This window comes from Bos mutus, chromosome 2 (assembly GCF_027580195.1).
Source record: "Bos mutus isolate GX-2022 chromosome 2, NWIPB_WYAK_1.1, whole genome shotgun sequence".
Taxonomy (NCBI): Eukaryota; Metazoa; Chordata; class Mammalia; order Artiodactyla; family Bovidae; genus Bos; species Bos mutus.
In genome coordinates, this window is record NC_091618.1 from 108,847,662 (window position 1) to 108,916,902 (window position 69,241).

The following is a 69,241-nucleotide window of genomic DNA, read 5'->3' on the forward strand; positions in this document are numbered from 1 at the left end:
AAGCAGGGAAGCAGTAGTAGATGGTATCAGTGTGGTGGAAGTAGGGCAGAGCTTCTCAAGCTGCGATGACTAGACCACCAGCAGCAGCATCTGTTAGAAATAGAAAATCTGGGCTCGACTCAGGCCTACTGAATCAGAAATTCTGGGGGTGGTCCCTGGCATACTGAAGCTTGAGAACCCCTATTGTAGAGCCTCAGAAGTCACAGTAGACCAATTTGGACATTTCAAAATCATGCCTCAAAATGCCTCAAGGAAGAATTTGGCCAGTGATTGTTTAAAAACTTGTATTGCAGATCATTATGGGCACTCACTATGGAAGAAACAAAAGAAGCTGCATTACTTTCCTTCCTTACACCATTCAAAACAAATTATTGGGATTCCCTGGTAATCCAGTGGTTAAAAATCTGCCTTGCAATGCAAGACACCAGTTTAATCCCTGGTCTGGGAGGACCGCACACACTGCAGGGCAACTAAGCCAGTACACCACAGCTCCTGAGCCTGGGCTCTGGAGCCCATGAGCCACAACTACTGAGCCCACAGGCAGCAAATATGGAAGCTCGAGTGCCTAGAGCCCATGCTCCACAACAAGAGGAGCCACTACGATGAGAAGCCCGTGCACCACAACTAAACGGTAGTCCCCAGTCTTTGCAACTAGAGAAAGTCTGTGCACAGCAATGAAGACTCAGCACAGCCAAAAATAAATAAATACATAATTTTAAAAAATTATTTACGTGACACCATGTTGGGTGTTATGCTGATTTCCAACTTATATGCAGAGTACATCATGACAAACGCTGGGCTGGATGAAGCACAAGCTGGAATCAAGATTGCCGGGAGAAATATCAATAACCTCAGATATGCAGATGACACCACCCTTATGGCAGAGAGTGAAGAAGAACTAAAGAGCCTCTTGATGGAAGTGAAAGAGGAGAGTGAAAAAGTCTGCTTAGAGCTCAACATTCAGAAAATGAAGATCATGGCATCCGGTCCCATCACTTCATGGCAAATAGATGGGGAAACAGTGGAAACAGTGGCTGACTATTTTTCTGGGCTCCAAAATCACTGCAGATGGTGATTGCAATGAAATTAAAAGACATTTACTCCTTGGAAGGAAAGTTATGACCAACCTAGATAGCATATTAAAAAGCAGAGACATTACTTTGTCAACAAAGGTCCATCTAGTCAAGGCTATGGTTTTTCCAGTAGTCATGTATGGATGTGAGAGTTGGATTATAAAGAAACCTGAGCACCGAAGAATTAATACTTTTGAACGGTGGTGTTGGAGAAGACTCTTGAGAGTCCCTTGGACTGCAAGGAGATCCAGCCAGTCCATCCTAAAGGAGATCAGTCCTGGGTGTTCATTGGAAGGACTGATGTTGAAGCTGAAACTCCAATATTTTAGCCACCTCATGCGAAGAGCTGACTCATTTGAAAAGACCCTGATGTTGGGAAAGATTAAAGGCAGGAGAAGAGAATGACAGAGGATGAGATGGCTGGATGGCATCACTGACTTAATGGACTTGAGTTTGGGTAAACTCCGGGAGCTGGTGATGGACAGGGAGGCCTGGTGTGCTATGGTTCATGGAGTCACAAAAAGTCGGACACAACTGAGTGACTGAACCGAACTGAACTGAATGACAGCTGCTAATGATATGTGGACTCACATGAAGTCCAATAGGTCTCGAGTGAAGGAAAATTGGTGGCAGGGGAAGGTGCTCTGCTCCACAAGTCGTTCAGGGCCCTAAGCTGACAAGGTACCACCATCCTCCATGTGTGGATTCCAAGGTCTCCTTGTACATTGGCATCCAGCCATCACACAACGGGAAGAGAAAATGTGGAACATTATGTGTGGGCAGTTGCCATGGACAAACCTGGAGGAGGCATCCATCAATTCCACCACACTTCATTGGCCAGGGCTCTCTGTCACATGGCCATACCTACCTGCCAGAGAGACTGGGAGACGAGGCCTAGCTGTGGGCACGGGAGATTTGGTTAAAAGTTAACCAATCTCAATACATAGGCTTTGGCAACACAATGATTTGAGTTCACACACTAGCTGAGTGACTTTGGGCACATTATTTAATCTCTATTAGCCTCAGTTTCTTCATCGGTAGAATGGGAGTGGTAATACCACCTTCATAAGGTGACAAAGCCTGTCTGAACTTCCCTGTGCCATAGATCCTGAACAAATATGCTGGGCTTTGAAAAGAAAGTGTTTTGGATCTAGGGGCAGAGCAGTTTCTCCTCCAGCATAGGTACCACCAAGTTTATCTGACTCCTAGAGATTACACTTTAAGATTAGGAAATTTTTAGTTTAGAGCCTGAGATGTTAATCTCTCTGGCTGGCATGTGGATGTAGACACCAACATCCCCCAAGCCACCAATTAGGCACCCTCCTTAATCACATCCTACACCTAGCTGTGCCATGAAAAATATATGTTTAAAAATTTTTAATGAAGTTTCTCAATCCTATTTTGTCTAGTCAAGGGTTCCCATGATTGGTACCCAGATATGGTATTGATAGTCATGGAGTAGAAGCCCTTCCCAAGAAGTCAAGATATCCATGGCTATGCGGGGATGATTAGAGATCAGCATGAAAGCATAACACTGTGAACCAGTAACCCATCCATTTTTCCTCTTCCACTTCTTTTATCCTATGACTCACCCCCAGGCAGGCAGTGAGGTAAACTTTGTATCTATCCAAATTAGTATATTCCTAATTTTGTTTTATAGACATATAAAACTGACCAGGAGAAAATACAAGAAAATATAAAAGTGATTATCTGTAAGCTATAAAAATGTGAACATGGGTGAGTTTTAGATTCTGCCTTGTGCTTTTCTGTATCTTCTGAACTGTATACAATAAGAGAAAACTATTCCTATTTGTAATATGCAAGTTATTATATATAGAGAATAAAGTATATGGCAAGAGGCAATGTCTAAAAGGATGTTTAATAAAATGTATACTAAGAATGATGTGTTAAAAATATATCTAGAAAGTCTGGGTGCTCTCCAAATACTAGTTGCAGTTCAGTCTTTACTTCTCTGCCCTAGAGACTCTAGCCTCTGCAGAAAAATGGGGGCCTTCATCTGGATATCACAGGCAAGGGTTCTGTGGATTCTAGGTCTTTGTCTGCATTGCAATCTTGGTTTATCCTTATGTAGACTAGCCCAGTGTGGTGGTGTCTGAAGCTGTTACTCGGTAGTATGACCTAATGGTCTTAAACCTGTAGGTAGCTCCAACCCCCTCCAGACCTCTGATCTGGACCCACTTCTCCCACAAGCTGGCTCTAATCTGAACAATGCTTGGCATGCCCTTTGGCCCCGTGGACAGCCTGTCCCAACCATCTGGCACATCTGGCCTTGGCTCCTGGAACTCCTTCAGGCCCTACCTGTTTGATCATTTAGAGTAATATACTTGACACATACAACATTTCAGGATGGCCTTCAAATCATGCTTCCTTTAAGATGATCATGGGAACCAAAAGCAGTGAGTTGAGTAGCCTCAACATATTTTTAGATGTTTTATGCTCCCCCTATAGAATCAACAGTACTAAATAAGACTGTTTAATCATAGTTTAAACAAGTTGTAACTTACAATTATCTGAAAGAAATTCATTGAATTTCACAGATATTTATCCTTTCAGCACTCAGTACTTGGTCAGAATTTCTGTTTCCCTTACTAATGAAGAAAGCTGGCAGAAAAAAATACAGACTTCATTCACGAGCACATCTTTTTTCATGCTTTTGAGTATGGTAGTTCTTGCCTTTCCCCAAAGGCTCATCATTGCACACATAGTTATAAAAATTACAAGGGAAAATCAGCAATTGGAAAAGAGAGAAGAATAGCTAAAATTAACAAAGAAGAAAAAGGGACTTCTCTGGCAGTCTAGTGGTCAAGATTCTGCCTTACAATGCAAGGAGGTACAAGTTTGATCCCCGGTTAGGGAACTAGTAACTCACATGCCAAGAGATGTGGCCGAAAATGTTTTAAAAACAAAACAACAACAAAAAACAAGCATTAAACAAGCAGGTCAATCTCAATAATCATTAAATAAATGAAAACAGAGGGTTTTTTAAAAATAAAGAAGAAAGATATCAGAAAGATTTCTTCTACAGAACAAAAATCTTAAACAAGTGGCTGTGCCTTTGGTGCTGAGTAGTCACTTCAACTGTTAAATGAATGAACTGTTAAATGAATGTGTTTCTCACTGGAGAGGGGCAAGACTGCCTGAAGATTGGGTGAATTGGCTTTTCCTGTCTTGACTTCACATGGGACAGCTCTCTTCTTAAAGTGATCTATCAGTCCTGAAAACCATTCCTTTGCTGGGATCTAAAGGGGGTGAGGTTGGTAAGGTATGGGTAGTGGGTAATCATCAGTCATAGTTCACAGTAATCTATGCCAAGCGGTTATAAATAAGGTGTGAGTGGTTATCTACTACTCCCTAGCTTAAAGCAAGGCAATTCATTCTTCAGGTAGCATACCTTGGCAACAAGGAACCAGTCTTACCAAATCAGTCAATCATGCCTTTGGACAGCAATCCAATAGACTCATATGACCAAGATACAGTTCTCTATATAAGCTTTTCAATCCTGGTGGATGTTGTAAACTAGTATTCTTATCAGTGAAAGAGTGAAGGCAGGAACATTATTTTTATTGCTATGTTGTAAATTACTGTTGAAGGCTCCCCAGTTCCATTCTTACTGACTCTAGGCAATGCCTTATACAACAGGAAACTTAGCTTTGAAACACTTCTCTAAAGCAATGAGCTATCTAGACCTGATTCACCAGTTCATGGCTTCTCGATGACACTTGTCCAGGTACATGTTCAGTTCAGTTCAGTTCAATTCAGTCACTCAGTCATGTCCGACTCTTTGCGACCCCATGAATTGCAGCATGCCAGGCCTCCCTGTCCATCACCAACTCCCGGAGTTCACTCAAACTCATGTCCATCGAGTCGGTGATGCCACCAAGCCATCTCATCCTCTGTCGTCCCCTTCTCCTCCTGCCTCCAATCCCTCCCAGCATCAGAGTCTTTTTCAATGAGTCAACTCTTTGCATCAGGTGGCCAAATTATTGGAGTTTCAGCTTCAGCATCAGTCCTTCCAATGAACACCCAGGACTGATTTCCTTTAGAATGGACTGGTTGGATCTCCTTGCAGTCCAAGGGACTCTCAAGAGTCTTCTCCAACACCACAGTTCAAAAGCATCAATTCTATGGCACTCAGCTTTCTTCACAGTCCAACTCTCACATCCATACATGACCACTGGAAAAACCATAGCCTTGACAAGACAGACCTTTGTTGGCAAAGCAATGTCTCTGTTTTTGAATATGCTATCTAGGTTGGTCATAACTTTCCTTCCAAGGAGTAAGCGTCTTTTAATTTCATGGCTGCAATCACCATCTGCAGTGATTTTGAAGCCCCCAAAAATAAAGTCTGACACTGTTTCCACTATTTCCCCATCTATTTCCCATGAAGTGATGGGACCAGATGCCATGATCTTAGTTTTCTGAATGTTGAGCTTTAAGCCAACTTTTTCACTCTCCTCTTTCACTTCCATCAAGAGTCTCTTTAGTTCTTCTTCACTTTCTGCCATAAGGGTGGTGTCATCTGTATATCTAAGGTTATTGGTATTTCTCCCGGCAATCTTGATTCCAGCTTGTGCTTCTTCCAGCCCAGCGTTTCTTATGATGTACTCTGCATAGAAGTTAAATAAGCAGGGTGACAATATACAGCCTTGACGTACTCCTTTTCCTATTTGGAAACAGTCTGTTGTTCCACGTCCAGTTCTAACTGTTGCTTCCTGACCTGCATATAGGTTTCTCAAGAGGCAGGTCAGGTGGTCTGGTAGTCCCATCTCTTTCAGAATTTTCCACAGTTTATTGGGATCCACACAGTCAAAGGCTTTGGCATAGTCAATAAAGCAGAAATAGATGTTTTTCTGGAACTCTCTTGCTTTCTCCATGATCCAGCAGATGTTGGCAATTTGATCTCTGGTTCCTCTGCCTTTTCTAAAACCAGCTTGAACATCTGGAATTTCACAGTTCACATATTGCTGAAGCTTGGCTTGGAGAATTTTGAGCATTACCTTACTCGCATGTGAGATGAGTGCAATTGTGTGGTAGTTTGAGCATTCCTTGGCATTGCCTTTCTTTGGGATTGGAATGAAAACTGACCTTTTCCAGTCCTGTGGCCACTGCTGAGTTTTCCAAATTTGCTGGCATATTGAGTGCAGCACTTTCACAGCATCATGTTTCAGGATTTGAAATAGCTCCACTGGAATTCCATCACCTCCACTAGCTTTGTTCATAGTGATGCTTTCTAAGGCCCACTTGACTTCACATTCCAGGATGTCTGGTTCTAGGTGAATGATCACACCATCGTGATTATGTTGGTCATGATGATCTTTTTTGTACAGTTCTTCTGTGTATTCTTGCCACCTCTTCTTAATATCTTCTGCTTCTGTTAGGTCCATACCATTTCTCTCCTTTATCGAGCTCATCTTTGCATGAAATGTTCCCTTGGTATCTCTAATTTTCTTGAAGAGATCTCTAGTCTTTCACATTCTGTTGTTTTCCTCTATTTCTTTGCATTGATCGCTGAGGAAGTCTTTCTTATCTCTCCTTGCTATTCTTTGGAACTCTGTCACAATTTTAAACAGCAGTGATTAAGAGTGATTAACTAGGGGCCCCTGGTCATGATCATCAAACCTCAAACTGAGATGCGGCCAAATAGAGGACTTGCAGCCAAGTTCAACTTGTAGCCAACTCTGACGGAGAAGTAGAGTCAGCTGCCATCACTCTAGAGACTGTCTTCTCATCCAACCCAAGGGTTTCAGCAGACCTCTATCCTGAGTTGTAGTCAGGTGTCCTTCTCTTTAAACCACAGCCCATCCCACACTTGCTGATTTGCCACATCCTCATTTCTTTATCCCCTGGACTGGGAAATGGCAACTCACTCCAGTATTCTTACTAGGAGAATCCCATGGACAGAAGAGCCTTGTGGGCTACAGTACATGGGGTCACAAAGAGTCGGACACAACTGAAATGATTGAGCATGAACTTCTTTATCGGGATCCCCATGTGGCTCAGTTGTAAAGATACCACCTGCCAGTGCAGGAGATGTGGGTTCGATCCCTGGGTTGGGAAGGTCCCCTGGAGAAAGAAGTGGCAACCCACTCCAGTATTCTTGCCTGGGAAATCTCATGGACAGAGGAGCCTGGCTGGCTATAGTCCATGGGCTTGCAAAGAGTCAGACGTGACTGAGCGCACACATACTTCTTTATTGGGCGTGGAGGGGTGATTGCTTGCCTTCTCAGGAATTCATTTCAAGATTTCACATGTTCCTTATGGGCATATTCTAAGGACAGTCACTAGTTGTTTCCACCACCACCCCCTCCAGGGACTGCTCTTTAAATCTTTATTTTTAGTATAAATGAATGTGTGTGTGTGTGCCTGCACACATGTATGCCAAGCAGAAACAAAACTCACAATGTATCATATTCTAAGTTGGAGCTTTTTGCCTCTAAGTCAGAACTTAGGAAATTATATCTGGTGATCATGAGATGCATGACATGCTTTAAAAAAAATGAAGAGTCACATGCTGGGACAACAGGGTGGAGAGATAAAAAGAGTCTGGGCTTTGATGACATAATTGAACCACTGAACCAACCCTGGAACCAAATACCTCCAGATTTCATGTACTGTGACATCATTGCTCTTATTATTTAAGCCACTACTACCAGGATATTCTTTCACATGCAGCTAGACACAAGCTAACAGATCCTCTTACATTCCTAGATAGCTCCAGAAATTAAACTGCATTATTATTTTTCAAGGAGATATAGGCAAATACACATAGACACAGGTATACCATTTTATATATTCTGAAGATTTGATCAGAGGGAATTCAGAAAATGGCACAAGAAAATAAGAAGAAGGAAAAAAAAAAAAACAGGAAGAGACAGCCCAACTAAGTGATTCTGCAATGACTCATCTCAAATCTTCATTCCAACAACCTCTCATGGCCTCTCTGAGTGATCCCCCACCTAAATGATTACTGACTTCCCTCTCCTCCCTCAGACCTATTCCTGACATGTCACTGCCAGCTCAGATACACTGGCAAAGCATTAAGCTCTGCTCTCCTCCACACTTCTGCTTCCTGGATCCCTTTATTCTTATCAGCCTTGTAAACTACCTATACCTAATTCAGTCAACTGTTAAAGGTGACAATTTGTCTATAATCTCACTGAGAAGGCTCTAGTGCTAATAAATGGTGCTATGACTTGCTCAAAGCCTGGATTAGCCATATCTTGGCCTCAGACCTTATGATGAAGCTGGGTTCTCCAACCTCTGCTGAGATTTCTATAACTACTTAGAACCTGAAAAAATCATCAGCAGTGCTCAAACTGGTCGCAGCAAATAGCTCACAGTTAAGGAGACTGTGCCAAATAGCTCAGTGGCTAGTGAGGTATGGCCATGGCTTTATATCAGTGAAATCACAGGCAAGCCTGGCATGATTGGCTACAATGTTTAAGGACTGATCTTTAACATCTGATTATATTTGGTTTATTATTTGAATATTCTTGGGTCATGTGTGATCAGACTGGTATTTCAATGAAAAGATAATGTATAGAAGTGGCAACCCACTCCAGTATTCTTGCCAGGAAATCCCATGGAGGAGCCTGGTGGGCTACAGCCCACGGGGTAGCAAAGAGTCAGATGTGACTTAGCAACTAACAACAACTAAACAATGATTAAAAACACCTACACCCTTTCCAAGCATGAAACTCCATTTGTCATTTCTGATATCTCCTACAATATCCTAAGTTTCAAAGCATTCATATTTAACTTTTACAATCAGGCTAAAATTCACAGCAATATTAAAGTATATATATATCTTTCTTCATAATTTCCAATGTTGCCTCTCAATTTTCACCTTGAAATCTCTAAGCCCCTGAACTACTTTTAACTCCCAACAGTGAGAACCCGCTTCCTCTTTTCTTCACAATCCACTGGATTCACATTTTTAAATTTCCCCTTGGAAGGGCCTGCAGCTGTGTTTTTTGACACAGTTGTTAGATTTTACCGTAACTCCAATGTCTTTTGCCCTCATTTTTGTTTTATTTATATCATCATAACATTTATGAGAAATATGTCTTCATGAACTAATGGCCTTTTGAACTTCTTGAATAATCTAACAAGTTTAAAAGGGGAAAGATGGGGGAAGGGGTAAATTAGGAGTTTGAGATTAGCACACACACTACTGAGTATAGTAGTGTGTAATGTGACCGACAAGGACCTACTATATAGCATAGGGAACTATACTATTTTGTAATTACATTATTTTGTAATAACCTATAAGGGGAAAGACTCTGTAAAAGAATATATATATACATACACACACACACACACACACATATATATGCCTACATATACACATATATGTGTGTGTGTATAAATAGAACTGAATCACTTTGCTATGATTAACCCAACATTGTAAACCAACTTCAATTGTAAATACTTTAATTAAAAAAATGTTTTTTTTTTTAATCTAATGGGTTTAGCTTCTCTCCTTCTTCATTGGTAATTCCTAGTTCATCTTGAGCATAAAAATTCCGCTCTTGCCCCTGGCTCATCTTGGCATTCAGTTCCTCCATCCCAGAGCAGTCCTCGAACAAACTGGATCATATTCCTGACACATATAAGGGGGCAAAGAACAAGGGAAAAAGAGAGTTTGCTCCCATTGCTAGTATGTAGACAGGTGGTACCCAGGAAACACTTAATGCTGTTACCCCCTGGGAAAAATCACAATAGACTGCTTCTGATCCCAAATCTACTCATTCTTTCATTTATTAATTCAACAAATATTCATTTATCATTGACTATTAGCCCAGTATCATGATAGGCACTATGGATAGAGATGATGAGCAAAATAGACATAGTCTCATGAAGGTTATAATCCAAAGGAGAACCAATAATAAATAAATAATTACACAAGTAACCATAGAAATGATGACAAATTTCATAAAGTCTATTATGGAAATGTTCAAGAGGTTTTTGAGAAGAGGGATTTAACTTAGACTGAAGCTTTGGAGAGGCTGGCCTAAGAAAGGGAGAGAGTGGTGTGGCCTGTGGCTGGATGGGTAGGGGAAGGTTGATCGTGCAGGACCTTGAAAACCATTCATGAGTTCTGATCCAGCAAAGGAATAATGGGATCTAATTTTCATTTTTAAACATTTACTCATTTACTCGGGGGTCAGAGGAGTGGAAACTAAGGGTCCTGTAAGGATCAACCTTATTGGAACTCTGGAAGATAAGCAAAGCTTTACAGCAACCCACTAAACATTTAACCAGAAGGCCACTAAAACATAATAAGAGAATCTGTAACATTTTAACTTAGCTTTACCACCCCCCCCACACACACACATGGTATTCTTCAAGATGGCAATTTGAATTCCAAGTATGAATGCATGATATTGGAGAGAGTAGAGAAAACCTTGTTCCCAAGGAATCATACTTGTTTTGACATGTCTGTGAGTTCCCTGGAGAAGCACCACAAGGAGCTTGCCTTTGTTTCACCTGTCTTGCAATGCCCTCAGGGTGAAGGATGTTCCTGAAAAATATTGGCAGCCAAAGGAACAAGCTGCTGCCACCTGGGATGAAAACCAACAGTTGAAGGAAGCAATAAACATGATAAAAGGAAGAAAAGGCTGTGTAGTGAGATTCTGGGGAATAAAGGCTTTGAAAAACTCCTAAGTGTGCCAGGGAATCTAGAAAGCCGAGCACATGCCCAGAGCAACATGAATGCTCGGAAAAGATTTAAAGACTATAAGCTTTCACTTTTTTTTTTTGGCCTGTCAAGGCATATGGGATCTTAGGTCCCCAACCAGGGATCAAAGCCATGCCCCCCTGAAGTGGAAGCCCAGAGTCCTAATCACATTAGTCCCAATCACTATAGGCTCTGCATAAGCAGGTAGGCTTCATTAACAATATTGCCATTCCCATCACATGATACTTTGAATTCCAATTAGTTTATCACAGTTGCTTTCAAGCTAATAATTCACGTTTTAAAATAAGCAACCATCAAAATGCCAGGTTTACTTCATTGTATTCAAGCGGAACATGAACATTATATTCAGAAAAGCAGAAAGGCTAGCAAATATTTCACAGATTTCAGTCAATGTAATGGTATCACTATATCTTGCAAACTAAATTAATCCAGATGCATCTAGATGATAAAGATATTTATGTTTAAAAACAATGATTGTTCCAGACATCGCAAACTTGTTGATGGTCAGGTTTGTGTTCCGTATTATTAATATTCATATTTCCCATAACAGCTGGAAAAGCATTTTGCATAAGAAATACATGAGGCCAGATTGATTTCCTTGATTAATATCAAAAACATTTGAATTGACATTGGGTGCTGTTGCCTAGCAAATACAGGCTCAAGTCCATTATAGGGAAAGCTTTTGATACATTTTGTAAAATAGTAATGAGGTATCTTACTTTTTAACATTATGACAAAGGAGCAGAGAAAATTTGAAATCACATTTAGAATGTAAAAAGCCTACAACAAAACTATACTTTCCAATAGGTGGGCAGTCTGTTCTTAACAAGATATTCATCTCAGGCACAGGTTATAAAACCAGAAGCTAATCTCAGTATGGTCCCATTTTCTGCAACGCTTTAATTCAGTTTTGAACTTTAATTCATGGAAACACTGATAAAAGAGATTGTTATATATCTCAAAGTCAATCTTACTTTTTAATTTGCTTAATTTCCCTTAAAAATTTGCCAAAAAACTTTATATAAATAACAAAATGTGGTTATATCATGTTTTCAACTTTTTATAATGGGGTATTTCAAACATACATAAAAGTAGACAAATTAGTATCCTGAAGGCCCACGTACCCATCACTCACTCCACCATCAACTTACAACTACTGGCCCGGCCACACCCTCATTCACTCCTTCCATGGTATTTTGAAACAACTCCCAGACATCATATTATTTCATCCATTAAAATTCAGTAATTAACATAAATGATATGAGCTCCTGTATTGATAACTCTAATACCATATCATATCTGTGAAATTAATAAAAACTATGTACCATAATCAACTATTGATTATTTAAATTTCCAACTGTTCCATAAAAATTGCCATAAATGGATTTATTGTTGTTTTAAAGTATGTTCCTTCAGGATACAAATAAGGCCTGCATACTACAGATGGTTGTATCTTTAAAATCTCCTTTCATCAGTAGATTCCTTCTCCATTGTTTTGTGTGTGATTTTATTTTTATTGAATAAATCAAGTTGTTTGCCCTTAGGAGTCCATCACTGGTTTATTGATTATAGCCCCCAGGATATAGTTTGACTGTTTCCTCTTTTCTCTATATTGCCTATAAATTGGTAATTGGATGTAAAGGCTCTATGAGAATCAGGGTTTTGTTTTTTTTTTTCCTTTGGTTTTGATGTTTGGGTTTGCGGAGGGGAGTAGATGTATTATTGTAGGAAGGGGGAGGCCTCCCTTCAGGGCCCCAGGAGTGGGCTCTTGTCTAACACTCAGAAAAGAATTGTCCAAGGAGACACATGCTGACAAAGCAAGAGATTTTACCGGGAAAGGGCACCCGGGTGGAGAGCAGTAGGGTAAGGGAACCCAGGAGAACTGCTCTGCCACGTGGCTCACAGTCTCGGGTTTTATGGTGATGGGATTAGTTTCCGGGTGGTCTTTGGCCAATCATTCTAATTCAGAGTCTTTCCTGGTGGCACACGCATCACTCAGCCAAGATGGTTGCCAGCGAGAGGGATTCTGGGAAGTGGACGGACATGCGGTGTCTCCTTTTGACCTTGCCCAAACTCTTCCGGTTGGTGGTGGCTTATTAGTTCCGTATTCCTTACCACGATCTCCTGTCATAAAACAACTCATGCAAATGGTCACTAAAGGGCCTGGCCAGGGTGGGCGGTTTCAGTCAGTGTGCGTCCCCTAACAGTATGACAGGACTTTATTTTAGTTAGCATTGTGTTGAGTCAAATCATTTTCAGTCCAGTCTTTTAAAAATATCTTTCCCTGGAGGTCCAGTCGTCAGGACTCTGAGCTTTCACTGCGAAGGGCCTGTGTTCAGTCCCTGGTTAGAGAATTCCCACAAGTCATGCAACACAACAACAACAAAAAAATCTTTTCCTTTCTCTCTTGCTTTATCCCATTGTTGATTCACCTACACCGTCCATCTACAAGTGACCAATATTAACAACCCAGGGCATATCCCTCCATATTTTCTCCCTGTTCACTTAAATATCTTTATGCACATGCATATAGAGATTCCTGTCTGCCTTACAAAAAGGAGGTCATGGAAAACCTTCCATGCCAAATGGCAGAGCCATAATTTGTTATATTTCATGGCTTCAAAATAACATTCCATGTACATATCTACCACAATTTACTTAGCCATCCCACTCTTAGTAGCCACCACTTTGTTCCTGGATCTTGTTGCCACATCGTGTTCATAAGTTCATACTGGCTTTGTTTTTGTAGAATGGATTCCCAGGAGTGGGACTGCTGGCTCAAAAAGGAATTTGTATTTTTTACTTTAATAAATGTTTCCAGACAGCTTTCAAAAAAGGCTGTAGTGGCGCACATGTCCACCAGCAAGGTATGAACTCATCCTTTCTCTGACAATCTAAAACAGTCTCAAGGAATGAAAAATAGTCACAGATGAGGGTCACATGTTGGGAGCCAGCAAGGGGCATTCAAGGAGAAGAAGACGCTCTATGAGCTTCCTTAAACCACAATTAACAAATGAATGATGAGTGATTCCTCAATAGGAAAGGCCCTACTCAGTCATCCTTGCACCTCATGAGCTTAACACAGGCTGGCACAGAACAAACATTCCAGAAGACCTTAAAACAGGGTTCGAGTCCAGTTATCTCTAACTGCTGAAGGTTGTCTTTAACTCTTCTCCATTTCCTGGTTCCTAGTGAGTTCTTTCCTACTGGATGGTACTTGCCTATTACACAATAGGATTTATGAAGCATCTGCTCTTGATTTCATTTGATTCTTTATCGTCTCAGTTAAGATTCTGGGAAAAGGAAGTTGTCTTGGATAGGAAGAAACCAGTAAACTTAGTAAGAGGATCATTCTTAAGCCAGGGAATAAAAACAGTGTAATGCTCTACATGTGTCGGTCACACCAGAAGGAGTAACCACTTCCTACCCTCTGTGAGAGTCACATTTTTCTTACTAAACCCCCACGCTATTTCTCACAAGTCTCTCTGTTGCTGGGAATCCCCAGTTCTTCTGTTCCTTTCCCTCCATTCTCACCCATCTTCTCTTGCTCTTGAAGGACAATACTCACCAATAAAATACACTTCACCCCACCTTTCAAACTAAGACCTCTTGTTTCAGCTGAAATGATGTGTTCTGCAAATAAGAATCTTTTTTCAAAGAATCTATCAACTGTACCCATGACTCATTATTATTATTATTATATTATTATTATTATACCTAAGGATCTTACAGTGTAGGGAAACAAATGATTACCCCAGCTTCATCTTACTGTTGGGACAGTCAGGAAATGCCAGATAAAAAACAGAGTTCCTGGTTTTGACCAAGCCTAGCTATGCTTTTATGAACAACATTTGGAATTACGCTCCTCCTTTGTCAGAACCATTGTTGGTATAGTAAGGGGAACCTATACAGTGGAACTAGGAAAGCTGTTGACAAAGGGAGGAGGTAGAAATTTCAAAGTGTACTTTTTTTTACTAGGAAGCCATAAATTCAAGTCATAGTTATTCAGAGAAACACACTGTGCTAGAGTGACCTTAGAGAGAGGACTATATTATTATGCAGGAAGAAGTTGGTCAACATGCAAACTCCATGAACAGCCTTGACCCTCTGACAACTCTTACAAGAGTGACACCAGCCATACTCCAGGAATTTGTTCTGCTACAGCCACTGGGATTTGTTTTGCTGAAATCAGTCCTTTTCTCCATTTGACTCCCATTTCAGGATTACCTGTGGCTTGGACCACCCTGGCACAGTGCAGGGACAGTGAGCCTGATGGATGTCACTTGAGACAGCCTCAGGTCTGGATATTCTCCTTGTGTTTTGGTGTCTGGAGAAGAGTAGAGAAGGCATCCTTGGGCAGAAAGCAGAGGGAAATATGGGGGACATACACATTTAGAAGAAAAAGGAGAGTCATATGTTTAGTGTTTTTTCTATGGCAGTATCTAGCTTTCAGTTCAGTTCAGTCGCTCAGTCGTGTCCGACTCTTTGTGACCCCGTGAATCACAGCACGCCAGGCCTCCCTGTCCATCACCAACTCCCGGAGTTCACTCAAACTCATGCCATCGGGTCAGTGATGCCATCCAGCCATCTTATCCTCTGCCGTCCCCTTCTCCTCCTGCCCCCAATCCCTCCCAGCATCAGGGTCTTTTCCAATGAGTCAACTCTTACCCCCATATGATTACATCCCAATTATCAACATTGACATTTACACTTGAATGAAGTTCACAGTGCAATCTTCTGTTTTAAAAGGGAATTGGAAAGAAAATAGAATGGCAATTTGATTCTGGATTTTTTTATATCACCTTTGATGACCAGAAATCTAACATAAGGAGATTTCTGAACAAAGAAACACCTTCATAGCCTTATTAAGGAATGAGAATGAAAGAAAGTTTAGCGCTTAAGTGAACTTGATGCAGACATGTTGCCAGTCCAGATAACGCACTGCTAATAAGTGATTCCTTTAACTGAAGACCTAAATAGGATCATTTGACAAAGGAAGCAAGTGTTCCAACCCTGGTGCCAGTGCTACAGAAGCCGAACTCCTAAATTGGGTCCACTGGAATTGGGGAAACCAGACACATGTCCAGAATTCTGCTTCATAACATGCAAATCAGTCAAAACATCTGATTGTTTTAAAAGTCTATTTGGGAAGTTTTTAAAATGGGGCAGCACTAAACAAGATGACTGAGTCAGTAAAACCTACTATTGTTATAGTGTTTTCTTGGTCCTTCTTGAGTCTCTACCTCATTACCACCCAAGTGCCTATGGCTGTCTCCACCTCTCAGTAACAGTAACTTGCTTGCATCAAGGGTCAGATGTTAACTGGTTGTATCTTTCTTCATGTGGATGTAAGTCAATGTACTATCTCTCAAAAAATTTTCAATTTAAGGCCTACTCTGACTTATGGAATGTCAAAGGGGAAGAACTATATTTGGACATTTTGGACACTCTAAACCTTTCAGTTCAGTTCAGCCACTCAGTTGTGTCCAACTCTTTGTGACCCCATGGACTGCAGCATGCCAGGCTTCCCTGTCCGTCACCAACTCCTGGCCTTATTCAAACTCATGTCCATTGTGTTGGTGATGCCATCCAACCATCTTATCCTCTGTCGTCCCCCTCTCCTTCTGCCCTCAATCTTTCCCAATATCAAGGTCTTTTCCAATGAGTCAGCTCTTCGCATCAGGTGGCCAAAGTGCTAGAGTTTCAGCTTCAGCATCAGTCTTCCAATGAATATTCAGGACTGATTTCCTTTAAGATTGACTGGTTGGATCTCCTTGTAGTCCAAAGGACTCTGAAGAGTCTTCTCCAACACCACAGTTCAAAAGCATCAATTTTTCAGCGCTCAGCTTTCTTTATGAGTCCAACTCTCACATCCATACATGACCACTGGAAAAACCATAGCTTTGACTAGACAGAACTTTGTTGGCAAAGTCATGTCTCTGCTTTTGAATATGCTGTCTAGGTTGGTCATAGCTTTTCTTCCAAGGAGCAAGCGTCTTTTAATTTCATGGCTGCAGTCACCATCTGCAGTGATTTTGGAGCCCCCCAAAATAGTCTCTCACTGTTTCCGTTGTTTCCCCATCTATTTGCCATGAAGTGATGGCAAACCCTTACCTAAGTAAATTTCAGTCTTAATGTTTTGTTCATTTGGATAAAAAAGGTCCCTGTGTAATCTGAAGAGTGATAGCAGTTGTCTAGACCCTACCTAGACAGGTAAGTTAATTCATCCACCCAGCCCAATCACAAGAAACTGCCCTTTTCAAAGAAGGAACACAGAAGCTTGGGAAATCAGAGACATGTAGCGATAAATTAGTATGTAAAGGGACTGAAACTAAACAATCAGAGGCGTTTGTACCAGCCTGTGTGCCTAAGATATAGGTGGTCAGCTTGGGGGGCAGGGGAGAGGAGATGGTGGTACCTGTTAGCACCTGCAGCCTCAGCACTTCCCACTGCATTTCAGGATATGCCAGGTCAGTTTTGATCATTTCTAAAATAAACCAATGCTGGGAAAGAAGGGGGCATCCTTTCCCATGCCCAGTGGTCTCAGTACTAAAGACTGTTCAGTATCTCCTTGAAAGTGAAAGTGAAGTCACTCAGTCCTCCATCCATGGGATTTTCCAGGCAAGAGTACTGGAGTGGGTTGCCATTTCCTTCTCCAGGGGATCTTCCCGACCCAGGGGTTGAACTCAGGTCTCCCACATTGTAGGCAGACATTTTACCATCTGAGCCACCAGGGTCAGTATCTCTTTGTTGTACCTTAAAATACAAATTAAGACTTATAAGTCCACTCTCTCATTACACTAGTTTTGATCTCCTTGCTTACCAGTTTTTTTTTTTTGTTTTTTAGGTGGTAAAAAGAACCATCAGGGACTGATTTCCCCTACATATTCTCTTAGAAAGGAAGGAGTACTATTAACAGGATGAAAAAAATAACTAGAGATCATGAACAATAATCATAATTCAAAAGTTAAATAATTAAAACAATGTATCAGGCAATTTACAAAATGTCTCCATGTTAATTATTTCAGTACTTACAATGAAAAAGGTGTCATTGATCATTTTTAAGTCCCTTCTAAAAGTTACTACATTTTATTTGCTAAAGATACTGCAGATTCCTTTGGAAACACATGACCCAGAGCTTCTTGGCTTCCTCCATCTGAAGAAGACAAATTTAGTCATCAGCTCGAGTCACAGTGACTCACAGAGCGAGGAGGGAACCTGCGGACTCCTCACACACTTAAGCACTTTGAGCTTGACGGAAGCCCAGGCATCTCTACCTTAAGAGGATCTGCGAGGTCAGGGTGACACAATCCTTCCTTCCCCCAGCACAGCGACCAGATCAGGCAGATTACAAGCAGCCCAGCAAGGTCACAACAGCTTCTGTGTCCCAGTTCATCTTAACTAAGGTAACCGTTGACGGAGTTCTGTCACTTATTCCTTCATTTCTTATGTCAGTCTTCAAATTGTCTTGCTTTTCCTCACTCTTACATAATAAATCAAGTTGTCTTTCATGCTGTGGTCAGCAGTTGCTATTTTTTTTTTTTAATGATATGTTAGAAGGCTGTGATGGCCACTGGGTCCACCTCATCACAGAAAAAAGCTCAATGCCACCAGAAACCTTGCCTTGAACTTCCTTCCCCAGGTTTCTCTTTGAATGTTCTTTGTCACCCTAGAGTTACAATTAGATTTACCTCTAGTTCATCTCTCTGTACCTATTTGACACCATCTATGAATCTTATAATTAACTGGAAACTGGAGTGGCGAAGAGCTCTAAAAAGAGTGGGAATCTCAGCTGAGTTCCTAGTTGGAAAGCTCTAAAAAGAGTGGGAATCTCAGCTGAGTTCCTAGTTGGAACAACAGATTTGCTACCAACTGCAGGTCAGGTCTGTTTGTCTACCTGCTTTACCAATACTTCAGAGGGCAATTTAGGCAAATATATACACACACACTAAGCTGAGTGAGAAAGATGCTGTTTAGTCCAGGAGAAAGCAGGGATATTCCTCAATGCACATTTGATTCCTGGACACTGGGATGACAATAAGTCTGCTTCAGATATTCATTCTGTTTTATGATTCAAGGGTTGGAATTTTGCCTGAAACGTCCAACATACAAATAACAGAGGGAGAAAGTCAGTTTAGTGGCTTCAAGGGCAATTCTTGTTAAAGGCTTTATGACCCAAGTGGTGGTGTGGTCTTTCTCAATGGATCGATTTTTAGCAGTTGGGGGAAAAGTTTTTTAAAAAAACACATTTTTAAATTAAAATTCAATTTAAGTTTGAACGAATAGTTCTGAAATGTCCTGCTATACTATTAGTTCCAGGGTAAGGACTGTGCTTTATTTAGCTTAGTAGGTGCCCTAAAAATATCCTTGGCTAGATGCTGCATAAAATGAAAATCAAATGTTGTATCATCTTTGCTTTATTTGTGATATTTGAAAAGCATGCCAAATTTTTAAAACAAGGTTCAATATCTGAATTCAAGGAAAATTTATTATTTCATATATCAAATGGAAAATAATGGGAACTGGATTTAAAACTCTTACAATGAATGTCACTTTCTCAAGGTATTGCCATTAAAAACTGCTCAAAGATAACTGAGATGAAAAGAAATATATTGAAGATTTGAACACACTTTCTGCAACTCTACATAACATTCTCTCGATATTGCAAGCTTCCTTGAAGACTTGCATAACTGTAAGCTATAATAACATCTAATATATCATGTCTTCCAGTTAGCAATGCTTACTCAGCAACATAAATAAGGTAACCATGGCTTTAGCAATAATTCTTAACCTGCCAATAATATCAGAAAGCATATTGGCAAAATAATAAACCTGTAAGAGACTGAGAATATTAAGTATTATTACAGATGGTTTGATGAATTATAATTTAAAAGTTTTGAAAGAAGTCAAAAGAAAATCGGAGATAGGTTTTTTCTTTAGAACTAAAAATGCAAAACATAAACTCATCAGTTAGAACTAAACATGCAAAACATAAACTCATCAGGTCTTCCCTACAAAAGAGTGGGCTGGCACACCTCCAGGCTCAGCCAGGAGACTGAATGAGCCTACAAAAGAGGCACCCCCCACACACACACTTGTGTCCCATTCCACAAGGCACACTGGGTCCTGAGGGCACCTTCCTCCTGCAGGAAGCAGGATTCAAGGGGAATGTAACTAAAGGAGGAGCTTCTTCATTACACTGTCTGAGGGAACTTACAAGGATGAATATCACATCAACGATCTCATCGGGGGACCATAACCATTATTATTATTTTAATCTGACGCTCATGTAAGACTATTTTAGGTAAGATCTCTTGGCTCCATTTAAAATTTTTTTAGATTTCTGGGTGCCCAACATGAAGATTTTCTTCACAAAAAATATCTTTCATTAGTCATATGCTTAGCTTGTGTCATTAGGCACAAATGTCATTTTTCTTAAAGAAATGTGTCACAGAAATCCCAGAATGGCCAGTTGGGTTAAATAGTGACAGAATTTCTTGATTCATTGAAAAGATAAAACTAAAAAGGAATCTGGTGTCAGTTAACCAGGTTTACAATATTTATTTATTTATTTGGCTGTGTCAAGTCAGTTTAAATTTGTGGGATTTTGGTTGCATCATGCAGGGTCTTTCGTTGTGGGGTTTGGACTTTGTGTGCAGATAAAAGAGAAAACTAGTTCTCCTTTTTAAATTTCCCTTGTGTCTTTGTGGCGTGGTGGAGAATTTTGATAACATATTTTCATTTTGCATATCTGCTGCTGCTGCTGCTGCTAAGTCGTTTCAGTCATGTCCGACTCTGTGCGACCCCATAGACGGCAGTCCACCAGGCTCCCCTGTCCCTGGGATTCTCCAGGCAAGAACACTGGAGTGGGTTGCCATTTCCTTCTCCAATGCATGAAAGTGAAAAGTGAAAGTGAAGTCGCTCAGTCGTGTTCGACTCCTAGCGCCCCCATGGACTGCAGCCTACCAGGCTCCTCCGTCCATGGGATTTTCCAGGCAAGAGTACTGGAGTGGGGTGCCATTGCCTTCTCCGTTGCATATCTGAAGTTATTGATATTTCTCCCGGCAATCTTAATTCCAGCTTGTGCTTCTTCCAGCCCAGCGTTTCTCATGAGGTACTCTACATAGAAGTTAAATAAGCAGGGTGACAGTATACGGCCTTGACGTACTCCTTTTCCTATTTGGAACCAGTCTGTTGTTCCATGTCCAGTTCTAACTGTTGCTTCCTGACCTGCATATAGGTTTCTCAAGAGGCAGGTCAGGTGGTCTGGTATGCCCATCTCTTGAAGAATTTTCCACAGTTTATTGGGATCCACACAGTCAAAGGCTTTGGCATAGTCAATAAAGCAGAAATAGATGTTTTTCTGGAACTCTCTTGATGTTTCCATGATCCAGCAGATGTTGGCAATTTGGTCTCTGGTTCCTCTGCCTTTTCTAAAACCAGCTTGAACATCTGGAAGTTCACGGTTCACATATTGCTGAAGCCTGGCTTGGAGAATTTTGAGCATTACTTTACTAGCATGTGAGATGAGTGCAATTGTGAGGTAGTTTGAGCATTCCTTGGCATTGTCTTTCTTTGGGATTGGAATGAAAACTGACCTTTTCCAGTGCTGTGGCCACTGCTGAGTTTTCCACATTTGCTGGCATATTGAGTGCAGCACTTCCACAGCATCATCTTTCAGGATTTGAAATAGCTCAACTGGAATTCCATCACCTCCACTAGCTTTGTTCGTAGTGATGCTTTCTAAGGCCCATTTGACTTCACATTCCAGGATGTCTGTCTCTAGATGAGTCTTCATACCATTGTGATTATCTTGGTCATGAAGATCTTTTTTGTACAGTTCTTCTGTGTATTCCTGCCACCTCTTCTTAATGTCTTCTGCTTCTGTTAGGTCCATACCATTTCTCTCCTTTATCGAGCCCATCTTTGCATGAAATGTTCCCTTGGTATCTCTAATTTTCTTGAAGAGATCTCTAGTCTTTCCCATTCTGTTGTGTTCCTCTATTTCTTTGCATTGATTGCTGAAGAAGGCTTTCTTTTTTTTTTTTTTTTTGGTCCACCTGGTCCCAACTCAGCCTGCACGTTAGAACTGCCTCGGAAGCTTCCAAAAGGGCCTACTTCTCAGCCCCAATCCTAGGGACTTTTTTTCTGAAGAAGGCTTTCTTATCTCTTCTTGCTAGTCTTTGGAACTCTGCATTCAGATGCTTATATCTTTCCTTTTCTCCTTTGCTTTTCGCTTCTCTTCACAGCTATTTGTAAGGCCTCCCCAGACAGCCATTTTGCTTTTTTTCGCATTTCTTTTCCATGGGATTGGTCTTGATCCCTGTCTCCCGTACAATGTCACGAATCTCATTCCATAGTTCATCAGGCACTCTATCTATCAGATCTAGTCCCTTAAATCTATTCTTCACTTCCACTGTATAATCATAAGGGATCAAGATTGCTGGGAGAAGTATCAATAACCTCAGATATGCAGATGACACCACCCTTATGGCAGAAAATGAAGAGGAACTAAAAAGCCTCTTGATGAAAGTGAAAGAGGAGAGTGAAAAAGTTGGCTTAAAGCTCAACATTCAGAAAACTAAGATCATGGCATCTGGTCCCATCACTTCATGGCAAATAGATGGGGAAACAGTGGAAACAGTGTCAGACTTTATTTTTGAGGGCTCCAAAATCACTGCAAATGTGACTGCAGCCATGAAATTAAAAGATGCTTACTCCTTGGAAGGAAAGTTATGACCAACCTAGATAGCATATTCAAAAGCAGAGACATTACTTTGCCAACAAAAGTCCATCTAGTCAAGGCTATGTTTTTTCTAGTGGTCATGTATGGATGTGAGAGTTGGACTGTGAAGAAGGCTGAGCGCCGAAGAATTGATGCTTTTGAACTGTGGTGCTGGAGAAGACTCTTGAGAGTCCCTTGGACTGCAAGGAGATCCAACTAGTCCATTCTGAAGGAGATCAGCACTGGGTGTTCATTGGAAGGAATGATGCTAAAGCTGAAACTCCAGTACTTTGGCCACCTCATGTGAAGAGTTGACTCATTGGAAAAAACTCTGATGCTGGGAGGGATTGGGGGCAGGAGGAAAAGGGGATGACAGAGGATGAGATGGCTGGATGGCATCACCGACTCAAAGGACGTAAGTTTGTGTGAACTCTGGGAGTTGGTGATGGACAGGGAGGCCTGGCATGCTGCGATTTATGGGGTCGAAAAGAGTCAGACACGACTGAGCGACTGAACTGAACTGATTTTCATTTTCCTATTGACTGGTTGTGGTGTGTGGGCTCAATGGTTGACCACATGGGCTTAATTGCTCTGCAGTATGTGGCATCTTAGTTCCATGACCAGGAATTGAACCCACGTCTCCTGCACTGCAAGGTAGACTCCTAAGCACTGGACTTCCAGAGAAGTCCCAGGTTTACAAGATTTAAATGGACAAGGGACATACATGTCCAGTCAGACTGCTGTCAACCTTTAAGAAAGCTTGTGCAAGAGAAACTCAGAAAGAAAATATTTTAGAAAGCTTTTTGATAAATGTTCTCTATTTGATGTATTTTGATTTTAAAAAACTTAGTTGTTAATTCACCTCAGGTCACACTTGCAGCAAATTGAAAAAAATAAAAATAAAGATTCAACGAATACCCTAACAGTCAGTGTGATCGACTAGATTCAGTATTGCTTTCTCTTTGTGAAGTTTTGTGGAAATAAAACCAAATTGTTTGGGAGGAAGTAACTACAAAGAACTCTACCTCTCTTATAAAAAGTATACCTCACAGTGACTCTGAAAGATGGAGACATTATTTTTTATCTTATTTTTTTTTAAGAATCTCTCGTTTATTTTTAAAGGGCGGAGGAAGATGAATAAGAGAAGTGAAACCAAAGGATCTTATTTTAGATATTTTAACCAGGAAGAGAAAATTAAAAGAAGCAGAAGTGGACAAGGACAGCAATTGAGTTGTAATATTTTCCAATAGTCGCAGACAAGCAGTTACTCTTCAGCCCTTCAAATACAGATCAAAGAGAAACCTAGTTCTCCTTTTTTGATTCCTTTTGAGTCTTTGTGGTGTCATGGAGAATTTTGATAATATATTTTAATTTTCCTATTGATTGATAATGTGTTCATCTCTTTCTAGTTCTACTTTTCTTTCTCTCTCTGTCTTTTTTTTTTTTTTTTTTTTTAACACAGCTTAGGAGCTCAGAGATGAAATTTTTAGTTCTAGCCACTCTCTGGCAAATGATCTTATGTCTGACACCAACCCTACTTAGCTCACAGAAGTATTTTGATAATTTGATGAGATAAATTTTATAGGAATATTTTTCAATAATGTTCAAAGTTATCTAAATTGGAAGTGTGACTATCTGATGACAAGGAGGAGGAGAGGAAGATGCCCTGATGAATCAAAGGGCTCAAAAACCAATCCAGTTATTGCTAGATGCCTGGTGTTCGAGTGGAAACTTTCTTCTCTTTCTTTCTTCTTTCCTTCTACATGTATTTACTTAAAATCAAGTATCATTAGGCATGGTGGTGTAGAGAAGTGTACACACAGTCCAGATTCCCAGAGTTGAGTGGGAGTCCCCTTAACAGTGGAGCAGACAATTAAAGGATGGATGCTGGGATTGAGTGGCCTGAAACAACACAGTTCTATCTTGCGCCCATTAACATGCATTTCTGAATTTGTTTCCTCATCCATAAAATAGAGATAATTTTACTGTAAGGTTTGAAAGAGATAAATATTTCTAGATCTTAGCAGAGGTCCTAGACTATGGTGAAGTGAAGTGAAAGTCACTCAGTCGTATCTGACTCTTTGCGACCTCATGGACTATATAGTCCATGGAATTCTCCAGGCCAAATACAGGAGTAGGTTGCCTTTCCCTTCTCCAGGGATCTTCCCAATCCAGGGATCGAACCCAGGTCTCCCGCACTGCAGGCAGATTCGTTACCAGCTGAGCCACTCAATAGATCATAGAGTTACTATCATTCCTACCTGACTTGATCAACTGGGAATCCCAAGGACCATGGCTTTCTCAAAGCATTCTTTGAATTCTGTAGTCAGTGGTACTCATCTGAAGGGCACCCCAGAGGAGTTCATAGTGGTCCAAACTCAAAAGGCTCAGCTAGCATTTAGGCCTCATAAATGCTGTGAGTGCTCATTTGGTAATTTCTAAATTCACAAATGGTAGCATACATAAATTTGGCTTTGCTCACTGCCTCCTATCCTCCTGATGACAAAAAGGCAATTTTCAAAATATGTATATTCATTTATTTTATTTATTTGGCTGCCTCGGCTCTTAGTTGCAGCATGTGAGATCCCTGTGGTGCGATGCATAAAATTTCCAGTTGTATCACGTGGACTCAAATACACGAGTTCCTAGGAAACTTTTTAAAATCATAGACATTAATGCTTACTGCAGCAGGCTATGAATTTATTGTTGTTCAGTCGCTAAGTCATGTCTATCTCTTCGCGACCAGATGGACTGTAGCACTCCAGGCTTCACTGTCCTTCACTGTCTCCAGCAGTTTGCTCAGCCTCATGTCCATTGAGCTGATGATGCCATCCAGTATTTATAAATAATAAAAATTTTCTGGTAAGACCATCAAAAATATAAACTTTCGTCAATATGTCACTACTAAGGAAACAAAGACTGAATTTCCAGTCTGGGTTTTCAGTAGTTTCCAGCAGTTTTGAATGCTGTACCATTCTGGACCTCCAAGACAAGGAAACACTAGACCAGCAGTTCTCTACTGGGAAGAATTTTATTCCTAGGGGAATATCTGGCAATGTCTGGAGACATTTTTGGTTGTCACAACTGGGGCAGACTACTGGCATCTAAGTGGCAGAGGCCAGGGTGGTGCTAAACATCCTGTAATACACAGCAGAGACCCCCCACAATAAAGAATTATCTGACCAAAACTGCAAAAATACTGAGCCTGAGAACCCCATGCTAAGACATGAGCAATGCATACAGCGGCCAGTCCTGCCACATGACAAGGGTCTTCGTGTGTGTCAGGCCTCTAGTCATTTTATTTCACCAGGTACTCTTCAAGGTGGGCTTCCCCGGTGGCTCAGTGGTAAAGAATCTCTCTGCCAGTGCAGGATATGCAGGAGACAGGAGTTCAGTTCTTAGGTCTGGAAGATCCCCTGGAGGAGGAAATGGCAACCCACTTCAGTATTCTTGCCTGGAGAATCCCATGGACAGAAGAGCCTGGCGGGCTATAGTCCATACAGTCACAAGGAGTTGGATACGACTTAGTGACTAAATAACAACACTCTTCAAGGTAGAAGTTATCTCTATTTTACAGACAGAAAAATGGAAATGAAGATAATATGACAATTGACCCAAAGGCCCTCTGATGGTAGAGGAACTGAACCTGAAACTTGATCTGCCTGATTCCAAGGCCTCAGCTCCTAAACCCTGATTTAATGTCTCTTGTGTGTGTGTGTGTGTGTGTGTGACTTTGGTCCTTGCTTTCTAAATTTTTACTGGCAAATTGGCTAGTGTTGATTTTGGCTGAAGAAAACACTCCGTGACCTGTTCAGAGGACATACGCTCAGAATTGCACCCTACCTCATGCATTGAGCTTTAGGGGCTGAAGATCTGCTTTCTCTTACTCCGTTCTTGGCCTTGATGAATCAATAAGCTCACAGTCCCTGGGTGCTAGAGGGACCCTGACAGACCTAGGCACTTCTTGCTGAAAGATTTGTACCCCTACTAAGCAGGGAGATAAATTGGAAATACAATGTCCAATAAATGCTGTGAGATAAATTGGAAAACACACAGAGAAGCCAACAACCCAAGCTACCAAAGTCAACGCCCTGACTCAATTGCTGGCACCAAGGACCCATATGGAGGTGACCACAGCTGGCAGAATAAGGCTGGTGCAGCCCTGTGAGTTGCTGTTACTCATTTACTTCCCAGTGGTCAATGAACCAATCAACCATCAATCAGCTTCTGTGTACAGGTCATGTTCTCAGCAACTCTGACTGACCGAGGGTTATTACTCAAAGGTAGCATCTTGGCTAAAATTAGAGGACAAAGGTATGTGTTGGTTTGTGGCTGACTTGGTCCAATGACCTAGAGGTATGTGAACTTTAGGGACTGAAGAAGAAGCAGTGTTTTTGGATGATAATCTTTGGGGAAACAACAGACTATGCAAAGCTCTAGGTCAAGGCTGGCAGTCCTTGGATTCAGGCTGCAGGCTGGGACACCAGCATCTGAAATAACCCTCAGCCCAAAGGAGTAACTAATGAGGGCAACGCATTTTAAAGTGAGCCCATCCCTAACAACTAAAACCTCCTCTCCGTTTGCTTGTCACCCGGGAAAAATTGGTTTGGCTAGGGAAGGAGGAAGTTGAGGGGGGAGATGGATAAGATGAGGAGGGAGAGGGAGTCTGACTGATTTGGTCTGAGTTTTTGCTTTCCTCCAGTGGTTATGAAGGTGAATTTCCCAAAGAGAAGAAGGCAGAAAACTTGGTGTCCAAGGTCACTAGACTCTGAAGTTCTGTATATGAAACTTCTCATCTATCTGTGCGTGAACACAAAGCAGTCAAATGAACACTTTTCTCATTAAAAAAAAAAAAATCATTTTCCTTTGCCAAATTTTGAAATTTTTGGTTTGAATTAATTTCAAACTTATGGAAAAGTTGAAAGACTAGCACAACCCAGAATCCCCAGATATTGACATTGTACCACATTTACATTCTTATTCTCTCTTTAGAGAATGTACATATTCTTAATGTTTGTTTATATACATATTTTTATTATTTCCTAAACCGTTTAAGAGTAAGTTGGAGACATGGTGCTACTTAATCCTTAAATACTTCCATGTGTATTTCCTAAAAAGTAGGACATTTTCTACATAATCATAGAAGTGATCAAAACTGAGAATTTGATATTCATGTAATATTTATTGTTTATCCGATCTACAGAGCTTACTCAAATTTCATTTGTCAACCTAAAAATGTTCTTTTTGACAAAAGAAAAAATGATTTTTTTGGTGCAGGATCAAAAGTTGCTATTGTCTCCTTCATTTATTTCAGCTCTGATCTTTATGATTTCTTCCTTTATACAAAATTTAGGGGTTTTTGTTCTTCTTTTTCTAGTTGCTTTAGGTGTAAGGTTAGGTTGTTTATTCAATGTTTTTCTTGATTCTTAAGGGAGGTTTGTATTGGTATAAGCTTCCCACTTAGAACTACTTTTAGTGCCTCCCATAGGTTTTGAGTTGTGTTTTCATTGTCATTTGTTTCTAAGTATATCTGGACTTCTTTCTTGACTTCTTCAGTAATATGTTGGTTATTCAGAAGTGTATTGTTCAGCCTCCACGTGTTTGTGTTCTTGGTAGTGTTTTTTCCTGTAGCTGATATCTAGTCTTATAGTGTTGTGGTTGGAAAAGATGCTTGAAATGATTTCAATTTTTTAAAATTTACCAAGGCTTGATCTGTGACCCAAAATGTGATCTATCCTGGAGAAAGTTCCATGTGCACTTGAGAAAAAGTGAAAGCTGCTGTTTTTGGATAAAAGCCCTATAAATATCAATTAGATCCAACTGATATAATGTATCATTTAAGGCTTGTATTTTCTTTTTAATTTTCTGTCTGGTAGATCTCTGTCTATTGGTATTAATGGGGTATTAAAGTCCTGCACTATTATTGTGTTACTGTCAATTTCCCCTTTAATCAGTTCAGTTCAGTTCAGTCGCTCAGTCGTGTCCTACTCTTCGCGGCCCCATGAATCGCAGCACGCCAGGCCTCCCTGTCCATCACCAACTCCCGGAGTTCACTCAGACTCACGTCCATCAAGTCAGTGATGCCATCCAGCCATCTCATCCTCTGTCGTCCCCTTCTCCTCCTGCCCCCAATCCCTCCCAGCATCAGAGTCTTTTCCAAAGAGACTTTTCACCTCTTCGCATGAGGTGGCCAAAGTACTGGAGCTTCAGCTTTAGCATCATTCCCTCCAAAGAAATCCCAGGGCTGATCTCCTTTAGAATGGACTGGTTGGATCTCCCTGTTGTTAGCATTTGCCTTAGTATTGAGGTGCTCCTATGTTGGATGCATATATATTTATAACTTTATATCTTCTTCTTGGATTGATTCCTGGATCATCATGTAGTGTCCTTCCTTGTCTCTTATAACAGTCTTTATTTTAAAGTCTATTTTATCTGATACGACTATTGCTACTCCTGCTTTCTTTTGATTTCCATTTGCATGGAATATCTTTTTCCAGCCCCTCACTTTGTGTGTCCCTAGGTCTGAGGTGGGTCTCTTGTAGACAGTATATAGAAGGGTCTTGTTTTTGTATCCATTGTATCTTTTAATTGGAGCATTTAGTCAATTTACACTTAACATAATTATTGATATATATGCTACATATGGGGCTTCTCTGGTGGCTCAGACAGTAAAGAATCTGCCTGCAATTCAGGAGACCTAGATTCAATCCCTGGGTCAGGAAGATCGCCTGGAGAAGGAAATGGCTATCCACTCCAATATTCTTGCCTGGGGAATTCCATGGACAGAGGAGCCTGGTGGGCTACAGTTCATGGGGTCACAAAGAGTTGGACACGACTGAGCGACTAACACTAATTAACTAATGATCCTATTACTATTTACTTTATTCTTTTGGGTTTGTTTTTGTAGGCCTTTTCTTTCTCTTGTGTTTCCAACCTAGAGAAGTTTCTTTAGCATTTGTTGTGAAGCTGGTTTGGTGACGCTGAATTCTCTTATCTTTTTTTTTTTTTTTTGCTGATCCGTAAAGCTTTTGAGTTCTCCTTTGAATCTGAATGAGATCCTTACTAGATAGAGCAATCTTTGTTGTAATTTTGTTTCTTTCATCACTTTAAGTATACCTCGTCACTCCCTTCTGGCCAGAGTTTCTGTTGAAAGATTAGCTGTTAGCCTTATGGAAATCCCCTTGTGTGTTATTTGCTGCTTTTCCCTTGCTGCTTTTAATATTTGTTCTTTCTGTTTAACTTTCATTCACTTGATTAATATGTGTCTTGGTGTATTTCTCCTTGGGTTTATCCTGTATTGGACTGTGGGCTTCCTGGATTTGGATGGTTATTTCCTTTCCCAAGTTAGGGAAGTTTTTGACTATTATCTCCTCAAATATTTTCTCATGCCTTTTTCCCTCCTCTTCTTCTAGGATCCTTATAATTCATATGTTAGTGTGCTTAATGTTGTTCCAGAGGTCTCTGAGACTGTCCTCATTTCTTTCTATTTTTTTTTTCTTTATTCTGCTCTGCTTCAGTTCTTTCCACCATTCTGTCTTCCAGATCACTTATCCATTTTTCTGCCTCCAATAGTCTGCTATTGGTTCCTTCCCTTACTGTAGCACCAAGACTTCACAGGCATCACAGCACAGAAGACAAAACCTCAAGACTAATGGTGAAAACAACACTCAGTTGCTAAGAGCACCCAAAGAAACTCACACATTTACAAAAGGAAGAGAGAAAAAAGAGAGTGAAAAAAAAAAAAAAGAAAAAATGAGAAATATATGAAAAAGAAAAAAGGGGGAAAAGATTAAAAGGATAAAAAGGGGGAAAAGGGGGGAAAGGGGAAAAGGGGGAAAAAGGAAAAAGAGGGGAAAGGGGGAAAAAAGGAAAAAAAATTGTATATAGAGAGTAGTAATTCTACCTCCACCTCCTAGGAAGCCCTCCTATACTGGACTGTTCTTTGGACCTATCTGCTCTACTCCTGTGTATACTTACCTCCACTGTTGCCAGAGCTAGGGTTTTTTGCTTTTATGTGAACACTCATTGTCCTTTTATATATTTCATAGGCACAGAGTACCTAGTTGGTTGTGTGGATTTAATCTGCAGCTTGTACAGCTGGTGGAAAGATTTCCAATCCTCTTCCTTAGCCATTCTGCCCCTGGAAGTCAATTGTGGTTTCATCCCCAGCACTCCATGCAGGTTATCCACGGGAGTTCACTCCTGAGGCTGCCCTGGAGGACTTGGGTCTGCCCAGTGAGGACCAAGAGTGGAGGTGTCACAGCTGCTTGAATTGTGGGGACCCTGGCAGCACCATGCATGGGGGAGGTGGTGGCCACAGGAGCAGGAGATATGGCACTATTAAGCCTTTTTCTTTCTAGCCTCTGGCAGCTCTGCACCAGTGAGGACTGGGCATGGAGGAGGCATGGCTGCTCAGAGTGTAGGGAACCTGGTGGGGCCAAAAGTGTAGGGAACCTGGTGGCCATGGGCATAGGTGATAAAGTGCTATTAGACTCTTTTTCAGGGGCTTCCCAGGTGGTGCTAGTGATAAAGAACCCACCTGCTAATGCAGGAGACATAAGAGACACGGGTTTGTTTCTTGGGCTGGGAAGAGCCCCCTGGGGGAGGGCATGGGAACCCATTCCAATATTTTTGCTTGGAGAATCCCATGGACAGAGGAGGTTGGCAGGTTGCCGTTCACAGGGTCGCACAGAGTTGGACATAACTGAAGCAACTTAGCACGAACATAGAGTCTTTTTCTAGCCTCTGGAAGCTGGCATTCAAAGGACTTCCCTAGCTGGTCCTTCATTGTTGCTTGGTGAAGCAGGTGCTCAAAGGGCCCTCCTGGCTGTGATCTTTCTCTGTTGCTGGTGCAAAGATGGGCTTGATAAAGGACAGAAATGGTATGGACCTAACAGAAGCAGAAGATATTAAGAAGAGGTGGCAGGAATACATAGAAGAACTGTACAAAAAAGATCTTCATGACCAAGATAATCACGATGGTATGATCACTCACCTAGAGCCAGACATCCTGGAATGTGAAGTCAAGTGGGCCTTAGAAAGCATCACTATGAACAAAGCTAGTGGAGGTGATGGAATTCCAGTGGAGCTATTTCAAATCCTGAAAGATGATGCTGTGAAATATATGCCAGCAAATTTGGAAAACTCAGCAGTGGCCACAGGACTGGAAAAGGTCAGTTTTCATTCCAATCCCAAAGAAAGGCAATGCCAAGGAATGCTCAAACTACCTCACAATTGCACTCATCTCACACGCTAGTAAAGTAATGGTCAAAATTCTCCAAGCCAGGCTTCAGCAATACGTGAACCGTGGACTTCCAGATGTTCAAGCTGGTTTTAGAAAAGGCAGAGGAACCAGAGACCAAATTGCCAACATCCGCTGGATCATCGAAAAAGCAAGAGAGTTCCAGAAAAACATCTATTTCTGCTTTATTGACTATGCCAAAGCCTTTGACTGTGTGGATCCCAATAAACTGTGGAAAATTCTTCAAGAGATGGGCATACCAGACCACCTGACCTGCCTCTTGAGAAACCTATATGCAGGTCAGGAAGCAACAGTTAAAACTGGACATGGAACAACAGACTGGTTCCAAATAGGAAAAGGAGTTCGTCAAGGCTGTATATTGTCACCCTGCTTATTTAACTTCTATGCAGAGTACATCATGAGAAATGCTGGGCTGGAAGAAGTACAAGCTGGAATCAAGATTGCCGGGAGAAATATCAATAACCTCAGATATGCAGATGACACCACCCTTATGGCAGAAAGTGAAGAGGAACTAAAAAGCCTCTTGATGAAAGTGAAAGAGGAGAGTGAAAGAGTTGGCTTAAAGCTCAACATTCAGAAAACTAAGATCATGGCATCTGGTCCCATCACTTCATGGGAAATAGATGGGGAAACAGTGGAAACAGTGTCAGACTTTATTTTTCTGGGCTCCAAAATCACTGCAGATGGTGACTGCAGCCATGAAATTAAAAGATGCTTACTCCTTGGAAGGAAAGTTATGACCAACCTAGATAGCATATTCAAAAGCAGAGACATTACTTTGCCAACAAAAGTTCGTCTAGTCAAGGCTATGGTTTTTCCAGTGGTCATGTATGGATGTGAGAGTTGGACTGTGAAGAAAGCTGAGTGATGAAGAATTGATGCTTTAGAACTGTGGTGTTGGAGAAGACTCTTGAGAGTCCCTTGGACTGCAAGGAGATCCAACCAGTCCACTCTGAAGGAGATTAGCCCTGGGATTTCTTTGGAAGGAATGATGCTAAAGCTGAAACTCCAGTACTTTGGCCACCTCATGCGAAGAGTTGACTCATTGGAAAAAACTCTGATGCTGGGAGGGATTGGGGGCAAGAGGAGAAGGGGAAGACAGAGGATGAGATGGCTGGATGGCATCACTGACTCGATGGACGTGAGTCTGAGTGAACTCCGGGAGTTGGTGACGGACAGTGAGGCCTGGCGTGCTGCGATTTATGGGGTCGCAAAGAGTTGGACACGACTGAGTGACTGAATTGACTGAACTGAGCTCAACTGGTGCATCAGGCCCACCAAGGACCACCATCTCTGGGGTCTTTCTCTACTGGTCAGCTGCTGGCTCTGGCCTGTGGGGAGAGAGAGAGGCTACAGTGGTGGCCCCACCCCCTGCGCATGATTCAGCAGTATGGCCCTGCCTCCATGGCTGCCCAGCTTTCCTTCAAGGGCACTCCCACGGTGATCGCCTCCTTCACATCCCCTCAGGCCATCTCCAGCAGTCACCAGCAGCCCTCACTTTAGGATTGCTCTTTAATCCCAACGGTCCAGCTCCCAGCGACTGCACGTACGGAGGGACCTTGTCCTGGACAGGTAGGGCTGTGGTTCTCTGCTCCATTCAGAATGTCACAGATCAATTGATTCACTCTCCAACAGCCTCAAATGCCTCCTCTCTGTCCCAAACTATTGCTCCAGTGTGGGAATCTCACCCCTGCTTCAGTTCCTTCTCCCCCTGAGTGCAGATCCAGTCCTACTCACTCTCCTAATTTTCCCTTTCTTCCTTCCTTCCTCTTACTGAGTTTTGTGTGGATCCATATTCCTTTCCGGTGATCAGGCACTCCTGCCAGCCCTCAGCTGGTGCTCTGTGAGATCCCTGCATCTGAAGCTATATCCCTGATCCATCCATGAAGAGAGAAGTACTCCATGTCCAGCTACTCCTCCGCCATTTTGTCGTCTCTGTAGTGTTCATTTTTATCACTTGGTTAAAGTGGTATCCGTCAGATTTCTCCACTGTGAAATTACTATTGCTCTCTTTTTAATTAGTACGAGCTTTATGCAGAGATTCTTTGAGATTCTATAGTTACCGTTTCTCATCGGAATTTCACCCACTAGTTTAGAATTGCCTGGAACAGCTGTCACTTTGTCAGCTGCCACATCATAATTTGCTAATTTCATTTTTCCTTTTACATTTATTAATTGGCATATTAATTCTCCTATAAAATGAGGCAAGTAATGAGCCCTCTCTAACTGAAAAGGCTACAAAGAGGGTCAAATGAGACTTATATGTAAAAGTGAAAGGCAGAATGCTTTACAAAAGTAAGCCATTGTTTTACTATTGCTCCCCTTAGGCCTGCCTGCCAGCAGCAAAACCCTACAGCACAGAGTTTCCAGTCTCGGCTCTGCTGCTGCTGCTGCTAAGTCACTTCAGTTGTATCCGACTCTGTGCGACCCCATAGATGGCAGCCCACCAGGCTCCTCCGTCCATGGGATTTTCCAGGCAAGAGTACTGGAGTCGGGTGCCATTGCCTTCTCCGACTCTCAGCTCTAGGGCACATTGAACCCCATGAATATTTGCATTTTTCACATAATTCCCTTGGGAGTTTGGATTGCAACAAAGGTTACAGAATCCATTTGGTGAATATAGTTAACTTTTAGTTATTCAACAATTTTTTATCAAGACCTAGGCTTGAGCAAAACGCTATACTAATTGAATGTATAAACATGAAGTTTCCTTAAAATGTCTAAATATGAAATTTTGCAAGAGTTGGTTACACCACCCCACCCCTCAAAATTACATATTTTAAATGTATTTATTTACTTGAAAAGGGGAAATCTTGCTACATAGACATCGACTTGCAACAAATCAATAATTCCTACAGAGGGAAGATTTGGAAAAACTATACCAAATTTTTAAGTAACAATAGTCTAAAAACCTGACTGCTTTAGTAATAGTCATGGCTATACCACAAGAACCAACTAGTTTGCACAAACCTTCCTTTTACCTTTGACTTATTTTTATTACCCATTTTTTCCTTCTTTAGCTATAGATCTTTCGGCAGGAAAAAAAGATGAAAGCAGAGTCCAAATCGTCCACAATAAGTGAAGATATGTTGCATTATTTTTTATCTGAAACAATCTATTCCTTGTAAAACAGTAGAAATAGAGTTGTGTGTCTGTGTGCACGAGTGTGTGTGTATCATTCTATCTGTGTTTATGTTAATATTCCTTATTAAGCAAAGGAATATTTGCATATATACAGATAGAGAAAAAAAGTTAAATCAACCCAATGACCCTTGTCAATTTTGCCAGTTACTTTCTCTGCCACTTGGGAAACCCTTGTGGCTTAGTGGTAAAGAATCTGCCTGCAATGCAGGAGACACAGGTTCGATCCCTAAGTCAGGAAGATCCTTTGGAGGAGGAAATGGCAACTCACTCCAGTGTTTTCACCTGGAGAACCCCATGGACAGAAGAGCCTGGAGAAATACAGTCCATGGGGGTCACAAAGAGTCAGACACGACTGAGCACACACACATGCACATATGATAGGTGTAGTTTAACACTTAAATGGCCATCTCCCCAACCAAATAAGAGTTATTGCATTTTTAACCATCTATGTATCCATCCAAATGCATTAAGATATCTTAAGTTCATCACTCTGGGTTATTATGCCCTAATGCTTCTAATTCGAATTTTCTTTCTAATTTTGAACACTCAGGACGCCATCTTCTTTTATTGTTCAAGAAAGAAGTGTCCTTGTCATACAACAGGAAAAAAATGCTCTTTTGGCTGTTAGTCCTTCTGATCCTTTGTGGTTTTCTGTGGAATTATAAAAGACAGCTAAAGATCGCAAACATCACTGATAAGTACATTTTCATCACTGGGTGTGACACTGGCTTTGGAAACTTGGCAGCCAGAACTTTTGATAAGAAAGGATTTCATGTAATTGCTGCCTGCCTAACTGAATCAGGATCAACAGCTTTAAAGGCAGAAACTTCAGAGAGGCTTCATACCGTGCTCCTGGATGTAACTGACCCAGAAAATGTCAAGAGGGCTGCCCAGTGGGTGAAAAACCAAGTTGGGGAGAAAGGTGAGTGATGTGAGAATGAGGGGAATGGAGGGGGTGTTGAGAAGTAAGCAAAGCTAAATGAAAGTAAATAGTCTGATTTTAAATGCTCTTTCCAAAAAAAAAAAAAAATAGTCTCCTAAATACCAGTTGTGTACTAGAGAAGATGGGAGAAAGTTTAGAATAGCCCTGAATATTTCTACATTGCAAGCTCTCTACATGCATGAGAGACACAGCCCACATTATCTTCTCATACGTTCCCATGGGTGAATTTAGAACTGAGATGATGGTGTTAACCGATCTTTTTCTGTGAAGTGCTACTCTCACCACTTACGCAGCAAACAACTTGGGGCTAAAAGCTACAGTAGATTCTGAGGGCAACCCTTGAATTGCCATCTGAATATCCAGGTCCATCTTCCGACTGCGAAATGGTTCCAGAGCTCACACACTGTCACTGGGAAAGGAAGAAAATAGTCTGGCGATCTGAGCAAATGTGTCTTAGGTAGTTGTGGTAGAATAGGGAGTCATTGGACCTCATTCTGCATTAGATTCTGCAAAGATAGGCGCATTCCGAACTAGAAGACTTTTTATTTTATTTCCCTGAATGAAGTTTGAAATATCCTCATGGATGAAGATATTTGAATCCACAAAGGAAAAAACAAACAGATGTTATTTTTCTTTATCACATTTTCATCATATAGTTGAGACTCTGAACCTCAAAAGCAGTGGTTTGATAAGGCGCCAAATAATATTTTAATGCTTGAATGCCAAACACTTTTAACAATGTTAAGTGTTTCCCATCATAAAATAAGACAGGTAAATGACTGGATTTTTACCAAAAATAAATGTGAAATAGATCGATGTTGTTCTTTGTCTATAAAAACAGTTCATAAGTATTCTCTGGCTATGCCATCCAGCATGATAGGAAAAATAGAGCAATTTCCTCACATCTGAGATTAAAAAGTCTCACTCAGATAGTGTTTGACATTCGAAGCAGAAACAGAAAAATTGTGAGAGTGGCTTCCAGTAACAGAACTTCAGCCGTTTCAGTTTAACCTCTCACCCACTGTACTATCACTTCCCCAAACTGCAAGTATTCAAAGCAGGAAGGAATGTGACTGGAAGGAGAAAATGACACCATCAGATAAGGCAGAGCTGTATTTCCATCGAGGATGCCTATATAAGTATCACCTTCTACCACACCTCCTTCCCTTCCGCTCTGTTCCAGGTCTCTGGGGTCTGATCAACAACGCTGGCATTCTTGGTGTGCTGGCACCCAATGACTGGCTGACAGTTGAGGACTACAGAGAACCTGTTGAAGTGAACCTGTTTGGACTCATCAGTGTCACGTTAAACATGCTTCCCTTGGTCAAAAAGGCTCGAGGGAGAATTATCAATGTCTCCAGCATTGGGGGTCGGCTTGCATTTGGTGGAGGGGGCTATTCGCCATCTAAATATGCAGTAGAAGGCTTCAATGACAGCTTAAGGTAAAGCAAACATGGACATCTTAGCAAACAATAACCACTAACATTCATTGAACATGTATATACCAGACACTCTATTTAGTGCTTTAAACTATTCCCAATTTATGATACTGAAAGTCAGCCCTTGGCACAAGGGTTCGAAGCAAAAAATAAGGAAAAAACATTTAAAAAATGAGAAATAAAATATAAATGATACCACTGAAGCTAAGAGAGATGAGATAACTCCCCTGAGGTCACCCAGCTGTCAAGTGGTAGAATAGGATTTGAACCTAAATCTTTTAAAGTCTTTTCTCCTTTTTGCATTAATGCATATGAGAATAGTGGTGGCAAATTTGTATTCAACAGATTAGCTTGTTTAATAGTTAGGGAATCAGAGAGAGGAACTAAATCAGGTCTCTCTGTTGGTATTACTGTCAGTTGCAGACACAACAGTGACATCTTATTTAAACCCTCAGTAGAAAATTATCTGATAAAGTAATGACTTAGCGATGCAGCAATTTTCTCCCCTCTTGTTGCAAGTTCTAGACTCAAATTTCAAACACTATAGCTGAATGGATGGTAACCGTCCCACCTCTACCCCAAAGACAAGAAAGTCAGCTTTCCTCTGATGCTTCCATTTCCAAATAAAACTTAGAAGCTTGCTACCCTGGAGAAGGGAATGGCAACCCACTCTAGTATTCTTGCCTGGAGAATCCCACAGACAGAGGAGCCTGGTGGGCTATAGTCCATGGGGTGGGAAAGAGTCAGACAAGACTGAGTCACACACACACACACACACACACACACACAGAAGCTTGCTAATCTAATGTGAAGATTTTGCTACCACAGGAAAGCATTGACCACCTCTTTTTGCTATGTCATCAGAGAACCCCAGAGCATAAAACCATGAAAGGACCAATTTAGCAAAGTCCTTCAATGCGGTGCCCCAGGCATTAGCTTCTTTGGGTTTATGATGTCTGAGGTTCACTGGGCTTCTCCAATCTGTAGGTTTATGCCTTTTCACATATTTGAGGGGGTTTCAGCCATTGTTTCTCCGAACATTTTTTATCTACAATCCACTATTTCTCTTCCTTCTGGGATTCTAACACAAATATTAAACCTTTTGATTTTGTCCCACAGATTTCTATGGTTCTGTTCACTTTGTCAATTATTGTTCTCTCTGCTGTTCAGATTAGGTAATTTCTAGTGATCCATCTTCAAATTCATTGACTTTCCTTCATCTTCTTCATTTTACTAATGAGTCCAGCCAGTAAATATTTTATTTTGGTTAATGGATTTTTCAAGTGTAAAGTTTTAACTTGGTTCTTCTTTATCTTTTCTTTCTTTTCTAAAGCTTTCTAAATTCCCAATTACTTCAGGAGTGTCTCTCTCTTGGAGCATGTTTGTAACAAGCACTTTAAAGACTTTGATAATTCCAACATCTGTGTTGCCTCGGCCTTGGTATCTGTCCATTGTCTTTTCTCATGTGAGTTGAGATTTTCTGACTTCTTTTATGTATCATATGCTAAACATTTGGTACAACATGAAACTATGAGCCCTATTAAATTCTGGGGAGAATGTTGATAGGTTTTTGTTGTTATTGTTGTTGTTTTTAGCAGATAATTGAGCAGCTTGTGTTCAGGTCACAACTTCCAACCAACCTTCTGTGGTTTAAGATCGCAATATTTGTTCAGTTTTCAAAGACTTTGCTGTGCTATTCAGATGTGTCCCACAGGCGTACTGCATAGTAGCCAGTCTGGAATGTGGAAGATGATCCATCCCGTAGTTCAGTTCCTCATCTGCAAACTGAGATGGTAGAATAAGATGCTCTTTCCTGTGCACCCCACTCTGTGATTCCATGAAAGGATTTATAAGCAAACATTATTCAAATAAGCCTGAATTAAATGTCTTCAACTGGCTCTTTTCACAGGCGGGACATGAAAGCTTTTGGTGTGCATGTCGCTTGCATCGAACCAGGATTGTTCAAAACCAATTTGTCAGATCCAGAAAAGACTGCTGAAAAGAAACTTGCCATTTGGAAGCATCTGTCTCCAGACATCAAACAACAATATGGAGAAAGCTACATTGAGAAAAGTGAGCTTTGGGGTGGACCCAGGATCCTATGGGGTTCATTGTCCTAGACAGCTTGAAAGAGACTCAAACAGAAAGGAAAAAATAAGATTACCATGGTAATACACCAGTAGAGATCTCAAATATAGATCAGGAGTCCCTGTTAATTAGTGTCATCTCTTGCTCGTGTTTATAAACATTTACTGAGCATTTACTAAGTGGTAAGTTCCATACTAAATGCCTTATGAATTGTATCATTTATTCCTCAAAAGAACTATAGCAGCAAGCAAAGGAAAAGGGAAATGTCCTACCCAAGTTTATACAACTCCTCAGAGCAATGCCTGGACTGGAGCCCATGGTTATTACATCTACACAAACACCTCTGTTTGGTGACCACCTACCACTCATTCAAAGACTCAAACTCTGACTAACTTACAATCTAGTTGACAACAGAAAGTAACCAGATGACTCTGAACACTGAGATTTACAACATGCAAGAAACTTGATTCTTTATTTCTGAGACACAACCCAACAGCCTAGAAGGAGTGCTAGATAGTACAGTCTCTAACTGCTCGAGAAATTCAACACAGAATCAAAGCGTTGCTGGTTAAGAAACCTTTATAGGAAAGGTCAGGTTTGAATATGACCTAAACAGGAAGAAATTATTAATATTTGGGTGGAAGCTTTCCGCAGCAGGAATGCATGGCAGTGGAGATGGAAGGAGAAATAAGGTAAGTCAGACTGAGTCAAGGCTGGAGGAATAATCATAAAGGTTAGATAACAATGACTAACACATAGTGAACATTCACTATATACTCGTCACCATTCTAAGTTTACACAAACTCTTTCATTTAAAACGCCCAAACAAACCCTCTGGATTTCATAGAAGCAGAGGCACAGGGATGTAACTTGCCCAAAGTGGCACAGCTAGTAAGTGAAGAGCTGGATTTGAACCCAGATGGCCTGACTTGGCCATCTATTCTCCGCCATGCACTGCAATGGGAATGAGGCGTTGAGGAACTGCCAGAACTTCCTGTATTGGGGCTCTTGCCTCCATATCAGACTTCCCGGCCCTATTAACATTTACTCACTAGTCCTCAAACACTTACTAAGCTCCTGCTTTGAGCCAGGCGCTCCACTTGACCTGGAGTCACCCTAACCCCAGCTGTGGTCCTGCCTCTTCTTCGGCGGGCTTCGGTAAGACAGCCAACTGTGGCAAGGTTCAAGGCCAGGAGTTTTCAAGGTGGAGCCAAGAGCCTAGTCACATCTCCTGGGGGAGAATGACTGACTTCTGCAACTACCCCACTGCACGCACACACACACACACACACACACACACACACACACACACACACGCATACAGGTACACATATGTCAACTAGAACGTCTGGTTTGACAAACCTCGCGGTGCTGACATGTCATCACATATCAGGTTACAACCACTGCCATTAAAGGCTCTGTTTCTCACTCACCGACTCCGAAGCCTCTAAGTTCGAAAACAAAATCCCTCATTTGATGTTGAAATTGATATTTCCTAGATGCCTGAGAATATATCTTCAATTTCTATCTCAAATTTTTTTGACTTGGCCTCTGGGTCAGGGGTCCTTTCTCAGAATCACCAAAGGCTTAGAGCCCTATTTTGTCCTGGTTGCTCTTATTAGAGTTCTCCAAGCCAAGACTTTGAGATCAGCGAGACTTATAGTTCTAAAGCGGACCGCAAATTTAAGATCACTTTGCTTCATTTCCCAGACTGGAGTCGTAGGAGTTTAAAATAGACAAGACTTCTGAGCTAACCTCAATTAGGCTCTTGGGACACCTTGTGGCTACTGGGAGCTGAAGTCAAAAGATTTAACACAATAGATTTTCCCTTGAGGATACACAATTTAAGATATGTTTTAAGAGCTTAGGAGTAATGCTTCAAGCCATCACCAGTCCCTGCCTCTTTAAAGGTATCTTAGCTCATTACTCACACAATTCATTTGCTGAGAACCAGGACACCTTTAGCTTTGTGAGTCAGGGCTTTAGTGGATGAGTCTCTTTTTATTCACTGAATTATAGAGGCACATGCTATATTAGTGCACACATATATGCACAAGCACGTGTACACACATTTCCTATATCAAGTTTGTTTTAAGAAGTGCTGTGTTTATATTACTACCACCATGGGTATACGAACTACTAACTTCTTGGGTTCTGGCTTTGAACAAGCTCTCTAGGAGATTCTGCTGCTCACTCAAGTCTGAGAGCCAACAATCTAAAGAAATCACTGCTGCATCCTTTTCTGAGGAATAGATAAAAACCCACCACAAGCGGACCGAGTTATAATGGCAAAATCAAAATAAATTCCCTCACTGCACCCTCCCCTTTGCAACCTAGCTTCACATTCCCCTATTCCCCTTCTTCCACGGGGTAAATGTGCTTCTGTCTCTTTTTTTACAGGCCTAGAACAATTGAAAGGCACTGCATCCTTTGTGAACGTGGATCTGTCCCTGGTGGTGGAGTGCATGGACCATGCTCTCACAAGTCTCTTCCCTAAAACCCGTTATGCTGCTGGAAAAGATGCCAAAACTTTCTGGATCCCTCTGTCTCACATGCCAGCAGTTTTGCAAGACTTTTTATTGTTGAAACAGAAAGTAGAGCTGGCTAATCCCAGGGCAGTATGACTCAGCTGATGACAAATACCTGCCCCAGGCTGCGAAATTGGCTGATTTCTAGAACACATCTCCTCAATCTCATTCTTTACCTAATCCAAACTGGACTCATTTGAATCAAACTCCTTTTGGTAAAAAGACGGGCTGCCACCATCACCTTCGAGGTTCCAGGGTCCCTCCTCAAATTTTTCTTGAGAAGATGGGCAGTGATGGTGCCTGCCCAATATTTAGTCTTTGCCTGCTGGTTATAATGCATGGAAGGTGGACAGGCTTTCCCATCCAAAATGATTTTTCACCCGTGCCTGCCCCCTGCTTCTAATCCATACCACTTAGAGTGACTCCTGAATGTTAAATATTTGTTCCTGATCAAAATATTAAGAGATAAGTAAAATAATTTCCTAAAGGGGGATTGGATGTGCTATCTTGCTGAGAGTAAGATTCTGAAGGACTGGAACCCGGTTCTGTGAGCTTCAATGGGGGCAGGAGAAGAAAGGGTAATGGGGCAATGTGAGACTGGAAGAAGCTAAGGGACAGCAGAAAAATACTAGGTAAAAGTGCAAGTAGGAGGGAAGGAAAAGGAGAGAAGGAATAAGAGGACTGAAAAAGAGAAACAGGTGTAAAAGTGTAGGTAGGGAGATTCCAGGACCACCATCTGTGGACAGATGGTAACAGCAGAGGAACTTGTCATTCCAAAAGAAGAAAAATGTACCTGTGTGTTTACCCTGAGGCTTGTAAATGTAACGAGACATAGACTCTTTGATACAACTTACACCTGAGATGGTTGGGAAAGCCAGTATGTGAGGTGTCTCTGAAGCCCCATGAAAATACAGAGCTAAATTCAGAGACTCTCTTTTACCAGCAGTTACAGTGAGAGCAGGCCTGCTGCTGGCTCATTTCATGGTTCTAAGCTGGGTTGACTCTGAACCCACACCCCATCCAAAAGAAACTGCCCAAACAGATGCTTCCCCAAACCCCAGCACCCAGTATCACTCACAAAGGTTGGTTGAATATTTATACGAAAAAACCCAAAGTGTCAAATTTTAATATCTGTTGCAGGATAACATGGGCTTCCCTGGTGGCTAAGATGGTAAAGAATCTACCTCTTTGCAGAAGACTGGGATTCAATCCCTGGGTTGGGAAGATCCCCTAGAGAAGGAAATGGCAACCCTCTCCAGTATTCATGCCTGGAGAATCCCATAGACAGAGTCTGTCGGGCTACAGTCCAAGGGGTCGCAAAGAGTCAGGCACAACTGAGCAGCTAACATACTTGAGTAACCACAGAATAACACAGAGTGAAAGAGTTGGGGAAATTATCTAGTGTGTATATTTGTGCATGCACGTGCATGCCCACACACACACACACACTGAATTTACTGTGAAGAAAATATTTAATATCTGCTGCTTAAAACCGTGTTCTTTTGAAGATGTCAGTAATCCTATTCATTTTTACTCACCTTTCTGGAAACATCTACCTGTGAGGGAGTTTCCTCCTTTGACATTTACAACATATTGATGACTTTCAAAAATCAAATTTCCAATGGTATCAGGCCCATATGTTTCATTATTTTGAGAAAAGATACACTCATCCTTTTTACATGAAAATGAAGACAGTCACAACAAGAGTGATATAGAAAAATTCTCAAGCAAAGTTATCTCAACTATCCTCACTACTGATCAGTGGACTCATCTCCATCTTGGTCCTGCGAGCCCCAGAGACCGTTCCACCTGTACATCCCTGATTTCTTCTGGTTGGAATTAACACCAGGCGACTGTCACTCATCTTGTCCTTGGAGATGAAGTTCATCCACATCGTTTGCTGAGGCTTCTCCGTCTCACCTTGAATTCCTAGATCTTAGGTTCATTTCATTGCTTTAAAAATATCTAACCTGGGACTTCCCTGGTGGTTCAGTGGCTAAGGCTCCATGCTCTCGATTCAGGTGAGCCCGGGTTTGATCCTTGGTCAGGGAACTGGATCCCACATGGCACAGCTAAAGATCCCACATGCCCACATCTAAGACCTGATGCAGCCAAGTAAATAAATATTATAAAACAAATCTAGCCTGCTGCTCCCCAACTTTCCAGGCCCCCAAGGCTGCCCCGACTTTTAGAATCTTCCAGAACCTCCCTTGCTGAACTTTCCACTGTGTAGTTGAGCTTGCGTGCGTGCATGCTCAGTCATGTGTCTTTGTATGATCCCATGGACTGTAGCCTGCCAGGCTCCTCTGTCCATGGAATTTTCCAGGCAAGAGTACAAAGTGGGTTGCCATTTCCTTCTCTGGGGCTCTTCCTGACCCAGGGATAGAACCTGAGTCTCCTGAAAGAATCTCTGGCAGATTCTTTACTGTCTGAGCTATCTGGGAAGTGCTGAACTTTCCTAATGGTTATTTCCCTTGTTTTGCATAGACCTGAGTTCTTTACTCATTTCTCTATGTAGTTATAATTGATAACTCCCTGTTTCATCCAACTGAAAAAAAAATGCTATACTTAAATAAATGCTGCCAAATTATGGTATCACTTCAAAATGAAACCAAACATATTCACCCAAGCAACTTTTAAAGCTTTTTCAACTAAATGAGGATATGAGGGTATTTGAGGTAGAAAGGCATAGTCTCAACAAAAGTACATGACCTGGGAGGGAGGCAGGGTCACCGCACCAAAGGTCTGAAGTATAGGTTTCTAGACTTCTCCCCATCGCGCCACTGCTTCTTATAGTCTCTGTGCTCTTGGGAAAATATCATATATTTATCAATAATATTTTGGTGGACATATGTGCTGGGCTTTCTGCTAAGCACTGGCCAACTGTCAGGAACAAGACATAGTCCCTTTCTTCACAGAGCTTAAGGTAAACCAGAAGTGGATGAAATTGGAGCCTATTATACAGAGTGAAGTAAGTCAGAAAGAAAAACACCAATATAGTATATTAATGCATTTATATGGAATTTAGAAAGATGGTAATGATGACCCTATATGTGAGACAGCAAAAGAGACACAGATATAAAGAACAGACTTTTGGACTCTGTGGGAGAAGGCGAGGGTGGGATGATTTGAGAGAATATCACTGAAACATGTACATTACCCTATGTGAAACAGATCGCCAGTCCAGGTTCGATGCATGAGACAGGGTGCTCAGGGCTGGTGCACTGGGATGACCCTGAGGAATGGGATGGGGAAGGAGGTGGGAGGGGGGTTCAGGATGGGGAATGCATGTACACCCATGGCTGATTCATGTCAATGTATGGCAAAAAACACTACAATATTGTATAGTAATTAGCCTCCAACTAAAATAAATAAATTAATTTTTTTTTTAAAAAAGGTAAACTGAAGACTGAGGCCACTGCTCAGGATACCTTAGAGGGGCTTCTCCAGGAATCTCTGGTCAAGATGAATTGAGGGACTTCCCTGGTGGTTCAGTGGCTAAGACTCTGCACTCCCAATGCAGGGGGCCTGGGTTCAACCCCTGGCTAGGGAACTAGATCTCACATGCCACAACTAAGACTTGGCACAGCCAAATAAATATTTAAAAAAAAAAAAAGATGAATTGAGATATCGTCTTCTACCACATCAAGCTAGGGAGGTCCCTCCCCACTTAGTTTAGAGGGACCAAGAAAGTGTTCCAGATCTTCCCCTTAATCTGATCTAAAAATCCAGCTCTGTCTGATGTAGCTCTATGTGAACAATACATTCAAACCTGGCGTTTCTATCTCCCTTGCCCCACCAACTCTTTCTGGGTCCCGCACCAAGTACCATCAATTTTATCTCCTAAGGAGATCTCGGGTCCATCTACTCCTCTTCACCTCTACGGCAACCATTTGTCCAAGCGTGTATCATCTCTTACCTCAACTACAGCATATTTACTTCTGTGTACCTTCAACGGTTTCTCCTCACTGCAGTCAGATTGCCCCAAATTAAAGTCTGATCTTGCTGCTTTTCTCCCCACTTCCACTTTCCCAAACCCTTCAGTGTGTTCCCATTGCCCTTTGACTAAGATAACACATGACATAAACCCCATTGTCCCAGCACACTTCATGAACCTTCATTTTAGGCTACTGTCTTCATTTTGCCATCTGAGGACCTTTGCCCATGCTTCTCCCTAGAACGTTCCCATTTTACCTGCTTATCTAGTTTCTTCATCCTACAGACTCAACCCCTTCTCGGGCAAGCCCATACAATTCCAAATTCCTACCACCATCTTTTCATTCCAACGACATTCCCATCTTACACATTCTCACCGCAGTCTGTAATTTACTTCAGGGAGCTTACACTCTGTAATTATGTATTTGTGTGACAGGTAAGCTAGGTAATATTGGCCTTTCTTATCAAATTGTATAAATTTCATGAAATCAGAACCCACGTTGGTTTGCTTATCTTCCTATTCCCTTGTCTAGCAGACTGCTGGCATATAGACCAGTGTTCAGTAAATATGTCTTGAATAAATGCAGAAATAAGCCTGTATTAATCCTTCTAAGGTGCAGTCTAGCACTTAAGATCAAGCTCACCAGCTGCATTACTTGTGCTGTCAGTGTGTCTTTTCAAACAAAATCCTGTAACTTCCTCAAGCCTTTGAGTATTTCTGCAAGGGACTCCCTAATGCTGGTTTGTTGCCATAGAGATTTCTCATGACCTGTTGGTCCAGAGACACTGTGAAGGAGCCTGTGTCTAAGTTGAGACTTAGGGTTCAGTGGTCACAGAAAAAGGGAGCATCAGACATCATTTTGTCCATTTTTCTGCCTGTAGGCAGGGCATGTCCACGTCATCCAGGCTGAAGAGAATCCTTTTCTATTTAAAATCTCCCCAGAAACTCTGAAACTTCTCTGGGAAATCCAGCCCAACATTTAATGAGGGAAATTTCCAGGAGCATGTAAGAAAAATTATCAATTTAGGCTCTTCTCCACTTTATTAATCCCAACAATTCTCAGGAACACAAGACATCTCAGTCCCATCAGTGTGGATGGAAGAGCTAAACATTTTCAAAATTATAAGTTTTTTTAATATTTATGAATTATTTGTGACAACTTAATCTACACCACTGTTTATAAAGATAATACTGGCCAACAGTTTCATAAGTTTTTGCGTGTTGAAAAATACGACAATTCTGCTGATACACTGCTGGCATTCTTCAACTCCGTGATTCACTTCTTAAAACAAAATATGAGTCAATCCATTCTTCTATATGAGGAATTAAAATTACCAGGGTTCTAATGCAGATTCTGGTTTAACAAGCTTTCTAAGCTCTTTTTGCACATAGCATCTGCCCAGGAAAGAGCCAGATCACAGCTCTTGCCTGATTCATCCCTGGAAATAAATAATGCCCTAGTCTGAAACAGGTCTTGCAAAGCAACGCAGCATCCTATCACATTGTATACCAGCAGCTGCCCTGAACAGTTTCATTTCAGCTCCTTTTGAGAAGCTGGAGATGGAAAGCAATCTGCTATAGCTGCACAGCATAAGCCCTGACCAAAGCCAGCCAGTCAAACACCTAAGTAAAATATTTACTCTCAATCCTCTAGGTCTGTTTTTCCCTCTTACTTATGGCAACTAGAACTTAAGCATGATGCCACCCAACTAATGATGGTAACTTGGATCAAGTAATCCAAGCAACCTGGGTTCCCAATGCTATAATAAAAATATAATAATGGTTATTTAACCCTGAGTGCATGTCAGGTTCTTAAAGCATTTGTACATTTCATGAATGATTTTACCTAACCCTAACCATCCGGGTCTCCCCTTACCTGGTTTGCTTCTCTGGTGGCTTAGATGGTAAAGAATCCGCCTACAATGTGGGAAACCTGGGTTTAATCCCTGGGTTGGGAAGATCCCCTGGAGGAGGGCATGGCAACCCATTTCAGTATTTTTGCCTGGAGAATCCCCATGGACAGAGGAGCCTGTCCATGAAGTCTCAAAGAGTCGGATATGATTGAGCAACTAAGCACACAACTCTCTCTTAGATACAGGTTTTTGGTGTTGTTTTTTTTTTTTTTTTTGCTTTTCATTTGTTTTTAATGTGGTAAGAACACAACACAAAATCCACCCTCTTAAAAAATGAAGTATACAATACTGTAAACTTAGGCATGACGTTATACAACAGATCTCAGGAGTTCAATTATCTTGCGTAAATGAAATTTTATACCAGTTGAAAACAGCTTCCCATTGCCCAATCCCTTCAGTCCCTGGCAACCCCCATTCTACTCCTGGCTTCTATGAGTTTGACTATTTTATATACCTCATCTAAGTATTAACATGCAATATTTGTCCTTCTGTGACTGGCTTATTTCACTTAGTGTAATGTCTTTTAAGTTCATCCAAGTTGAGGCATATAGAAGAATTATCTTCTTTTTTAAGGCTGAATAATATTCCACTGTGTGTATATACCACATATATTTTCAATCCATTCGTCTATTGGTGAATATTTCATTTGTTTCTCCACATTTTGGCTATTTTAAACAGTGTTACAATAAACATGGAAGTACAAATATCTCTTCATGAGTCTGATTTCACTCCTTTTCGATTAAATGCCCAGAAGTGGGACTGCTGGATAATTTTTAATTTTTTGAGGAAACTTCATAGTGTTTTCCAAAGCAACTATACCATATTACATTCCCATCAACAATGCTTAAGCATTTCAGTTTCTCTACATCCTCACCAACACTTATCTTTTGTCTTCTTGACAACAGCGACCCTAACAGGAGTAAGGTGATACTTCATTATGGTTTTAATTCACCTTATTTGATGACTAGTGATATTAAGCATCTTTTAATGTACCTGTTAGTCATTTGAATATCTTCTTCAAAGAAATGTCTATTCAAGTCTTTTGCCCATTTTTTAAATCAGGTTATTTGGCTTTTTGCTATTAGGTTGGAATAGTTCCTTATATATTTTGGAGGTATGTTTTTTGGAGACAGAGAAATGAAGTCACAGAGAGGTGAACAATTTACCCAAGTGTGGGCCAGTGTTCAAACCCAGGCAGGCTGATGCCAGAACTCACGCTCAGAGCCACTGTAATTATGTAGAAATTGCATCTTACAGAGTAGTTTTCTAAACTTCAATACTGGATCTACAGAAGCAAAATCTTTATTAAATTAATCTAATATGATATTACCTAGCCAATAATTACTGCTGCTGCTGCTGAGTCACTTCAGTTGTGTCCGACTCTGTGTGACCCCATAGATGGCAGCCCACCAGGCTCCACCGTCCCTGGGATTCTCCAGGCAAGAATACTGGAATGGGCTGCCATTTCCTTCTCCAATGCATGAAAGTGAAAAGTGAAAGTGAAGTCGCTCAGTCATGTCCGACCCTCAGCGACCCCATGGACTGCAGCCTACCAGGCTCCTCTGTCCACGGAATTTTCCAGGCAAGAGTACTGGAGTGGGGTGCCGTTGCCTTCTCCGAGCCAATAATTACTATGCATAGAGAAATGCATAGTTTTCAGCATATATAAATACACACTCTGTTTTGTTTTCCTAGATTCTATTTAAAAAATTTTCTCACTTGTGGTAAAATAACAAAAGCACTTGCACATCACTCCTCAGGTGCTTGAAATCTTCTAACTGTATTTTGTTCTCTCTTTTTTCTTTTTTGTTGTTGATTTTATTTATTGTTGTTGTTTCATATATTTATGTGTAAATAATTTTCATTAATCTTAATAAAGGCCTTAGATGATCTGTCCTGACCCCAGATCAACTCTTTGAATCTCTAGGCTTTTAAGATCAGAAAAAGGAAAAAGGAACAGCAGAGTAAGACCCTGTGAATCCCATGTTTTCCTATGGCTGTATTTTTTACAATTCAGAGAAATAATCCTCTAAACACCACTTGGGGGTAATGGGGTGGACTGTGTCGGTGTTACTAGTGACACCGTGACCCTACTGATCCTAGTCACTGTGGCTGCCTCTAGCCCTGGAAATACTAATGAGAGAAATGAGGGGATCTTAGCTGGGCCAAGGAAGCACTTGGCCCTCCTACCACTAACACACTGAAGATATTACTAGGAATGTAGCTGGACACTCCGACTTGGCTGAGCAGAACAGATAGCTTAGACTGTCTCACAGAGCAATTTCCACTAACAACATTCCCAGTAGGACCCGTTTCTGCTCCAGTACCACTGAAAAATGGGAAGATCTCCACCTCTAATTACCTTGTTGACTAGCTCTAGTTAATAGAGTGTTCTTCATTATTTTTGAGCCAAAAATGATCAGTGGAGAGGAGAGGGGGGGAAAACGGCCACTGTTTCCACAGCCATCATGATAATAATAGTGTGTTCACGGAGCCTTTCAAATGAGTCAGGGTTCACCCAGAGGACTCTTCCTGCATTTTCTCACATAATCTTTACAACTATTACACAACAGTTACTTTTACTGACCCATCTTACAAAAGAGGATCCTAATGTCCAAGTCGCTTTTAACCGTAACAATTCCTACATTTCCTCTTCAAAAAAAAAAGAAGAGAGTGAGAGAGAAAAATTAACAGTGAACTTTAATCCCAAAATGTTTTTTTCAATTTTCTTTTCTGGAACTCTATAGCCATCCTAAATGAAAAGTGCTAAAGTTCTGAGTACTGAAAACATAAGACAATGAACCTCCTGGCTCCTTCTCCATGTTCTTGAACCCTTGAGAGAAGTGTAAGCTCTTCTCATTTTCCTCCTTACTCTCTACCCACTGCTGCTAATACCCTTCTAAGAAATTCAACTTGTTTTCACGAGCAGAAATACAGTTATCTATCTCCACACTTTACAAATTCCAGTGCTCATTATGACCGTAAGGGGAAAAAAAGGAGTCTGGTCAGAAAACTCTCTAAGGGACTTCTCTGGAGGTCCGTTGGTTAAGAATTCCAGAGTAGGGAATGCAGGTTTAATCCTGGGTGAAGGAACTAAGATTACACGTGCCTTGTACCACAGCTAGATAAGCCTGTGCACCATGGTGAAGAGCCTGTGTGCTGCAAGGAAGATCCAAGTGGAAAAAAGAACAAAAACTCTCCAAATGCTCAAGTCTTCTTCATGTCCCCTCCCTCCACTGGCATGCCTTCCCTTCTAAAGGGAACAGAATCTGACCCAAGTTCTGCCCTAGAGAGAAGCACTTTTACCGTCAACTTAGATGAAGAGGTTTGTCAGCCCACCAGAGGAAAACCATAAAACACAATCTGGGTCTGGAATGCGTCTGTGAGTTTTAACCACGGACTGCTGCTGCTGCTGCTGCTGCTAAGTCGCTTCAGTAGTGTCTGACTCTGTGCGACCCCATACACGGCAGCCCACCAGGCTCTCCCGTCCCTGGGATTCTCCAGGCAAGAACACTGGAGTGGGTTGCCATTTCCTTCTCCAATGCATGAAAGTGAAAAGTGAAAGTGAAGTCGCTCAGTCCTGTCCGACTCCTAGCGACCCCATGGACTGCAGCCTTCTAGGCTCCTCCATCCATGGGATTTTCCAGGCAAGAGTACTGGAGTGGGGTGCCATTGCCTTCTCCGAACCATGGACTAGCAAGACAAAATGATAAAGGGAAGGAAGCAGGGCCTCGCTGTGGTTCCAATAAAGCAAGCATGGGACTCAGAGCCACGTTGTGGAAGTGACTGAGGCATTTCATGTAACATCAGCTCAAAATGAGGCAACAGTGTGATGTAATGATGTGATGATGTAAAAGCCCTCCTCCACCATCCCTCACAAGGAAGAAAAATGTAAATGATGTTTCAATCTTGGTTTAAACTTTAAATTTACAACATAGAGAGTAAGGCTGATGATGGCTATGTCTCCTCCCAACTGCTCAGAGTGCTGGTAAAATTGAGCCTTCACTGATCTGAACCCCACTCTTGTGTGGCCACAGATATTCTGAAGAGGGGGGCCAGGAAATCGAGTAGGAGCTGGAGCAGAGCTGAAAACTCTTGTGTTGTTTACTTGGAAGGAGAGCCTGAGGGAAGACAACCCGCCTGAAGGAGTCTCCCTGTGAAACAGGAATTAAACTCCTTTCCAGATGGCAAAGAGAAAGGTCCAGGGTCATGGGTGAAAGTTACAAGAAATTCAAGTTCAGCATCATATAAGGAGGTGGTTTTTTGCCAGTAAAATCTTGCCTGAAGGCAAGCACAGCTGGTGGGTGAGCACAGGAAGGACAGCCCTTGGCGTACAAATGCTGGAGAAGGGACTCAAGTAACAGGGGTTTGGGGTGGCTGACTTGGTTGACGTTTGCAGACTCGCAAACCTAAGAATCTGTGATTGGGGCAAGGGGCTTTCCTCAGATATAGCACATACCAGTAGAGACAGCAAAGAATTCCCAGTCTCCAAAGCCTGAGGAAGCCATAGGCCAAATGTCTCTCACCCAGCTTCTCACAAGGTCTGGAGTATTGTTTCTTCAAGCCTTGAAAGCTTGTCTTAGCCTCTGACAAGGGGAAAGGAGGGGTGCCGTGCTCAAAGAGGAGCTCACAGACCTCAAGATGAACTTCCACTGAACTTCATACCATGCCCAGAGCCTGGAAGGATTCTTCGAGGTTCCAAGGAGCTTGGAATGTCCATGCCTTTGAATAGTTCAAATACTCCACTTTCAGGAAGAGATGGAAAGAGAGGCAGAGCTAAGCTGTAGTAGGAAAATCAAAAGAAAGAGGGACATTCCCTGTGGAATATATATTTATTAGTAACTTTTTAATTGAAGTATAGTTGATTTACAATGTTGTATTAGTTTCTGCTGCACAACAGTGATTTGAGAGAGAGAGAGAGAGAGATATATATATATATATATATATATATATTTAATATTATTTTCCATTATGGCTTATCATAGGATAGAAAATATCATTTTCTGTATACCATGTAGGTACCCTGTAGAACCTTGTTGCTTATTTGTTCTTTATATAATAGCTTACATCTGGTAAACCCAACTTCCCAATCCATCTCTCCCCTAATTCCACCTACCTTATCAACCAGAAGTGTGTGCAGTTATCCAAAACATGCACTTGCTTTTATCAATGGATGAGGTTTAAATAAATGAAAGCATTCAGAGTGTGTATAATGGAAACCTAGTTTTCCTCCCACCAGGCCTCTAGTCCCTAGCTAGTAGCTTCTCACAAGGCCTTCCTGAAATGTGTAAATAAATGTGGACATAGAGAGTCCTCCCTGCACCCATTTTTACACAAAGGTAGCAGTGCTAGACTCTACACACTTTCCTCCACAACACATTCTAATTTTAATGAACAAGAGTGTAGAAGTCTTTAAAACAAGCACTCGGTTTCCTGTGTAAATCTGACCCAGGCTTAGGCAACAGGCAGCTGTGAAGTCAGCATTTCACTTCTTCAGCATCTGCCTTAAACCAACACATGAATTCATTAAATCATGATGCTGTTACTCTTTCATTAAATACATCTTAAAGTCTGTATTCCCTGTAGCCTGGTTTCCTCTCTAATTCTCATCTTTATTTTGAATGAAATAAGAAAGGAGATAATAGTGTTAATTGTAAATAGTTCTTAAGAGCGCTGCTTACCAACATGGGCAGTTCCAAGTGGAATCACCAGCGCATTAATAAATGGTGCTGAAGGTAAACTGCTCCTCTACGAGAGGCTAATTAACTCTTTAAGGAAACCAGTTTGAAAACAATACATTCTCTTGGGGGATATCTAATTCCTAAATAGTGTTTGATACACTGAGAGTTCGTTCCATGTCATCAACAGTCAAGGGTTCTAAGGTTAGACACTGACTGAATCCTTCCTTTTCTTCTTTTTTTCTTACTTTTGTAGATGAGAATCTAGAAATCAGCTAATTTGATTATTGATTAACAGTAGCAAATGAGGCATTAACAAAGTTACTCCATTTGACTCCAAGGCCTGTCGGAGAGTTCCTGTTAAAGTAAATTGCCCCCTTGCTGATTATTACTTCAGAATGACAAAGGGGAGCTGTTACGGCATTGAATTAGGTCCTCCTGCAAAAAAGATATGATGGAGTCATAACCTCTGGTACCTCCCAATGTGACCATATTTAGAGATAAGGTCTTTACAGAGGAAATCAAGTTACAGTGAGGTCATTAGGGTGGGCCCTCATCCAATGTGGCCGATGTCCTTATAAATAGGGAAGGTTGGACATAGACCCACACAAAGACAGAAAATAATGTAATGTGAAAAGACTCAGGAAAAAGAGCATCTGTAAGCCAAGGAGTGAAGCCTGGAACAGATCCTTCCCTCACAGCCTTTAGGAGGAAACAACCCTGACTACTGGCCTTTAGAACTCCTGGAAAGACAATACATTTCTGTTGTCTAAGCCATCCAATAGAGCTCACAGTGAGTGCTCAATCACTCAGTCATGTCTAAATCCTTGCAACCCCATAGACTGTAGCTGGCCAGGCTCCTCTGTCCATGGAATTCTCCAGGCAAGAATACTGGAGTGGGTTACCATTCCCTTCTCCAGCTGTTCTTCCTGGCCCAGGGATTAAACCCAGTCTCTTGGATTTGCAGGCAGATTAGTTAGCACTGTGCCAAAGCTACCACCATGGGCTACTTTATTCCAGAACCATGTGATAATATCAGCATGGCATTGGTTTGGCAGAATGTTGGGGTGAAAGTAATATGGAGGCACTCACCTGGTCCTTCTTCCCTTTAAGCATCTTTCCCAGGGGAGTACCTTTACAAAATTGTGATAAATCTGTTCAGAAGTGCTTCACAACTGGTTGAGAACAAGGACTCTTGGATCAAGCTGCTGGAGTTAAAACCAAGCTCCAGCCTTCACACTAGATTCACACTCAGCAGGAACAGAATTTCTCTACCTTAACTTCCTCATCTATAGACTGTCCCTCAGATGGTTATAAGAATTAGTGAATACATATCAAAGATTAGCACAATCCTCAATAAACGTCAGCAATTGTAATTGTTCATTCTGTTGAAATCTTCTCAAATCAGCCTTGATTTATGGCAGAACTTACTGTAGGTCAGCCCCCTTCTCAGCCTGTTCGGATCATTGGCCAAAGACAAGATCAATGACTTTTGTTCTCCACAATTTTTTAAGTTAAGTGTGATAAGAAGGGATTGGAACTACAGCAGAGCCCTCAGAATAATGAAAGGGAAAAGAAATAAGACATGAGAAAACACACACACACACAAAATATCCATTGGTCACTGTTTTCTCAGCACCCACCCCACGGAGAATCCTCGCCAAGGTGCTGGGACTCTAGAGGAAGGCAGTCCAAGATGCAGGATGGACCTGGCAAAGCTTCAATTACTAGAAGAGTGTTCCGACAGAGAGGGCAGAAATTCTAGGCCCTTCAGATCTCTGATCTATTGTCTAAGTTCAAAGAAAAGGGAACAGAGGCCCTGAAAGGTGAAAAGACTTGAGCAACATTTTCTGTCAGAGTAACTACAGAATGAGGCTCAGATAAGAAATAGGCTGCTTCTCTTGTGAGAAAGCTGAGACACCCCAAATCACAACTCAATAGAAATCTAAGATCCCTGACTCCAGAGGAGTTGCGGAAATAAGATAACGATGGTAATATTGATGATGATGACGACATCGGTAATGCTGGTACCATATATTGAGCAGCTACTCCACTCACAGCAAGCACTGTGTTAATTGTTTCTATGCAAAACTACCTCATTTAATTCTCACACAACCACCTCACAAGGTGGTTACAAAGAAGATGAGAGCTCAGAGAAGGATTCTCAACTTATGCAGCACCTAGAGCTGCTGGGTAGCAGTGAGGACCATCAGCTTCTATGTAGGACGCCTCTTAGAGACAGGCCCCAGCAACAGAAGCTGCCAAGGGCCCTTCTTGCTCAAGGAGCATATATTTTTAGATTATCCAAGCCACAGCACTAAATTATATCTCTTACCAGTGAAATCAATCTACTTGGTCTTCCATACAGAGTTTTGAACTGTGGAAATAATATCAGAAACAACGACCACACTCATCTTGGAAGAATGGACTCTAAGACAAAATCTTCAGCGGCATTTGGATCTGGTGTTGATTGCTTCTGCACTATCAGAAACTTGCCAAAATCATCGCTTTTCTCTTGGGTAACATAACACCATTTCCTCTTATACTTTTCTAATACAGTGTAATGAAATGCAATGGAAACCACAGGAAATGCTGTGGTTGGTTATTGAACTTGAGCCATCATGATCAACTCCAACACTCTGACAAGGGCACTGTGGGAAAAAATAAGGTGGAGTGGGCTATGTAACATAATCAGGAGGTCCTGTCTGTTTTTAAGGGACAAGAGAAATGTCATTTAGGGAACATGACTTAAAGGTCTTGGTTACAAATATCCATTTAAACCCAAACTAAGAACAAACCAACGGGACCCTACTTGGGACACCACTCCCAGAAGGCTTATGCTAGACAGAGGGTATATGAGGGGGTGCCTGCACTTGGCGTATTTCCTAGTAAGCATTGTATTGGCTCCAGTTTAGGTGAAAAGCATTTCCTGAGCATCTTCTGGTTTCAGAGCCGAGTTGGGAGCTGGCAGAATGTCCCGGGGCAGAAACACAGACCCCTCTCTCTATTTCATCCCTTGTTGTTATTCAGTCACTAAGTCATGTCTGACTCTTTGTGACCCCAAGGACTAGCCCCCAGGCTCCTCTATCCACGGGATCCTCCAGGCAAGAATACTGGAGTGGGTTGCCATTTCTCCTCCAGGGGATCTTCCCGACCCAGGGATCGAACCAGAATCTCTCATGTCTCCTGCATGGCAGGCAGAGTCTTTACCACGGAGCCACCTGGGAAGCTCCTAGAAGGTTAAAATAACAATTGCACTTCCATTTCAGCTGGAAGTGAAGTAAGACCACCTGTACTTCTGTAAATTGCCAAGGAAGTTTCCAAAGGTACCAGATGAACCCAAAATCAGTTAAAGTAGAAAGAAAGTGAATGAATAACAGTCCATTGAAAATAGTAGACACACTGTTTATTAAACACTTTTTATGTGGCTGTGAACTGTAATGCATTATCAGATATAATCTCAACATTATGGTAAGTGCTATTATGACGCCTCACTTTACAGATGAGAAAACTAGAGATTTGGGAGAGGTTGGCTCTCATGCCCAAGGACCCTACATACACACACGCACACACACCTCTGACTGGCCTGGGAGAGCAGATACTCGCGTGTCTCCACCTCTGCTGCCCCTTTCCACACACATGACAAGTTTCCACAATGACCTAATCGTGTGTTCTACTTTAGTCCTCTTTCAAGTAGTTAAGACCACAGTCAGACAAGCTAGTCTGTGCAGTCTGTAAAGAGTCCCCCTCTTACCTCGCCTATCTAGGCTATCAGTAATCTCTCTTTCTTCCCCCCACAGTGAAAATGGGAGGCAGAAAAGCATTTTGTGATTAAATCCCAACTCCTCTGTGACAGAAAAGCTGTCCCAAATGAATGATGATAGGAGGAAAACTAGAAGCGAAAAAGACTTGAGATTTGTTGTGAAGATATTCTGATATCACATTAAAGTGGGTCACTAGGAAAATCTATTCACGACTTCTAGTGAAGCCTGAAGAAACACATCAGCAAGACGAGAGTTTGCTGTCTGGAGGTCCTGGTGCCTCACTGGCCAACAGGCAAGGCATGCCTGAAGGCTCAGCTGTGTCTCATAACTGTCCAAGTGCAATGGCCACATCTCAGATGGAAATGGTCGCATGAGCTACTTTACGGTCAAATTTAAGGGAGACCGACTTTTACATAAGGGTTTGGGAAAGAGGTTAGGGAAAGGGGAGAACCAGGGGTAAGAGAGCCAGGGAGTAGGCTTTTTTTTTTTTTTTTTTTATTATTTATTTACTTGGCTGCAGCAAGCGGGACCTTTGTTGCAGTGGGGGTATCTTTAGTAGTAATGTGCGGGGCCTAGTTTCCTAACCAGGGAAGGAACCCGGGCCCCCTGCATGGCAAGTGCAGAGTCTTAACTGCTGGACCACCAGGAATGTCTCAAGACTACTTTTTAAAATCAATTAAAGCAGCAAACCTGGTGGCTCGGATGGTAAAGAATCTCCTGCCATGGAGGAACCTGGGTTCAATCCCTGGGTCGGGAAGATTTCCTGGAGAAGGGAATGGCAACCCACTCCAGTACTCTTGCCTGGAAAATCACATGGACAGAGGAGCCTGGTGGGCTACAGTTCATGGGGTTGCGAAGAGTTGGACACAACTAAGCAACTTCACTTTTCACTTTCATGCACTGGAGAAGGAAATGGCAACCCACTCCAGTGTTCTTGCCTGGAGAATCCCAGGGACAGGGGAGCCTGGTGGGCTGCCGTCTATGGGGTGGCACAGAGTCGGACATGACTGAAGCGACTTAGCAGCAGCATCAGCCAGTATTCTTGCCTGGAGAATTCCATGGACAGAGGAGCCTGGCAGGTTACAGTTCATGGGGTGGAAAGATTGGACACGACTGAGCGGCTAACATACAAAGCAGCAAAAAACAAATTAAAAACCCACAAATCCTTATAATATTTTTATAAAGAAATAGTATATGCATGAAGCCAGCCCACAGAGCTGTGTGCCAAGTGAATTAGACCCAGGGAGCTGTTTCAAATTTGGGATGAGGGACAGTTCAGTTCAGTTCAGTTCAGTCGCTCAGTCGTGTCCAGCTCTTTGTGACCCCATGAATTGCAGCACACCAGGCCTCCCTGTCCATCACCATCTCCCGGAGTTCACTCAAACTCATGTCCATCGAGTTGGTGATACCATCCAGCCATCTCATCCTCTGTTGTCCCCTTCTCCTCCTGCCCCCAATCTCTTCCAGCATCAGAGTCTTTTCCAATGAGTCAACTCTTCGCATGAGGTGGCCAAAGTATTGGAGTTTCAGCTTTAACATCAGTCCTTCCGATGAACACCCAGGACTGATCTCCTTTAGAATGGACCAGATGGATCTCCTTGCAGTCCAAGGGACCTCTCAAGAGTCTTCTCCAACACCACAGTTCAAAAGCATCAATTCTTTGGCACTCAGCTTTCTTCACAGTCCAACTCTCACATCCATACATGACCACTGGAAAAACCATAGCCTTGACTACACGGACCTTTGTTGGCAAAGTAATGTCTCTGCTTTTGAATATGCTATCTAGGTTGGTCATAACTTTCCTTCCAAGGAGTCAGCATCTTTTAATTTCAGGGCTGCAATCACCATCTGCAGTGATTTTGGAGCCTCCCAAAATAAAGTCTGACACTGTTTCCACTGTTTCCCCATCTATTTGCCATGAAGTGATGGGACAAGATGCCATGATCTTCGTTTTCTGAATGTTGAGCTTTAAGCCAACTTTTTCACTCCAAGAAGCTTTTTAGTTCCTCTTCATTTTCTGCCATAAGGGTGGTGTCATCTGCATATCTGAGGTTATTGATATTTCTCCCGGCAATCTTGATTCCAGCTTGTGCTTCTTCCAGCCCAGCGTTTCTCATGATGTACTCTGCATAGAAGTTAAATAAGCAGGGTGACAATATACAGCCTTGATGAACTCCTTTTCCTATTTGGAACCAGTCTGTTGTTCCATGTCCAGTTCTAACTGCTGCTTCCTGACCTGCATACAGGTTTCTCAAGAGGCACGTCAGGTGGTCGGGTATTCCCATCTCTTTCAGAATTTTGGGATGAGGGACAGGCATGAGGCAAAGGGAGCTGGGGTTTACTGAGAGTCAGCAGGCACTTTGTTGGCACTTATTCCTATCACCATTCTGAAAGTGACTCCATCCAAAAGATTAAGTGTTTAGTCCAAGAAGTTAGGAGTTGAGCTCTAGTCTCTTTAAGTCCCAAGGTCGACGTCATTTCACTGCACAGCCCTGGTCCCCTCATGTTGATTCTCAATAAGGATACAGTGAGTCCTTTGTCCAAGTGGTGTGGTGCAGGACACTGTGGCTTCCCGGTCAGGCAACTGGACAAGCCACTTATTGCAGCCAGCCCCATCCCTGCTTCTACTCCCCCCAACACCTCTGGCCCCAGGAAACAAACGGAGGCAAATTGAGATTCCGCTCGTGACTCCTCACACCTGTGCCCCATGTTGGTCAGGAACAAAGCATCCAAGGCCAGTACTAACACTTGGCCACCAGGGGGCGCCAGATACTCATAAAATCTCTGAGATTCCCAGGAAGGACCCTGTTTGAACTGATTGAGAAGGAATACAATCTCTCTACCCCTGAGAAATATCACTTCCAACGGATTAAAATCTGCCGTTTCAAGACGAACTCACTTCTTCGTTTCATAGCTTTTCCTACTGAAGAATTCCTCCTTGTAGACTATCTAATCCGATATGCTGTAGGTTTGTGCTGTGAGAACACCATAAAAAATAGATTACCTCTGTCGGATGGAAAACTATCTTTCTCCCAGCCCCACTATTGCTAGCTTCTAGAATAACCCATTGCCTTCTCCAAGAAGGCAGTGGCACCCCACTCCAGTACTCTTGCTCGGGAAATCCCGTGGATGGAGGAGCATGGTGGGCTGCAGTCCATGGGGTGGCTAAGAGTCGGACATGACTGAGCGACTTCCCTTTCACTTTTCACTTTTCATTTTTATGCATTGGAGAAGGAAATAGCAACCCACTCCAGTGTTCTTGCCTGGAGAATCCCAGGGACGGCAGAGCCTGGTGGGCTTCCGTCTATGGGGTCGCACAGAGTTGGACACGACTGAAGCGACGCAGCAGCAGAATAACCCAGAAGCTTCTAGGGCTTCCCTTGTGGCTCAGATGGTAAAGAATCCACCTGCAATGTGGGAGACCTGGGTCCCCTGGAGAAGGGAAAGGCTACCCCACTCCAACATTCTTGCCTGGAGAATCCCATGGACAGAGGAGCCTGACTGGCTACAGTCCACGGGGTCACAAAGAGTCGGACATGATTGAGTGACTAACACTCACTCCCAGGATAACCCAGAATAACACAGAAAACAGCCGATGATGGTAATCAAAAACACTACAAGGCATTCAAGAAAAACACCCGCCATCTCCAAAGTCCTGTGCCTCTCTGGCGCCCCCAGCTGATGTGCTTACGTGTCTTTAGGAAGAAAGGAGCGTGGACAGGTGAAGTCTGCTCCTTGGAGAAGGTGTCTTTCATTTCACCCCGGGGAAGACTGGAGAACCAGCAGAGAGAAGCGGAGGGAAGGGCAGGGTGCTCTCCTTCCTTAAGCCTCTCACAGAGGCCCCAGGTGCCCCCCGACGTGCTCAGGCCTTTCAAAGCTGGGCTCTTGGCAACAAGCCTTTGAAACAACCAAGTGCTGGCAACACAGGTTTGACATGAATATGCAAATCAGAATATTCAAGTCTCCCACTTCATGCTTTTGGATCCTTTTAAAAATCCAGCCACTAACCGTGACTAACAAAAAAGAAAGAAGAAAGAGAAAGTAGTCTGACCTTCACTTGGTCTCTCCCACTGACCTCCTTGTGCTGGAGCCAAAGCACTTTTCAGACCAGAGAGAAAGATGGCTAGAGTCTTGACAAGAGGCCGGGACCACTGCTGTATTAAAGGCATTTTGCCTCCCCTTCTCACGAAAGCTTGGGAATGGATAAATGAGCCCTACGAGGTGTTGTCAATCAACCTCAGTGCTCTATTTTTGTCACTCCTAAGATGGATAGGAAGCTAAAGTTTGCTACAAAGCCCCCATCAGCGTATTAGGGGAAATCTTAACGAGTAACGTCTGTAGACTTGCCAGGCTGCTAATTGTGCATATCATTTCTTCACAGTCCCTCCATCCTGTCACTTTGGTCCCAATAATGACTTTGGCTCCCATGTTTCTTCCTTTGTTTGCCTGCTCCCCAGAGATGCGCCTGGAGGGGGCCCCTCCGGAGCAGGCACGTCTCTGTAACAAGATGTGACAATGAATTTGGGGAATTCTCTGGCTAAGCGTAATTATAAACAAGAATCCGGCATCATTATCCACTGCTTTGCGAGACCCAGAGTGAGTGCTAAGTCTCTCTTGCTCCTCCCTCTCTGAGGTCTGGGTACACAGCAGCTGATGAGTGATTAACTCAGGGGCAAGTCCACCCTGCCTGTGGGGGAAGACACATTTAGATAAAGTCGAATCGGCTGTCAAACCAAACCTAATATAAACAGCTGCATGGTGCAGAAACAAACAACAAAAAAAAACTTTAGTTCCTAGAAGATGAATTACACCCATGTTCAAAATTCCTGGCACTCTGAAAGGAATCAATATTTCTTTGCCTGGGTATCCTTGGGAAGCAGGGGAATTCTGTTGCAGGAGATGTAGGGCAGAGACCAGGCAAAGACTATGTTGTATCTGCTAGTGTAGAACCAGGGCTTCCCAGGTGGTGCTCCTGGTAAAGAACCCATCCACCAACGCAGGAGACATAAGAGACATAGGTTCGATCCCTGGGTCAGGAAGATCCCCCATAGGAGAGCACGGCTATCACTCCAGTATTCTTGCCTGGAGAATCCCATGGACAGAGGAGCCTGGCGGGCTACAGTCCATGGGGTCGCAAAGAGTCGGATGCGACTTTCATGCCCTTGCCTTTGGTCTGAAACACAAACACTTGTGCACCTTCTCCTGCTGGGGCCACCGCCCTTCCATGGAAACCTTCTCCAAGGCCTTAACACCTTTTAACATTTCTTGGGTTTTAGCTCCTTATTGAGATGGGGGTGGGTATTAGGAGTCATATTTTTTAAGGGGGGTGGGGTGGAGGAGGCCCAGGGACTGGGAATGACCTTCCAGAGGCGTATTAGGAGTTACATTTTTTAAGCCGGTACAGGAGGGGAGGGGAAGGGGAAGCGAGGCCCAGGGACCGGGAATGACCTTCCAGAGGCAGCCCAGAGCGGCAGAGCAACCCTGGAGAGTCAGGATCTCCTGGCAGCCCAGTGGGCGTCTCCTGATTAAGCAGACATGTTCCTCTGCTCACTACCTTTGGCCTTTGGCCATCCCCCACCTCCAGTAAGTCATCTGAGGCTCCTTGGGGCCCTCGAACCCTCACTGGGCAGGGATACCAACAGCTGTTTTTGACCAATCCCCCTGATGGGGTGATGCCAGGTGAGTTTGGTGAAAACCACTAGCCTAGATTGGGTTTAGGAATTACCTTTTAACTTCTCTTAGGCAATGTTTTTGCCCCTCTGCCTTCCTTCTTGAGGATAATTGGGACATGCTGGCATGTTTTTTGAAGCTAATCAAACAGTTTATGATCTGTGAAAAGAACTGCAACACTCTAGAGAAACACAACGTCCGGACAGCATGCCAGATGCCCACTGTATCGGGTCAATATCTGGTGTTTGTTTCTTTGCTTCCCATCCTTTGGCAACAAGTCCTAGCATTCTTACTGAGGGCGGGGAGAGGGGATGGAGGCAGTGGGAATGATCTGGCTGCTCTTTGGGTGTGTTAGTCTTTCAGTCGTGTCTGACTCTGCACTCCATGGACTGTAGCCCACCAGTCTCCTTGTCCATGGAATTCTCCAGGCAAGAATACTGGAGTGGGTTGCCATTCCCTTCTCCAGGGGATCTTCCTGACCCAGGTTTCAAACCCTGGTCTCCTGCATTGCAGATGGATTCTTTACTGTCTGAGCCACCAGGGTTAAATCAGTTTGCCGCACTAACAAGGCAAGGCCAGGAACTCACTGGAAACAGTTCTATCTTACATAGTGTGTTTGGTCCATTAATATTGGAGCCATCTGGCTGGCTCCTCACACTCTTCCTCTCTCTTCCTCAGTAGGTGGGAGAAGACCCCCAAGCTGAGATCCATTAGAGTAAGTCCCCAAATTTCAAAAGTCATGTAATCCAGAAGTGTCTTTATACAGGTAGCTCCAGTTCTGACAGTAGCCAAGGTTATATCCAGGCAGGGTGGGTGAGGTTCAGGGTCCTTCTGGCAGCCAGGAGGCTGTGGGTACCCACAGTTCTGCCAACTGCCCTGTTCCCAGCACTCCCATTCCCCCAGGTAACCAGCTCAGCCCTTGGATGCTATAGAAGGATCTGTCATCTTCCCATCCTCCCCCACAACGTAACATGGCCTGGTCACTGCTCGCCCAGGCAAAGACCCCTCCCACCAGCACAATCAATCTTTGAGAGCTACTTAAGAAAGGACTTCTCTTTCTGGGCTTCCTGAACACCCCCAGTGTTGCACATCTTCCTGTGGCCTTCTGTGCTCGTTTCATAAGTGTCTTTCCCAGGACATGTGGCCAGAGTGCCCTTAAGAGCATGGCTGGGAGAAAATATGAACACGCTGATAGCCCCTCTCAAGATGTTCCTTGAAACTCAGCCAACCTTTGGACCAGCTGGCGCATGGCCGTCTCTTCAAGTGAAGTTCTTCCCCAACTAGAGCACTTCCTAACACGTCAAGGAGGTGAAAGCTCTTTGGCCTCCAGTTTGCAATTGGAAACCAATCGGAGACCCTCCGATTTATTCAAGAATTCAAGAATTTTCTGCCCTGGAACCGACTGTTGGCCCAAGAGTCTGCTTCCATTCTGCTTGGGGATCTGTGAGATCTCTAGTATGCTAGCAGAACTCCCCAGTGGCCCCACCAAAATCAAGCCCTGATGTGTCTGGATTCCAGGACAGAGCACAGAACGGGTTTCATTCTGAGACCAATGCCATTCATCATCTGCCTGGAACTGAGAATGAATTTCTCATAGAAACAAGGGGGCCAGCTGGTGGTCCAGGTCCCTCTCTAGCGAGCAAGAGCCCATGGGCCCAAAATGTGGCTCAGCTGTAGAGCTAACTGGACTAGGCTCTGTTCTGGGAGAGAGAAGAATACAGAAAAGGGAAAAAGGTCTTTCTCCTTTCCTGGCAAATTTCCTAAAACAAACCCAGAACATAATGTCTTTTGGCTCCCTGCCATTCCACCCCCTCCCCACCACTACTCCTCCTGTCCAGCACGTAACAGCCACTCTTCAAGCATTCCAGGATTCCCGCCCTTTGAAATCCTTCAGTTTGGCACCCCAACCCCCACCCCTTTGCAGGCACCAGAAAAGAACACTGGAACCTGCCACTTCAATCCCATGGTCCCTCTCATGGGTCTGCCATCTGCTGAGTCATCCAAGGAACCCAGCCAGTCAATTCTCGACCAAGTGTGAGGGGTGACTGCGCCTGGGCCCTCCCGTGAGTGTGCACAGGAGTGTCTGGCACACGTTCTGATCTGGAAGCAGCAGGCTGGAGGGGGATATTCCCAGCAGAGTAATAGCAGCTGTGTTGCTATGAGCACTGGCTGTAACCCAGGCCGTGTGCTGTGATTGGTCAGTTATGCAGCTGTGTTGCTATGAGCCCTGGCTGTAACCCAGGCCGTGTGCTGTGATTGGTCAGTTATGCAGCTGTGTTGCTATGAACACTGGCTGTAATCCAGGCCGTGTGCTGTGATTGGTCAGTTATTTCAGCACCAAGCGCAATGATGTGAGCACTGGAACTGCAGCCCCGCAATGAAACAAATGCCCCTGTCCTCACGAAGCTCACATTCCTGTCGTTGTCTCAGTTCGTTTTTATAATAACCTAGGAGCCTGCTACTATCACCCTGTTTTACTCAGTTAAAAAGAAACAAAAAAATAAAACAAAAACAAAACAAGCCTGAGGTACCTGGAGATTAAATCATGCTCTGCAGGAATATGCTGGGTAAGTAACTAAACCCAGGCCAGGCTTCCTGCAATGCCTGAATCCGTGTCTTCAGCACTGGGCTTGGTGGTCTTGGAACCAGAGTTCGCCACTCACCCCCGAAGCTCCCCTTCACCAACATAGATGGGCTCCAAACCCCCGGCTTGATGGCCCGGGCTGTTCACACTTCTATCAGCCCCTCTTCTTTGTCTTCTGAACTCACAGACTCTTAAGGGGTCCCACCTTTCCCACAAGCTGAGGGGTGAGTGTATTTGTGCTTAGTCACTCAGTCATGTCCGACTGTCTGCAATCGCATGGACTGTAGCCCACGAGGCTCCTCTGTCTGTGAGATTCTCCGGGCAAGAATGCTGGAGTGGGTTGCCATTTCCTCCTCCATGGGATCTTCCCGACCCAGGGACTGAACCTGAGTCTCTTGTGTCTCTTGCTTGGCAGGCAGATTCTTTACCGCTAGTGCCACCTGCCGGAAGGGGAGAGTAGGGGTGACAGGAAGGCTGGGAGCCCGGGCTCATATGTCAACAGGGTAGGGGTGGGAGGCTGTCTTTATGACCACGGCCTCGTGGACCCAATTAGAGGTTTTCTCAAGCCTCCTTGAAGCCACAGGAAGCCATAATTATCAAAGGGATATGTCGTGTTATAGATCACTCCATTTCCAATAAAACATTAGGATAATAGATCCATTCAAAAGCTGCTACCAGGAATCTGAAGGACTGGTATATTTTATGAAAAAATAATTAGAAAATATAAATTTCCTTTGCAATCCAATATGAAACATGCACACTCACTAGTCAAAGAGCTAAAGACGCAAGTGGACACGTAGAGGGACCAAGCTTCCCGCAAGGTCAGAAAGTAGACTCACTAAGTCAAGCACAGTCTCAACCTCCCTGAGCTTCTCAGGTTGCACTGGTGGTAAAGAACCTGCCTGCCAACGCAGGAGATGTAACAGATACAGGGAAGATCCCCCGCAGGAAGGCATGGCAACCCACAAGGAGAATCTCATGGACAGAGGAGCCTGGTGGGCTACAGTCCACTGGGTCACACAGAGTCGGACATGACTGAAGCTACTTAGCAGCAGCAGCAACAGAACTTCCTAGAATTGAATTTCTGTTTACTTCTTTAGGGTGATTCATTGCTCTCCAAAGACAAAAACAAACAAACAAGTCCAGGACACACCTCTGCTAATACATGATCTTAGGGAAATACCCTTTAATCTACAAGATCAAAATTCCACGCCTTCAAAAAGATAGAACGTTTGGTGCCCACTATGGCAACCCACTCCAGTATTCTTGCCTGGAGAGTTCCATGGACAGAGGAGCCTGGCGGGGTACATACAGTTCATGGAGTTGCAGAGTCGGACACAACTGAAGCGACTCAGCAGCAGCAGCTCAGTTTTACGTTCTGTATCTCGGAAGGTAATTGGGCATGTGTGTCATTCTGTCAGCAAAAGGATTCTGGCCCAGAAAGAAGACTCCCACTCCCTTCCCTGCCCCCTAACCTGGAAGGGCAAGCCCCTCCCTGTCCCCTCAACCTCCTTCTCTAAGGACTAACCCCATGCCCATCAAAGGCTGCCACTGACAGCTTAGCTGGAAAATAAAACTAACAGAGAAGAGGGGAAGGGAAAGTGAGAAGGTGAGGCCAGAGGGAGAGGAGGTTAGGAACCTTCCTCTGGAGATTATTCTTGTGTTGGCTGCCCTGCCAAGAGATCTGACAAATGGAGGACCAGGCCGTCTTTGTTTCCAGGTTGATTCCTCGTTTGCTGAGTGCAACACAGTCTTGGCCGGGAAAATTGTTCTATTCGAGTCCATTCTAACAAATCAAGTATGCTATAGGATATGGTGACAGATGAAAGTTCCAGATCCCTACTAGGGGCCTCTGCACCCCTGCCACCCCACCCCCACCACCCCACCCCACTCCCCTGTTGCCAAGGGCCCAGGACTATGGCCTTTGATGGACTTGCCCGCAGCCATTGTGCTGCCTCAGCCAAGGATGTGGAGGTGTGATACAGACTGAATGTTTGTGTTAGGGGAGCCCTGACCCCAGTGTGATGGTATCTGGAGGTGTGGCTTTTGAAAGGTGATTGGGTCATGAGGGTGGAGCCTTCATGAATGAGACTGCACTCTTATAAAAGAGACCTCAGAGAATTTTATTCCTTCTGCCATGTGAGGACACAGTGAGAAGACGGTCTCTGTGAAGCAAGAAGTGGGCTCTCACCAGACGCTGAATCTGCAAGTGCCTTGATCTTGAACTTCCCAGCCTCCAGAACTGAACTAAATCAATTTCTATTGTTTGTATGTCATTCGGTCTATGGTATTCTGTTATAGAGGCCCGAATAGACTAACACAGGGTGGTAGGTGACCAATGCCTGGCTGATGAAGAGACCAAAGGCTTGGCCCCAGCCTCAGTTAAGGATGACTCAGAAGGACCATTCCCAGCTCCAGAGCATCCTGTACCATTGGCTGAGGCCTCCATGGCAACTGCATCTGAGTTGAGCTTCTCCCTCTGCCCAGCCTGCCTTCATCCACCCATCCTTATGAGCGTACACATGGCTTTTTCACAACATTCATGAGGTCTTGTAATGCTAATATTTAGTTTCTTAAAGGGATAGATCCAAGCATCTTTCATATATATATGAGAGGATAAAGTGAGTCTTTTTTCCAGTTCCTTCAACTTACACATTAAGTGTGTAAAGGGAAAGAAAAATGTGTGAGTGGAAAGGGTATAGGTTTCCTATCAATTTGGATCTTTAAAGAACTTCTACTACCATAGACGTCTCTCCACCATGAATACAGTCATGCTACGTCACCTGGCCTTGGGGTGACCCTGCTTGGAGACAGATGGGTATGGCAGGTGGTGCCAGCGTTCCCTACTTCACGTGAATTGGGAGAAAGACACCCCCTAGTGTCCAGTCTTCAGTGAATCTCTCCAGTCTTCACAAGGGAAATCCACTGGGTTGTGAAATTTCAGAAGCAGATGGGAGCTTAGAGGTCATTCCACCCAGCAATATCAAACCCAGAGCCTATAGATTTCTAAAGAGCAAAAATGGAGCTCTTCAAGTTATTTTCAATACCTTTAAAGCCATATTACATGGCTTACCCTTCAATAGCCTCAGCTAACAGGCTTGTCAATACCAATAAGTCAATTTACTCATGAGCCCAACAACTCATCAAGCACCTGCTAGATGTTAGACCCTGAGGACACAGAGGAGAATAAGGCGGATAAATTGCTGGCCCAGACAGATGAAACTGAGTCAACAGACTTATTGCATAGAAAATGGTGGCTAAGACTAAGAAAAATAATCCATGGTGGGACACAGGAAAAGAGAAGGTGGAAACTAGGTGAAATGGACAAGCAGAACCTCACTGAAACTGAGAGTCTGATTTGACTTGATTAATAAAACATGGAAAGCAGGGAAACTGTTACCCAATAAATATGATTCTTCTTACAAATAATACATTCAAAGCATGGACCCCATGGAATTAATTAAGGAGGGTCTTCCTTTATGAAAGATTTTAATGTGGTAATGTTCTTTAGAAAATAAAACATTTTTCATTTTTTTATTAAAGTACAATGTTTCAAGTGTACAGCAAAGTGAATCAGGGACATATATGTATATATGCACTCTTTTTCATACTCTGTTCCATTTTAGGTTTTTACAAGATACTGAACACAGCTCTGTGTGCTATAGAGTAAATACTTGTTTATTTTATGTATAGTAGTTTGTATCTGTTAATCCCATACTCCCAATTTATCCCTACCCGACTTTTCCCTTTGGTAACCGAAGGCAACCTAAGA

General features: G+C 42.7%; 1 protein-coding gene and 1 non-coding gene across 2 annotated transcripts; both read left to right on the plus strand.

The window, feature by feature from the left end:
* The first annotated feature begins 18,009 nt into the window (after positions 1–18,009).
* Positions 18,010–45,151, plus strand: DHRS9 (dehydrogenase/reductase 9). Its single transcript, XM_005887598.3, has 5 exons — positions 18,010–18,200; positions 35,476–35,847; positions 37,052–37,310; positions 39,217–39,380; positions 41,796–45,151. Exons 2-5 carry the CDS (start codon positions 35,535–35,537, stop codon positions 42,017–42,019), a joined length of 960 nt encoding a protein of 319 aa, XP_005887660.1. The 5' UTR covers positions 18,010–18,200; positions 35,476–35,534; the 3' UTR covers positions 42,020–45,151.
* A 252-nt stretch (positions 45,152–45,403) lies between these two features.
* On the plus strand, positions 45,404–45,476 carry TRNAG-CCC (transfer RNA glycine (anticodon CCC)). Its single transcript has one exon. It is a non-coding gene; the product is annotated as a tRNA-Gly (tRNA).
* Positions 45,477–69,241: the final 23,765 nt, after the last annotated feature.

Excerpts from the sequence above, each read along its gene's own strand:
- DHRS9 (XM_005887598.3), top strand. The coding sequence starts at position 35,535 with ATGCTCTTTTGGCTGTTAGTCCTTCTGATCCTTTGTGGTTTTCTGTGG. Across the intron at positions 35,848-37,051 it reads AAACCAAGTTGGGGAGAAAG|GTCTCTGGGGTCTGATCAAC; the intron begins GTGAGTGATGTG and ends GCTCTGTTCCAG. Across the intron at positions 39,381-41,795 it reads AGAAAGCTACATTGAGAAAA|GCCTAGAACAATTGAAAGGC; the intron begins GTGAGCTTTGGG and ends CTTTTTTTACAG.